This window comes from Heloderma suspectum, chromosome 1, assembly GCF_057233095.1.
Source record: "Heloderma suspectum isolate Gila_16-S chromosome 1, 16-S_ref, whole genome shotgun sequence".
NCBI lineage: Eukaryota > Metazoa > Chordata > Lepidosauria > Squamata > Helodermatidae > Heloderma > Heloderma suspectum.
This window is the reverse complement of record NC_139458.1, coordinates 64,860,797-64,932,885: the sequence shown is the minus strand read 5'-3', so window position 1 is coordinate 64,932,885 and position 72,089 is coordinate 64,860,797.

Below are 72,089 nucleotides of genomic sequence, written 5' to 3'. Positions count from 1 at the left end.
TAATAGAGAGGTTATAACTTTCATTCCACTTGACAGGAGTTTGAGAGGTTATAGATAGGTTTCTCGACACCAACCATTATTTACTGTTTGACTGTAACATCAGTCTCTTTCTGCCTTTTCAATACTGTTTGCACTTTTTCTTTGTGAAAAGCATCTTGATTGAGCCATACAAGGGGAGATATTACTATCTTTCTATGGGATCAATGAAGATGTGTTTACAAGTCTAGGACACAGTGCACACACTGCAATAATGGATTTGAGTCTGTTTGTTGACTGAAAGCTCCTTTTCTTTGTAACTTGTCAATCTTGTATCTATTACTTGATTGCAACATAAAAGGCTATTTGGACAAGCGCTGAAACAACAACTGTATCAATCTCGTTGAAGTGCTTTCCTGCTCTAAATATGTAGCCTTTAGCAAGATAAATTGCTTAACATTTGAAAAGCATGCCAGAGTTTTATTGGTTGTTGTATCAACTGTTTTGAGGGTGCAGTGTTACTTTAATTGTTCTAATATTGAAATGTTGGTAATCAATGTGCATTTTTAATGAAAAGTTGACAATGAAAATTCCAAATGTTTTACTTTTGAAAGGTATGTTTGCACACAGCAGCTGCTCATATTCCTGATTTTGCTCTCTAGAGCACAACCTGAAACATAGGAAGTATCTCTTGAATTGCAGGTGCCTTTCCCCTTGGGATTCTGCCATGCTGACAGCCGGAAAGCATCTGTACAGACTGCAGAACTTCATGCTGGTCTAATGGTTGTTGTTGTTCAGTCGTTAAGTCATGTCCGACCCTTCGTGACCCATGGACCATAGCACGCCAGGCCTTCCTGTCCTCCGCTCTCTCCCAGAGTGTGCTCAAATTCATATTCATTGCATCGGTGATGCTATCTAGCCATCTCATCCTCTGCTGTCCCCTTCTCCTTTTGCCTTCAATCTTTCTCAGCATCAGGGTCTTTTCCAGGGAGTTTTCTCTTCGCATTAGGTGGCCAAAATATTGGAGCTTCAGCTTCATTATCTGTCCTTCCAATGAGCACTCAGGGTTGATTTCCTTTAGGATTGACTGATTTGACCTCCTTGCAGTCCAGAGGACTCGTAAGAGTCTTCTCCAGCACCAGAGTTCGAAACCATCAATTCTTCGGCGCTCACTCTTCCTTATAGTCCAGCTCTCACAGCCATATGTTGCTATTGGGAAAACCGTAGTTTTGATTCTGCGGACCTTTGTCGGCAAGGTGATGTCTCTGCTTCTTACTATGCTGTCTAGGTTTGCCATAGCTTTCCTCCCAAGGAGCAAGCGTCTTTTAATTTCATGGCTACGGTCACCATCTGCGGTGATCTTGGAGCCCAAGAAAATAAAATCTGTCACTGCTTCCATTTCTTCCCCTTCTATATGCTAGGAAGTGATGGGGCCAGATGCCATGATCTTCATTTTTTTAATGTTGAGTTTCAAACCAGCTTTTGCACTCTCCACTTTCACCCTCAACAAGAGGCTCTTTAGATCCTCTTCGCTTTCTGCCATTAGGGTGGTATCGCCTGCGTATCTGAGGTTGTTGATAATTCTCCCGGGAATCTTAATTCCGACCTGTGATTCATCCAACCCGGCATTTCTCATGATGTCTCTGCATATAAGTTAAATAAGCAGGGCGACAATATACAGCCTTGTCATACTCCTTTCCCAATGTTGAACCAATCGGTTGTTCCATGTCCGGTTCTTACTGTTGCTTCTTGACCCTCGTACAGGTTTCTCAGGAGACAGGTAAGGTGGTCTGGTACTCCCATCTCTTTAAGAATTTGCCAGAGTTTGTTGTGATGCACACAATCAAAGGCTTTAGCATAGTCAATGAAGCAGAATAGTCTGTATGAAAAGGATGTCTGACTATTCTGTGTGTGAAAGAGGTGTGAGTATTGTGTTCCTGTGTTAGAGTTAGAGGGTTGTTTTGGAGCGCAGTGGGTACATGAGCGGTTCATGGGTACATAATATAACAAACACACCTGCAAATGTGTACATAATATAAGCAAACACACCTGGTTGTTATATTATGGGTACATAATATAACAAACACCCACTTGGAAATAGTAATGATAAACATTCCAGTGAATGACTGTATTTGACCAATTGGTCTCATTGCATGGAGTTGTACAGGTAGGGATATACGAAAGTCACTTACCGTTTCGCGGATCTGCTTCGCAGTGGGGGGGAGGCACTCCATCCCTCCCCCCGGAATCCTCGACAGGGGGGAGGCGCTCCATCCCCCCCACCGGAATCCTGCCCGGCTGGCCCTGCTCCGTGGGAATTCCACGGAGCCGCTGGCCAGCTCCGCCCGCAGCCAGACATCCGGCCGCTGGGCAGCAGGGACACAAATGGCAGCAGCTGTAGCTACCGCCGTTTGCGTCCCTGTACTTAACCATGATAGGCTACGTAAATATTTACGTAGCCAATCATGGCAAAGTAAAAAAAAATGCATACGCAAATGGCGGTGGCTATGGCAGCTGCCATTTGCATTTGCTATTTTTCGTCGTTCTAGCCTATGTAAGTATTTACGTAGGCTAGAATGGCTAAAAATAGCGAACGCAAATGGCGGCCGCCGTAGCCACCACCATTTGCGTATGCTGCACCCAGCCGCGGCCAGCCAGGAGAACAGCCGCCCCCACCACCCCCGCACCAGCCGCCACCGCAACTGCTACTCCCACTACTGCAACTGCCACCCCTGCCCCTGCCGCCCCTACCGCCGCCACCCCTTCCACCACCGCCGCCCCTGCCACCCCTGCCGCCCCTGCCGCCGCCCCTGCTGCCCCCACCGCCGCCCCTTCCGCTGCTGCCGTTGCCCCCGCCTCCGTACCTTCCCCCGCACCCATTGCTGCACCTGCTGCCCCCGCTGCCGCTGCATCTGCCGCCGCTGCACCTGCTACCGCCCCGCTGTAGTGGCACCTTCCACCACTGCTGCGCCGCTGCTGCACCACCACCGATGCACTCGCCGCCGCTGCAACTGCCACCGCCCCCGCCGCCGCACCTGCCACCCTCACCGCTGCTGCACCTGCCGCCACCATACCTGCTGCCGCCACACCTGCTGCCACCCCGCCGCCCCTTCCGCCACCGCTGCTGCGCCACCACCACCACGCCGCCGCTGCTGCGCCACCACCACCACGCCACCACTGCCGCCCCACCGCTGCCGCACCCGCCACTGCATCCGCCGCATCCGCCCCAGGTAAGTGCCATCCTGGGTGGTCCCGGGGGGTTCCGCGGGGTGGGCGGGGGGTGGCAGGAGGCCCTTTCACCATGGATTCTGGGGGGCCGAATGCCAATGCATTTGGCCTCACTGGAATCCGTGGCGGAATTCTCCACCATCCCTATGTACAGGTACCAATATGCTGAATAAGCTCTGGTGTTCTGTTCTGATATTTTTTACACAAGAAAGTAAAACTTAAGACATTATGTCTGGAAGACAATGCATACCTAGAAAGTAATATAACACTTCAGGGCATATATGCCAATAGGGAAAGTCTGCCTACGACAAGTTTAAAGGTAACGGAGTTGAGTAGGAAAGGTTGCAGGGCCAAGTGCAGTAATAGCAGCAGAAGTAGAATTAGAGACAGAGACGATGAGTTCAGCAATAGCTGTAATCAGTACGGAATTTTCTTGCTTTTCTCTCTTTAAATCCCTTGCACAAAAGCCTAAAGTGGGAACATGTTATTCTTTTGCACAACAACTAACCTGTAATTCCAGCAGTTTGTAGTTGCCACATCATCAACTATGCTGGTGTCCTCCAAAGAGCAAAACACGGTATCCATTAACTTTACTATTAACTTACCGGATTGGCTTCAAACAATTTCATAGTAATCTAAAACTAACTGGTGTTTCAATGGTTTGTCATTTTGTCTCAAAACAGTTGCAAAAGAAGTGTTGTTATTTTGATGCCTGTTCAGGAAAGAAAGCATATGTTTTGCAGCAATCGGGTTTATTCTCATGTAGGTGTGCATCACACTGCAGTCATGTTATGTGCCGCAATGTTTATGGTTCAGAGTCTGTGCATGTGTGTTTGTATGGCAGGATGTTGGTAAGGAACCAAGTGTGGGACTTACTGCTGACAAAGCTAGAAGACAGCATGGTTATGCAAACCGCTCTACACTCCACCAAGTGATAGATGCATCAGTTGCAATGGGCAGAAATAAAGTGGGCAGGTCATGTTTTTGTCCTGACCTGACCTCCGTGTAGATCATGTTATGCACAGAACATACTGCAGGATCCAAGATGTGGAGAAAATCTACAGATGTACAACTTGCACTTGTACAAGGCATCATCAACATGCAGAGGTCATGGGCAGGGACTCCATCCATTCAGTGTATTCATGTTGCAATAATCTGGACAGGGCTACACACGGATAACAAAAGCAGACAATTATTCACACACACACACACATACACACACACATTGTGTGACTTCACACTGAAGATGAGTGGGAAGCAGATGTTTATAACTAGTTAACTCACAACTTTGCAGCTGTGTGGCAGAAGAAAAACAGAAGCCAGCTCATGTACAAAGGGGTCTTGAAAATACCAACAGATAGTTTCCCAGGCCATATAAACAATGCCTGTGTTTAGTCCATTTGTTTTAGTGGTCAGTTTTTCATGGTGATAATTCAGGCTCAGTCTCTCTCCCCCAACATTTTTTAAAGATGGTTTACAACCAATGTGGTGTACAAGTGATGTTTGAGAAATATAATTTTACATCCAAACTCTGCAGTCACCAGACTCACATAGTGCAGCTCATGCTGGACTGTACCATTCTACCTTCAGACTGCAAGAGATAGATCTCATGTTCAAATTCTTCTCCTTATGAAAAGGTTTGATGAAAGGCATAGTAAAAAAAAAAAAAAAAACTTAGGAAAATGCAATGTAGCCTGTTGCTAGGGCTGTACGGATGGGGAGGCAATCCGTTCCTCCCCCCCGAAATCCTCCAGAGCAGTTCCATGCCGCTCGGATTCTGGGGGGGGGACTGGCTTGGGGGCGCTTACCTTCCCTCCTGTCAGCCAGAGCTGTTCGCCTCCTCCCTGTCCCTGCCGATTGCCTTTAAAAAAAATGTCTTTTTTAAAAAAAGGCGATCGGGAGGATGTGCCCGTAGATTTATACGCAAATAGAGTCATGAATCTTGCATATAACAGTCTATGTGTCCATAGGCTTATACGCAAGATTCACTGCTCTATTTTGCATATAAGTCTATGGGTACATCCTGCTGATTGCGTGTGCCCATAGACTTATAAGCAAAATAGAGCGGTGAATCTTGTGTATAAGCCTATGGACACATAGACTGTTATATGCAAGATTCATGACTCTATTTGCATATAAGTCTACGGGCACATCCTCCCGATCGCCTTTTTTTAAAAAAGACATTTTTTTTAAAGGCAATCGGCAGGGACAGGGAGGAGGCGAACAGCTCTGGCTGGAAGAAACAGCTGAGTGCCTTTCCTCCTCCAGTCTTCCTGGAGCAGAGGTAATAAGTGGTTCCAATCTGCTGTGGATTCCTGAGGCTGGATTCCAAAGAATCCAGCCTCATTTGAATCCGCAGCAGATTTCTCTGACATCCCTACCTGTTGCTAGCTGGAATTATATAGTCCATCTCATTGCAGCCAAAAGAAGGTGCCCCCCTCTTCTTATGTTCCTAAAGACACTGTGTTCTGCACTACCATTAGGTGAGGAGAAGAAATGGCTTTGTGGCTTTTTCATTGGAGGCTGGAAGCACCATCCATAAGTTAAACATTCCCAATATTTGTCTGGTCTCTTTTGTTTGAACCTGATTTTTACTTGACAGCTTCATGTCATCCTGGTGTTACTTCCTCTGTCAATCTCCATCAGTTTTTCTCAGCCGCAGATAGATGAAAATGTAAAAGAATAATCATCCCAAAGTGTCACCTTAAAGCCTGGAACTAAGCAGCTATTTTTGCAGTCCATTCATATTTCCAGCTGTACTACTTATTGTTCAAGATATAATTCTGTGCCACATTCTACACTCCATCATAATCAGTAGTTTTTTTGTAGGGCTGTGCACCGCTTCAGTACGAAGCCTGAATAACGAGGTGATGCGGGCTGATTTGGAGATGCCTTGTCAGGATATGAAGTGGATCAGACCAGCACTGAGATGCGCTGAAGTGAAGCAGCTCCTCCACAAAGTGCCCTCCTCCAGTAGTATGGCATTATGCTATGTCTCATGATGTCTCAAAGTGCCCTCCTCCAGTAGTATGGCATTATGCTATGTCTCATGATGTCATGCATCAATATGTAATGTCCCCCTCTCTGACTGGATGTTTTCATGTACCCTACTGTTTACCTTACAGTTGGAACAGAGTTGGTATACTGTTTTCCCCACAGTCAGTATAGAGCTGCTGGAGTCTGTGCAAATGGCTGTAGCATGAGAGGTCATAGTGTAAATGGTACAAGTAGGAGGTGTGGAAGAGGCATCTTCATCTTCCAAAGCCCAGATCTCCTCCTTGCCCTCCAGTCTGCACTGCTACCCTCCTGACTTGCTCCTCCCACTTGGATTCCCTTTCTGTCTTCTCACAGAGCCATCCATCAGGACCCAGGTCTAAAATACTGTATACTTTCCATTACCAAACAAGAAAAAAAATCTATCCAGTACCTGAGAGAAATGATCTCAGATGACTTGCTGGATACAGAAAGCCATAAGTGAAAAAGAAATGTTGAACAAGGGGTGGATACTAACTTACCTGGCTCTTTCTTCAAACATGATTGGATTGTTGAAGGATTTCAAATCCAAACTTTTACACTGATTGATTTGGAAAACAGTAATTAAAGGGCTAAGTGACATCATTCCACGAGCATGAACATTGCAAATGGGACATTCACATTTCTGTCAGGAAGTAAAGGCTTGAACTGACCAAGATGCACAGAAATGGTGGAGTTTAGATGCTTTAGGCTGCAATCCTATGCCTGTTTAGACAGAAAAAAGTCCCACAGCTCCTAGCAGGGCTCCACACCTTGGATAGCTCCTTTAGAGTTCTCACTGGTTCTGACTGAAACACAGAGCAGACTCACCACCCCACTGACATCGGAGCCACCAGCCTCCACTGAGTTGTCGGGCCTTTTTCTGTCTAAACAGGCATAGGATTGTGTCCTTAACCATCTATATTAATATTATAGGTTCACCCTAACAAAAGCCCTGGAAGTTTACTACTATACTATAATTTGACTATTTGATTAGGGATGTACGAAAGTCACTTACCTGTTCGCAGATTATGTTGATGGTGGGGGGGAGGCGTTCCATCCCTCCCCCCGGAATCCTGGCTGGCCGGCTCCGCTCTGCAGGGATTCTGCGGAGCTGCCGGCCGGCTCCGCCAGCAGCCAGACATCCGGCCGCTGGCTAGCAGGGACACAAATGGCGACGGCCGTAGCCGCTGCCGTTTGCGTCCCTGCAGTCAGCCATGATAGGCTACGTAAATGTTTACGTAGCCTATCACGTCTGACTTAAAACAACAACAACAACGTGTGTACGCAAATGGCGGTGGCCACGGCCGCCACCATTTGCGTTCCTTATTTTGGCACGTCGTAGTCTATGTCAAGATTTACGTAGACTAAGACGGCGAAAATAAGGGGAACACAAATAGCATAGCAGACGCTACGCTATTTGTGTTTTCCTTATTTTCGCTGTCTTAGTCTACATAAATCTTGACATAGACTAAGACGTGCCAAAATAAGGAACGCAAATGGCGGCAACCGTAGCCACCGCCATTTGTGTATGCTAGGTTTTTTTTTAAAAAAGTCAGACGTGATAGGCTACGTAAAGATTTATGTAGCCTATCACGGTTTTTTTTAAAAAAACCTAGCCGTGATAGGCTATGTAAATCTTTACGTAGCCTATCACGTCTTTTTTTTTTTTAACTGGAAATGGCGGCAGCATCAGCTGGTCGGAAGACCGGCCGCCGCAACCGCCGCCGCTGAGCCGCTGCTGCTGCCGCCGCCTGGAAGATCCGCCCCAGGTAAGTCTCGTCCCGGGGGTGGCGGGGGGGTGGCAGGCCGTTCTGCCACTGATTTCGGGGGGCCGAATGCACTGGCATTCGGCCTCCCTGAGATCTGTGGCAGAATTCTCTGACATCCCTATATTCGATAGGGATGTCAGAGAATTCCGCCATGGATCTCTGTGTCTTAGTCTATGTAAATATTTATCTTCGTCTTAGTCTATGTAAATATTTATGTAGACTAAGACGGCCAAAAATAAGGAACGCAAGTGGCGGCGGCCGTAGCCGCTGCCATTTGCGTACGTGTTTTTTTTTTTAACCCAGACGTGATAGGCTATGTAAGTCTTTATGTAGCCTATCACGGCTGAATTTAGGGACGCAAATGGCGGCAGCTACGGCCGCTGCCATTTGCATCCCTGCTAGGGGTGCACGAAAGCCACTTACCTGGTCTCGCAGCTTGTTCGCGGTGGGGGGGAGGCGCTTCGCTGCTCCCCCCGAAGTTCAGGCCGGGGGGGGAGGCTTCCCGCCTCGCCCGGCCGAAATTCAGGCTGGGGGGGAGGCTTCCCGCCTCGCCCGGCCGAAATTCAGGCCGGGGAGGAGGCGCCTCGCCTCGCCCGGCCGCGAAATAAAAAGTTAAAAAAAAAACACCCCCGTGATAGGCTACGTGACGATTAACGTAGCCTATCATGGCTAGATCTACAAAGTCAGCCGTGATAGGCTACGTTAATCATCACGTAGCCTATCATGGGTGACTTAAAAAAAAAAAAAAGCGCGTACTCAAATGGCAGCCCCCATAGGGAGCCGCCATTCGCATTCCTTATTTGGTCGCTGTAGTCTACGTAAATCTTTACGTAGACTACAGCAAAAATAAGGGCAACGCAAATAGCTTATTTTAATGACAATGATAGTTAATGACAATAACTGTCATTGTGCTCTCTTGGTCAGTTAGCACAATGGGTCAATTTCCCTAAGTTTTGGGGGGATATAAACACCCTCAAAGATGGGGAGACAACGACAAATTCTCAGAATTTTTGGTGGGGGATGTCTTTTCTTTAAATATGAGGTGGCTGAGAGTTTTTCTTTCTTTTTCTTTTACACAAAAGCTTTGCGCTGTCTTGTTAAAGGGGGAGGCCATCTGTCCCCTGAAAGAATGCCCCTGGAACAATGCTACATGATTTAGAGTTATTTAGAGTTATTCCCATGGGGCATTCTGTCTCAGGAATATTACCTGGCTTCTGAAGGCAGCCAAGCTGCTGGCTGAAGTGACAGCAGTGTTGTTGTTGCTGTTGTAAAAAAGAAAGAAAAACCCGTTGCCACATTGTATTTACAGGTAAAATTCTTGGAATTTGCCTATCCCATTAAAGTCATTGAATTTACCACACAAACCGCTGACACACACATCCTCTGGTGGTGGATGAATGGTTCTGTGAATGTGCATGTGGGGTTGACCACATTCAGCCTAAGGCCTTGTCTGGGCCTCCTGTTGCTGCCACTTCATACTGAAGGGAAAATCTGAGGATGGGCCAGGAGTTTCTGTGTTATACATAGTGCTGATATTGATGTGCCTCCACTCCCCTTCCATACAGTGGCCAAAAAATAACAACACACACACCTGATCAGGGATCACCTCTGGCCTCCATCAGACACTGCCTCTACAACACCAGCTCCAACCTATAATGTTGTGTGGATTTCCTGCAATTGCAATGTGCAATTGCCTTGGGAACTTAATGAGCCATGTGGTCGCTATCACTTGGAGAGGGGGTTGCCTGTGGATTCTGACTGCATAGACAAGCATACTTCTGATGACATGGCTAAGGCTAGAGTTACCACACCTCCAAAATAACTGAGAAATGGGTAAGGAGGAGCGATAACTGGCTTAGGCATGATTCCTTCAGAGGCCACAGACAGTCACCTCCACACACGGTTATAAGAACCATTCATTCTTTTATTATATTTCTATACCGCCCCATAACCAAAGTTCTCTCGGCAGTTCACAAAAATGAAAACCATGAAAAATACATTATTTGAAGTGCAAAACCATTTGCATAAGAACGTATAAATAGACAGCACACACCCAGACAACATATATCTAAAAACCTATTTTTTTAAAAAACAATCAACCAAAGACAATCCAAGACCAATAAAAAAAAATCACTATATGCTGCCACGTGCCTGAGAGAAGACGGCAGTTTTAACCTGGCACCAAAAAGATAGCAATGTTGGTGCTGGGTGGGCCTCGTCAGGGAGATCATAATTGGAGGCCACCACCAAAAAGGCCCTCTCCCTTGTTGCCACCCTCCAAGCCTCCCTCAGAGGAGGCACCTGTAACATTGTGTAACTGGGGCCTTTACAGTTGCCAACTATGCAACATTACCTACCCGGAAGTGCCTGAGCCACCATTGTTGAATGGCGGCTTGCTAGGGAGGACAGGCAGCTGCCGACTGCTCGCCAGGCCATAGGGGGCTCACTGAGTGGGTCTGCAAGCGCCCCGCCATTCAGCGAGCAGGGTTCAGGAGGGTGGGCAAGGGGGACTCCACACACACCCCATGGACTCTTGTGATATCCCTAATCCTGCCTGTCTATTTTTTTTCTTTAGAAAACTGTTCCAGCTAGCTTACAACATCAAGATTAAAATGATGCACTGATAACAACAAAAACAAGCTGAAAGCTACAGCAATTTGAGATGGGGCAGTTATGCTACAAGAAAAGCATGTTGTGGCGTCAGTGATCAAGCTATGGTCACACCTCGGTCAATTCGTACTACCCTTCCTTCTCTTATCCATCTATGGAAAAATCTGAGCAACCATGCTTGCCCCAGTGTTGTTCAGTCATTCAGTCGTGTCTGACTCTTCATGACCCCATGGACCACAGCACGCCAGGCCTTCCTGTCCTCCGCTCTCTCCCGGAGTGTGCTCAAGTCCATATTCATTGCATCAGTAGCATTCTACAAAGGCACCTTACCACAAAAATCCTTAACATAATTCTCATAGGGTTAAATCAAACCTGGCTCACTAGTGGAAGTGTTGTAGTGTGATGGCACTTGCTCCCTCTCTCCTCCCCACTGCAGCCCTCACCTGTTCTGAAGGTGTTGCCCGCCCACTGAAGCAGATTTTGTGAGTGCATGGGGAGCAGCATGGAGGGAGAGGAATTTGCTCTGGTTCCACTGATGGCTCTGCTTCTGTGAACAGAACAATGTGGCTGAATACAACCTCAACACTGCTAACCTCACGTTTTCGGATCCATGTTTGGCCCATTGGTGGTGGTGCTGGGGAGAGTGGAATGACAATTGCATTCATTTGTAAGATCTATTATCTACTGAAGAACCTAAGACCATGATCCAATAGATACATACAAGCAAAGCAAATAGGTACTGTTCTGTATTGCTCACACCTCTCAGAACTGGAATCAAGGGTACGTTTGTAGGTGACTACTGTGAATATCTGAGCATCATCACTTTCTCTTCTTCTTTTGCTTTATAACAAAAGAGAACTAGAATTCCTAGCAAGTTCTTAGATACTCTGAAGGTCATTAAATGACACATGGTGTGCCTGGATAAATAAGTCAACAAATGTAAGTTTAGTTTCTACTGTACACCTTTCATATTTTGCCCATAGGAAGTGATGTTCTGTCCTGTGTCTCTGTGAGAGGCAATAGTGACACACTCTGGCAGACTGACTTGTTCTGAACTTCTGATGCATCGTCCCCAGCTATCAGAAGCTGGAGATATCACCCAAGCTTCCCTTGCCAAGTAAATTTAGGTTCCTTATTAATTTCAGCAGATTTTAGCTCTCAATGTATTCAGCACACCCTTAGCTGTATCCTGTCAGGATGTGACATAACATTTTATAATGTGATGCTACATGTTATATAATGCTTTAAATTAAAAAAGAAAAGAAGAAATCAAGACATTTCTTTCAAAGAAGCACTAAGTAGCTAATGTGAATATTTGGGGGTAATTGGCTCTCCAAAGAGAGAGGGATCATTATTTCAGGTTCCCTAGCGAGTGTTAATTAGTCTTATTGCCTCCTTGTTTAACAAAAGAGGATGTTGCTAGTACCGCTAAATCTATCATGACACATGTGGCTTTTGCAACATAGGTATTTTAAAGTAACATGACTGACAGTCAGGTAATTCTATTCGCAACAGATCATGCTTACAAGAGTCAGTTATCTTCATCAGGGCTGCTCCACACTTGACAAAATTCCGATGCTGAAGTCACTTGTGTGTAGGAATTTCCACACAGATCTTGAGCGTAGATTGTCATGTGCAATGACGATCCTACATGCATGTAATTTGCTGCAGGCACACACACATTGGAAAGATGCAGCAAATCACATCTTCCCAGCACAGGTACATGCAACAAATTATGAGTGCATATTTACTTATTTATTTGATGTATTTTTCATACTGCCCATCAAACATGGCAGTTTATAAAAAGAATAAATGAATTAAAATGTGAATAAGAAGGGGGAAAAAACTAATCAAGAGCCAGTGTGGTATAAGGTTTAGCATGCTAGACTAGGACTGGGGAGACCTGGGTTCTAATCCCCACTCTGCCATGGAGCTCACTGGGGTGACTTTGGGCCAGTCACTGACTCGCACCTAACCTACCTCACAGAGTTGTTGTGAGGATAAAATGGAGAGGAGTATCATGTACAACTCCTCAGGCTCTGTGGAGAAAAGGAAAGATATAAATGTAACAAATAACTAAATAAGCAAAAAGGCCACAAAGACAGTCATGTGTGGCATTCAGTATGATTCCAATATGTTTAGTGGCCTTGTAAGTTTTTCTCTCTCCTTCCCAGACATTGCAGTATGACCATACAGGTAAGGGATTGCTTCTTGCATGTAAGCCCAAGGGAAGGGTACGATGTCTGAAGTGCATTTGCTGATAGCCGATCAACTTTTATTCAGTCTAGTACTGTAGATTGTAGAGAACTTCTGCAGTGAGTCACAGGATTAGCACTGGTAGCCCCATGCAATATATGATGTGCTTGTAGTCCAGATGGGCTGCAAGAGTTTGAGGAATACACGATCACAGACCATGTCTTCCATCTCTAGTGGCATTTGGAGTGATTATTTGCTTGCTTTAAAATGCAAGTCCCCTTTGGCATCACACAGTTTCTTCACAAGTGCCCACATGTGGCAGATGATGTTGCGCAGGTAAACAGCATTTAGATTATTCATGTTGAATTGTGCAGGACCACGTGTCGATAATGAGCCCATTCTATGACATGGTTCTTGGAAATGCATGTAGAAGTGCTTTTTTAATGCATTATCCCCCGCCCCATTATTTTTTCCCCTTCTGACAATGCTGATCTGTTGCCTCAGGCGCTGTGAAAATCATACTATAATATTAACTGACAATTGCATGTGTATTTATACTGATATCCTGATATTAGCATGTTACAGAAAAATCTGGCAATACAATATGCAGCTCAGTACATTTCTTCCTGATAGGAACAGATAAAATAGGCAGCAAGAGATGTCACCCACATGATAATGCAATAGAGCTCCTAAATAGCTGAGACGCTTTGGAAAAAAAAAACATGGAGGAGATCGTTGTGCATACATGGCTTACTTTGAGCTTGTCAGGACTCTGTTCTTCAGGTGGCCAGTAGACCTACTCTACAGATAACAGCCCTCTGTCTGAAGAGCTGTCAGGACACAGCCCTCTAACTGAAGGTGTTCAGTCCACGTCTGGTCTAAAAGGAAGGAAAGGTTCCTCCTGTGCAAGCACCGGGTCATTGCTGACCCCTAGAGGGACGCCGCTTGCACTGGCATTTTTTTAATGGCAGACTATAGTGGGGTGGTTTGCCATTGCTTTCCCAGTCATGACTACCTTTCCCTCAGCAAGCTGGGTACTCATTTTACTGACTTTGGAAGGATGGAGGGCTGAGTAGACCTGAGCCGGCTACCCGAGACCCGGCTTCTGCTGGGATCGAACTCAGGTCATGGGGAGAGTTTCGGTTGCAATACTGCCGCCTAGCACTCTGCGCCACACGAGGCTCTTATGATTTAAAAGGAAAGAAGAACCATAAAGAGGGAGAGCAGCAGGGTCCTTGAAGCTGCCCAGCCCCATCCAGAGTTGGCGCTTGGACAGCAGACAGCACAAGGTCATCTGGTCACTCTTCCCTACTATGGTGAGATCTATTTAGGGATGGATAAAAATTTCCTTCCTGTTCACAAATCATATGAGCATGTCCCATTCACAACTTCAAATGTGAATCCAAGCAGGAATGTAAATCTCAGGAAATTTTTGAAATTCAGGAATGCAGTCCTTGGGAAATGTTCATAATTTTGCCTATCCCTGGATGTACTCTATTTCTGTTTAAACAAAGTAATAAATAAATATTGCTGCCATGAGCCTTTGCTTATGGCAGAAATAATTTCTTATTTATAAAATTCGTTTTCAGTTCCCCCTTCCCAATGCAAGGTAATAGTCTCAAAGAGGCGGTAGTGAGACCACTCCTAAAGAAACTCTCCCTAGACCCAGAAAATTTTAGTAATTTTTTTTTTAGGCCAGTGGCAAATGTTCCTTTCCTGGACAAGGTTCTTGAGCGGGTGGTTGCCAACCAGCTCCAGACGCTCTTGGATGAGACCGATTATCCAGATCCATTTCAGTCGGGATTCAGGCCAGGTTTTGGCAGGGAAACAGCCTTTGATACCCTGTACGATGACCTATGTCGGGAGGGAGGCAGGGGGAGTGTGACCTTGCTGATTCTCCTTGATCTCTTGGCAGCTTTCGATACCATTGACCATGGTATCATTCTGGGACGACTGTCTGATCTGGAAGTGGGAGGCATTGCATTGCAGTGGTTTCACTCCTACATGGATGGTTGGCTCCAGAAGGTGGTGCTTGGGGAATATTGCTTGGCCCTGTGGATTCTCCAGTATGGGGTTCCACAGGGGTCAGTTCTGTCCCCCATGCTATTCAACATCTACATGAAGCCATGGAGTGCATTCATCCAGAGTCTGGGTGCATGTTGTCATCAGTTTGCTGATGGCACACAGCTCTATTTCTCCTTTTCATCTTCTTCAGCTGAGGCTGTGGATGTGCTGGATTGGTGCCTGGCTGTGACAATGGACTGGATGAGGGCTAATAAACTGAAACTCAATCTAGACTAGGGATGGGCAGATTTCCTACCTGCTGGTCCAGCTGGGAATCCACCCTTGGGGGGAAGCGATCCGTTCCTCCCCCCGGAATTCTCTTTGGCCGGCTCCGCTCCATGGCGATTCCATGGAGCCACTGGCTGGCTCCGAAGCGCCAGCGATACGGCCGCCATTTCCGTATCACTGGCGCTCCGAAGCCAGAGGATCCAGCCGAAGAGGATTCTGCAGGGAGGCGGAGGTAAGTGTTCCATTCCGCCACAGACTCGGGGGGGGGGGTGGATTCTTTAGAATCTGGCCTCATTGGGGTCTGTGGCGGAATTCTTCACCGTCCCTAATCCAGACAAGACTAAGATGCTGTTGGTGGGTTGTTCTTCTGACTGGATGGAGGGCACTCAACCTGTTCTGGATGAGGTTGCACACTCCCCCAGAAGGAGCAGGTTCATAGCTTGGGGGTTCTCCATGAGCCATGTTTGTCACTTGAGGCTCAGGTGGCCTCAGTGGCATGGAGTGCCTTCTACCAACTTTGTTTGGTCGCCCAGCTATGCCCTATCTGGACAGGGATAACCTGATTCAGTTGTCTATGCTGAATAGCTATGCTCTGGTAATCTCCAAGTTAGATTACTACAATGCACGCTACATGGGGCTGCCTTTGAAGATGTTCAGAAACTGCAGCTCATGCAAAATGCTGTGGCCAGATTGATAACAGGGACCAGAAGGTCGAAACATATAAGACCAACTCTGGCTCTCTTGCACTGGCTGCCTGTTTGTTTCTAAGCCCCATTCAAAGTTCTGGTTTTAACCTATAAAGCCTTAAATGGCTTGGGACCACAATACCTGACAGAGTGCCTCTCCCAACATGAACCTACCCATATATTACGCTCAACATCTAAGACCCTCCTCCACCTACCTACACCAAGGGAAGCTTGTAAGATGGCAACAAGGGAGAGGGCCTTCTTGGTAGTGGCCCCCAAATTGTGGAATGATTTCCCGACAAGGCCTGCCTGGCACCATCATTGTTATCTTTATGGGGCCAGGTTAAGACTTTTCTCTTCTCCCAGGCATTTGGCAGCATATAATAAGTTTTAATCGATCCTGGAATGTCTTATGGTTATGGTTGTTTGCTTTTGAGATTGTTTGTTTGAAGTTGTTTTAGATATATGTTTCTTTTTCTGTATATTGTCTGTTCATGTGTTTTTTATGTTAATGGTTTTTAATGTCTGTATATTGTATTTTTAATGTTTTTAATCTTTGGAAACTGCCCAGAGAGCTTCAGCTATTGGCGGTATAGAAATGTTAATAATAATAATAATAATAATAATAGTCTCAGTTAAGCATAGCTAAAATATTTTCATATTTTCATATTTTTCCTGATATTAGGCAGGGGGTGGGGAGTAGATATGTACTGATAGATACTGCCTAATGCATGTGGCAGGACATATTTAGGATCTGATCTTCTGAACTTGGGAATAATGATCTGAGAGTGGAGGAGCCAGTAATGATGACTCCTTTGTCATAGACAGATCAGTGTCTGATCAGTTTTGACCTGTTTTGACCTGCTTGCTAACCATATTCTCCACAGGAGTGGGGGACCAATTGTAATGGTCTGTTGCCAAAGGCTGATGGATCCTCATGGTTTTCTGGTGTCTCTGTGGGAGTTTCCCACAGATTTGACCGGCAGTCCTGCTGAGGCCTTGGTCTCTGCTTAGAATGGAAGGATGACCAAAGCTATTGATACAGTCATTCCCCAATGACCTTGGCTAAATCAAGGATCCACACTAGCTCCTTGGTATTCTGAGGAGCTGAAGGCAATATAATAACTGGCCCAATGGCTGGAGTGCACATTCATCATGACTTGTGATGAATAAGACTCAGCACAGGCTAGAACCCATTTTGGAGGCTAGTCTGTGGTGATGATGATGTTGACAAAACCATACTCCTCTGCCACCATTGGACCTGCATGATGTTGGCAAGCTGAGCTTTTTCTAGTAGTGCGGAGCCTTCTTGATCACAGCTCTAGCCTGGAACAATAGTGGAAAGCTCAGGGGCTTGCTGTGACCAATTTGCATTACATTTTGCAAATAGAGTTGCTCACATCTGTGCTCATATCCATGGCAACTTAGATACCACTACTGATACTAGGCCAGAAATTGGACACCAGCTGGTCAGACTGTGATGTATAACTTTCATCTTATGCAGCCTGAGGATATGGATAAGGTGCTTGGAGGGCTGAGGCCTACCACTTGCCCCTTGGATCCTTTCCATCCCGGTTATTGAAATCAGCCAGGTTGGGACTTATGGGATGGACTTCAAGAGGTGGCTGGTGCCTCTCTGAGAGAGGGGGCAGTGACTATCGCCCATGAAATGACAGTAATAAGCCCCCTATTGAAAAAAAAATCTAATTTGGATCTAACAAATTTGAATAACTTCCACTCAGTATCATTCCTGGGCAAACTATTGGTGACTTTGCAATGCCAGGTTGTCTTGGACGACACTAATTTGGATCTAACAAATTTGAATAACTTCCACTCAGTATCATTCCTGGGCAAACTATTGGTGACTTTGCAATGCCAGGTTGTCTTGGACGACACTAATTATTTGGATCTATTCCAATCTGGTTTCTGGCCTCGTTATGGGACTGAAACGTCTTGGGTTGCCTTGATGGATGCCTTATGCTGGCAGTTAGGTGGAGGGGGTGCAACCCTGTTGGTTCTCCTGGACCTCTCAGTTGTTTTTGATTCTATTGACCATGGTATTCTACCAAAACTCAATCTGGATAAGGTAGAGGTACTGAGGGTGGGGAGGTTTACTGATCTGGACAGAGTTTTGCAAGAGGTAAACAATAAATATATAATTTTATTGAACAATTTGTGAATCTAAAAGTGGTGCCACGTAAATTAAACATAGGTCATAGACACCTCTGTCCCTTTTACGCTTTTACCCTTTAAATCATACGTGTTAGATTTAAAGATCACTGGGGGCAATAGCTGTCTAATTTCTGCATTTCCTTGCTTTTTCCTAGATGAAGATTTTTGTCCAGGAATATGTAATTAATGCAAAACAGTGAAATGTATGTAGGTAAGAGTCAAATGGGTAAGAGTCTTTCATGATTTTAGTCCCCCATGATCACAGGGAAGTAGCCTATCCTCCCTCTGTGCTAGCAGGAATGACCACTAGTGCAATGGGAAAGTAGCACTTTTTAGCATGACTTGAAACTACTCAAAACTACCACTTCCAGGATGGGATAAGTCAGTAGAGGTTGTGCAGTGGAGCTCTGCTGAGTTGTTCCATTTTGGAAGTGGTAGTTTGGGGTATTTTCTTGGGTTGTACTAGCAAGAAAGAACTACTTTCCTGTTGCACTAGCAGTCATTCCCAATAGTGCAACATGTTTAGAGCTGGAAAATTGACAGCATTGGATACTACCCACAATCCCCATCAGCTTGATCCATTAATAGAAGCCAGAGTTATTGGATTTAAATTTATTTATACTCTAATCTTAAATATGTTTATCCAGAAATCTGTCTCCTTATGTTCACGAGAATTGCTTCCTATTAAGTGTCCGAAGGCTGCAATCCTATGCATACATATTTGAGCCTAAGGCCCACTGTACTCAATGGGGATTTCTTCTGCATGTACATGTGTAGGATTGTGCCATTAGGATTGTAGTTTTCCTGCCTTCAAGAAATATTTGCTTCACTTCCTGTTAATCCATCACCATCAATGTTCTCCTCATATATTTCCTACTTTCTTGTTGGTTTCCCACTTTCCAAATTAAAAGGTGCTAGTAAATCTGTACTCCTATCATGACTTTTTGTCATGCAATTGCTCAGTAGCTTTAAACCTCTTGTGCCTGCATTATTTATGGTGTTTAATACAGTCCCTTGGCTGTGCTTAGGGAACATGTCTTCATTTTGTGTTTGCGTTGGGGTTTTCATGTGAGCACTGCCCTGGGTGTTTGCAAAAGATATTGTATCTCTGCAAGAGACTGACATTTACTACTGTTAGTAGGACTCTAAAATACACTGTCTTTCTTTAACTGCTTCAGCTGACATTCTGCATAAAGCCTGGTTTCTGTGCTACCTTTAAATTAATTAGAAACCTTCTAAATTAGAAGGACACACTCAGCAACACCATTTTGGCTTATTAAAAGATTTCAGCACATCTGTTAATTCTTTGTCCCATTTTTCTTCCAAGGAGTCAGCACTAGAAAACAACTGCTTTGAATTTTCAGGGGGGAAATTATGAATTTTGCTGTTTATTATTATAGAATTTATGACACTATTGTTGTGCAATTACTCTATTTATAAGCTTTTAGTAGGTGTTCTAGCTTTCTATGACTTTGGCCATAATTTAGTCCAAAGAACTGCTACATGCTTTTTATGTGTCACATTGAGTGGACCAACCTTTCCCCCTACTGCAGCAGTTTTAAGTGCCGAAGAGGCAAGCCATTGTCCAGTTTAAGAAATGGCTTATCTCTTCAGCAGTAAGAATTGCTGCAGCAAAATAGCAAACCAAAATGGTCTGTCGGCATGAGAGGTTCTCTCCAAGTTCTCATTTCACTTCTTTGTGCAGCAGCCTTTAAATATAGTTTTACTTCAATCAATAACTTTTAGCTGACAAAAACCATTTTCTAAACGCTGATGTACTATGTAGAATTTGTTATACAGCTGTAATTCAACTTGTCATGTTGTCCAGTAAAAATATTCCCAGAAGGTATTCCACCAGTTTCAGTCACTGTCACTGGAGCTTAAGCAACAACATGGCATTTGAGAAAGTGGGGTCTGCTATCATCTCCCTGTCAGCTGGTGGCGATTTTTTTTCCCCCACATGTCACCTTAGGTGGTGGAGTCAATGTAAACCTTTGTAACTGTTTCTAACTGAGAGGAAAGGACAATGAAAGAATGGGACGACATGAAATTGTCCCTAAGCAGGAGACACTGTACTTGTTATTTTGCTTCCTGCTGCTTATAAAAACAAACAAACTAAAAACCTTTAACAAGGGAAACCATTATATATACCCACAAAAGACATGAATATGGGAATATATTGTTGGCAATTTGTCTGTAATATGAAACAGGGGCAACTTGATCCTGGTGCTTCCTCTAGTCATCCAGTGTAAAGTAGAGCCCTACTCCGGGCATACTGTGTAAGGCACGGGGTGCAGATTTGCAAAGCACCACCCTCTAAGTATCTAAGAGAGTAATCCTAGGGCGCTTCTAGGAGCAGCATCTAGGGACACATAGGATTGCTCAGTTTCTGGGATCCGAGGCCGGAAACAGGGCTCTGACCTCAGAGCCTAGAAACTGCGCTCCCTTTCTCTCTCACAGCCAGGGTGGTTCTGGCTACATCTCTGTCCTCGGAAACAGAGCACGGAGATGGGAAAAGGGGGGCTGTCCCGGGGGCAAGGAGGGGAGGAGACCAGGGAAGCTGCATTCTGCACCTAGGAAAAAGAAACCAAATGCACAGTCACAAGATGGGGGATACATAGCTCAACAACACTACAAGCAAGAAGGTTCTTGGAATTGTTGTCAATCACAAGCTGAATATGAGCCAACAATGTGATGTGGCTGCAAAAAAGGCCAATGCTCTTTTGGGCTGCATTAATAGAAGTATAGCTTCCAAATCCCGGGAAGTACTAGTTCCCCTCTACTCAGCACTGGTAGTTCAGTTCTGTGCACTGCACTTTAAGAAGGATGCAGACAAACTGGTGAGGGTTCAGAGGAGGGCAACAAAGATGATCAGGGGACTGGAAACAAAGCCCTATGAAGAGAGACTGAAAGAACTGGGCATGTTTAGCCTTGAGAAGAGAAGACTGAGGGGAGATATGATAGCACTCTTCAAGTACTTGAAAGGTTGTCACAGAGAGAAGGCCAGGATCTCTTCTCGATCATCCCAGAGTGCACGACACGGAATCATGGGCTCAAGTTACAGGAAGCCAGATTCCGGCTGAACATCAGGAAAAGCGTCCTGACTGTTAGAGCAATACGACAATAGAACCAATTCCCTAGGGAGGTGGTGGGCTCCCCCACACTGGAGGCATTCAAGACGAGGCTGGACAGCCATCTGTCAGGGATGCTCTGACCTGGATTCCTGCATTGAGCAGGGGGTTGGACTCGATGGTCTTGTAGGCCCCTTCCAACCCTACTATTCTATGATTCTATGATTCTCACCCCAGCCTCCTTCCCTCCCGCTCAGAAGTACAAAGAAATCGCCCATCTAGCAAAAATGCAGGGAGGCTGGAACACAGAGGCAAAGGTTGTCTCCTCGCTCTGGACACGCTGCATTGGATGCTCAGCAGCCTTCAACTTCGGAGGCTGCTGACTATCTCCATGGGATTGCACCCTTAGAAATCTTTTTGCCATAGCTGTTCACCAGTGCAAGGTGACCAATACCAGGGGCTCAGGGCCCATGCTGTGGGCTTAGAATAGGGCACAAGCGGCGGCCCTCCCCTGAAGCGTCTTGTGTGGTGCTCCTGTTGATGACTGCTGCAGCTTTGTGCAGGGGCGAGGCTGCTAATCACGCATAGTGTAGTACATGATAGTCTTGCTTACTCTTGTGTAAATGTGGACAGCCCTGATTTGGATCAGGACCATGGCACTCCAGAAAGGTGGAGGTTAAACCTTTTCCTGAAATCCCAGACCTAGCTATGTGTGTGCACGTGCACAGGAATTAAAAATGGGGGGAGAGGAGTTTCCATTGGAGTCAATGGAAACTTCTTTTAAGTTTAACACCCCCTCCAAAGTGCATCATGGTCCTGATCTGAATTAGGGCCACACGTGCTTACACAAGAGTAAGGAAAAGTATCGTCCTTAGCTACATCATGCATAGTTAGCATAACATTTCCTTTGGCCCTTCGTAAGCGCACAGCTCTGACGCTCAGGCTTGAGAGAACTCTCCTGGGCTGGCACAGAAGAGAGCATGGGTGTCCACTCTAGGGATGGATGGACTTGCCCACGGCCAGTTTTGTCGAGTGCTCACTGAGCTGCTGCCGCTGCCTGCCGCTGCTACCAGTGCCACACAAGCTTCATTGCAGCCTGACAAGTGCCTGACGAAACCATGGTCTTCCCATCCTCCCTAGTGAGCTGTCATTGTGCGCAGCAATGGTGGCTTGGATGCTCCTGGGTAGGTAATGTTGCATGCTTGGCAGTAGTAAAGGGCCCATTTGCGCAACATTACATGCATGAATGCTCCTTAACGGACACCAAGTACACAGTATTACCTACCCAGAAGCGCCTGGGCTGCCATTGTTGTGCACAATGGTGCTCGCTAGGGAGGACAGGCAGCTGCGAGGCGCTCACCGAGTGTGTCCCCAAGCGCACCGTGGTTCAGCAAGTGGGGTCCACACACGGACTACACACACACACACACACACTGGACTCTCATGACATCCCTAGGCCAGTCCAAGTCTGGTTTAATGTCAAAGAACCATAAGGAGGGAGAGCAGCACAGGCCTTGAAGTTGCCCATCAACTGTCAGCATCTGGACAGCAGACTGAACAGGGACACAGGTCACCTGGTCAGTCTTACCTGCTATGGTGAGATGTATTGTATTTCTGTTTTTAATAATATAATAATCATTATTATGCCTATGTTTCCATCTATGGAAATAAAATGGCAAATGCAAATGTTATGCAAACTGGTGTCCACTATTGTCTTCTTTTTTCAGTAGTGCCTTTCCTCTTTTTCAGTGATGCATAACTGGCCATCCTAGCTTATGTTTAGAGATGATATGGCTGTGGGCTTTCTTTCTTTCTTTGCTTTACAAAAAAAAAAAAAAGCTTTGCCGCCCCTTCAACTGGCAGCTAGGCCTCCCTCAGCAGCCTGGTAGCATTTTCTTCTAATTTGTGACAGAACGCCCCAGGGGAATGGCACTATGGCATGACCTAGATTTGTTCTCAGGGGAATTCCAAAGGATGCAAATGGCGTGGAAAAAAACCCCGGGGATGCAAATGGTGTCCACTATGCTGTTTGCATCCCTGTTTTTTCACTCTATAGGCTGCATAAGTATCTACATAAATAAAGACTCATAGCCTATCGTGAGAAGAAACGGGGATGCAAATGGCATAGTGGACACCATTTGCATCTGATGACTTCCTGGTTCCACTCAGGACAGCGGAACGGAATCGGCCAGGTGGGGAGATTCAGCCTGTTGCATCCGGGGTGGCAGGGGTAAGTACATTCATTCCACCGCGGACTCCAGGGGGCCGAATTCCAGTGAATTCAGCCTCATTTGAGTCTGTGGCAGATTTCATGGCCATCCCTACCCTGCCCCCGCTCACCGGTCCCCGGACCGTGATCAAGTCCCTGCCATGCTCAGGGAGCATTCTCATGTGTGGAATGCACATTTTTGCAAAGGATCACATTTGTGTGTGTGCAAAATTTTTTGCACATATGAAAATATACGCATCTGCAAAATGCTCATTTTCACATACACGAATATGTGCATTTCACACATGCAAAAACATGCGCATTTTTGCGATCGCCATTTTATTTCACAAAAAATGGTGACTGCAAAGCTTAACGAGGCCGCCAGGGTGAGTGCAGGGCATTCGCCAAGTGTTGGCAAGGGGCAAGCAGGGGCAGGGGCTCGGTGAGTGGGGCTTGGGGGCAAGGGCAGTTCCATTGGATTCCCAGACTGAATCGGATGACCACACCATCCCTAAAAGCAACACCACATTTATCCCTGGTTCTACACCTCCCAATAGTGGTAGTGGTTCCACTTCCAATGTACCTTTGTAGTAACAGGCAGACATTCCCTGAAAGAGAGAGAGAGATACCTAAAATACAGTTAACTTTAGGAATAGGTATACGCAAGCTAAAAAGAACCTCCACAGGCTCCACCTCCACCAAACTTCTTTTAATGATCCTGCTCCTGAGAGAGAGAAGTAGCAAAGATCACTGGAGCTGGAACAGTCCTATGATATATTTATTATTTCTAGGGATCTATAAGAAATTAGTTTCAGTGCATTTTTGATCAGGATTTGCCTAGTTTGCACCCTCTGGACCGAACTCAGATGCAATCTTTGGTCGAAGTCCATACTTTTTTGAGCTTGCAATGAGATGCGTGGACCCAAATCAATGTGTTTGACAGTATGCATATGTTTGAAAAATGCACATGAAAAATGTGCACTTTTGAAACATGAACAAAATACACTTTAATCCACAGGAGAAGAATGAGTACACTTCAAAGATGCGCACAACTGATGCATACATTTCGAAAAGTATGCATGAAAATACACCCGGATTTTCATGCAAAAAGAAAAAAAAACAAAGCTCACAGTCTGATACAGACTCAAGTTGGAACTTGGAATGAGCTTCGAAATGGAATTCGGAAAACTTCAGCGAGCTTGAGTTTTGCTGATTTGCACATCCCTAATTATTTCAACTTCTCTCCCCCAAAGCATTGTGACTGAAGAACCATTCCTTTTGAAGCATCCCCTTAGAAGAAGCTAGAGCTTCTAGTCACAAAACTACATTCCTCCTCCCCTCCCCACCTGCATTCCTCTTGTATGGAGCACTCAGGGAGAACATTAAAAATTAAAAAAAATAAAAATTATTAAAAATTATTAAAAATAAAATTATTTAAATTATTTTAAAATTTTGCAGACACACAGGGTAGGAACCAATGGTGCCCTACCGCTAGCACCAAGCACCGCCAGTTCCTGGTACCCACATGGCAGGCCCCAGAGGCAGTGGTTTGTGGCCCCTACAACAGGAATCAGTGGTGCCCACTGCTAGCAGTATGGTTGGATCCTACCCATAGTCTGCATCTCCATTTGCCTTCAAATCTCTGCATCACTAATGAAGCTTCATAAGGGTTCAGATTTGGTTTGGTCCACTTCAGGATATCCCCCCACTGCGACAGACATCTCTCAAATCCCTCTTAAGCAGCCAGCTTCATTTCTGGATTTGGGATTCAACTGAATCCGCTACACACTTCGAGTTCCCACATCTCAGCTGATGTGAATGTGAGAATACTGTGGCTTCCACTTTGTCTCAGTTGGAAATGTAATTGAATTTGTGATCTTGGTGTCTGAAGTTCCTTTATTATTACAACCCAGCAAGAATACTGCACATCCTTTCTACATTTGGCACAATTTTCAGGGCTTTTAAAATACATTCCCATAGACTTTGTAAAGAGAATTGCTTTTCAGTTATCAGGTATGGTTCACTGCCATAAATCATGACCATTCTGGTTAGTTCAGTAGAACAGTCAGCATATGCAAGACCTATTGAAAGGAATGGAGTTTTCAGAGCAGTATAACTTGGTAGTTTGGATCCGATTTGAACATACCATTTACCGGCAACACTTGAAATAGTCGTATTTGACAGTCAAAATCAATGAATTTAAAATATTCAGCTCTTATGGGAAATAAGAAAAGAGAATTGCCAGATATGTTTCTGTTTTGCCCAATTCAGTGATGGTTTGATGATAAATGCTTACAATTTGTATTCATAAAGTTCTTTTTACCACTTCAGTAGGCTATCTTCCTAGGTCTATCATTTGTTTGATAAATTTCAGACGCCACTGCTGTTTTAATTACATCAACATAAAGATGCTTAATTGAACTTGTGGGAAGCTAGCAATTTGCATGACCCATAATTTCTTAAGCTGCCAAGCATTTGGCATGTCAATCAATAGGATATGATTATTTGAAGCTGATCATAAATTACTTAAGTATTGATTGTGTTGCCAAATCCTCAACAGAGCACTGTATTACAGCTGACGTCAGTTAGCTGGCAAGGAAGAGAATATATACATGCCCCTTTATGAGGCCATCTACATATGATTAATTGAATAATAACACATGATAATAAAAATAAAAACGTAATTTATCTCCATATATTTTCGGTCAGTGCCATTTTACACGTTTGCATGGCATTCAACAAAATGATTACTTTTCCAATAGCTGTAAGTAAAGCTGTAAGTAATGTCCAGTCAAGAGCCTAACGAAAATGTGTTTGCTGCCTGGGCAAGGGCACCCAATTCAGACTTTCAGCTACATTTTCTAGAAGGGAAGAAAGTGTGCAACTGATCCTCTGCCCGTTGGAAGGATGAACTTCAATGTTACTTGCCAAAATATACGGGGGAAAGGATTGCTGCCATATGGAGAAACTGGAATCTCTAACTTGAATTCATAGAATAGACAGTGGGGAGAGGTCAGTGCGCCCTCAATAATGTATTGCTGGTTCAAGGAAACCAGCTGCCACATGAGCTGAGGATGAGGGGCATTCTTTGCTTCATTGACTGGCAAAATAATTTATAAGCACTGCAGTCTGGGTTTCCTAATATCTCAGGTGGCCAGTCCAGGCTCACTTACAGCATAGTCTCTTTGGACAGTCCCTTTTAAAAGCACTCTAAGGCAGCTATACCCCTTCCAGCTGAGGTGAACAATCTAAGTCGTAATCATAACAAACCAGGACCAGCCCAAGACATTTTGCTCCCTCAGGCAGAGCAACAAATGGCACCCCCCTCCCAAAGTCAAGGCTGCCCTTGCACTTCCCCTAAGTGTTGCACCAGTGGACCCACCACTAGGGATGTACGGATGTTGTTAAATATGTTCCGTCTGTGTTTCGCAGATTGTCAGGAGTCTCTCATTCCGCTGTCTACTCATGGACAGAATCAGATTTTTCTCAACTTTTTGAAATTGTATTCATGTTAGAAAATGCTCATTTGCATAAATGAGCACTTGACCAAATCAAAAAATGCACAAATCCTCCCCAAATGTGCAAATCCCCCCAAATGCGCATTAGCCTGTGGGGGGAAATGCACATTTTTGGTCAGTCTTTTAAATTGTTATCATTGGGGGGCAGCGATGACAAAATTGGTGTTCAATTCCAGAAAACACTAATTTGCAAGTTTGGAGAATCTCAGAAAAAGCCATTCTGCTGTGACATCTGCAGGCTGGATTTATAGAAATTCCAACTCCTTTGAATCCATTGTGGATTTCTCTGTCACCCCCTACCCACCACAAGCAAATCCTAAGCCAACCCTAGGAATGAGCTAAAACACTCTTTTCTAAAATGGGACAGGTCAGCAAAGCTCCCTTCTGCAAGCTGCATTGACCTGTTCTGTTCAAGCACTTTAGTCCATTTCTGGTTGCTTCAGGAAATGCTAATTTCCCATTGATGGGTTCCACCAGCACACAGGCAGCACTGAATCCTGCCCATAGTATTCAAGGCTGGTTAAGTTATTTTGGCACCAGAGGCAGAAAATCTCTCAAGAGCCTCTCTCCATGGTGGTAGTTAAAATGCAACAGCAATACAGTAAATTAAATAGCTAACCATTTGCTGCCCTTTCAGAACACCCCAAATCAGCTGCCTCTGGTGACCACCAGTTCAAGGTGTTGGTTCTAACCTTTAGAGCTCAGAGGGAGCAATCCTATGGCTGCTAGACAGTGACTAGATAGCCATAGAATATGTTGTTTTCCGGGAACCAACCTCAGAGCCCATGCTCCAAGGTCGGTTCCCGGAGAACCGACCTCCCCCACTTCTGCGCTGCCCCCACTTCCATGAACAGCCCCATCCTTTGTGCTCACAAGAGAAGCATGGAGCGGCTGAAAAGGGGAGTGTCTGGGGGCGTTCCAGGGTGGGGAGGGCGGAAATGCTTGTACGACACATCCTATGTGTCATACAGCAGCCTCTTTCCCCACTCCACCCTCCCGCGGCTAGACAGCCACAATTGGCTGCCTAGCCGAACAAGTAGGGCAAGAGAAGCGTGGAGGGAACAATCCCCTCTGTGCTTCTCCTGCCCTGCTTTGGATAGGTGGTCACCTCCGAGTTCGGAGGCAGCTACCTATCTCGACAGGATTGCGCCCTAAATGGCTTAGAGCTCAGCTATCTGAGGGGCTGCCTATCTTACTATGAACCTGCTCAGCAGGAGACACCTCACTTTTGAAGACACCTCACTTGGAGAGGCCATCTGTCATGTGCACAAGAAAAGGCTTTCTCCTGTGTTGTTCTGACACTCCAGAACACACACCCTTTGGAGTTGTGGCTGCTCCCCATTCTCTCTGCATTTAGGAAGTTTGTTATGGTGTTTTTAAACGTTGTTTTTAATGTTTTACTGTTTTCTTCTGAAGATATCTTTTATGTTCTGCATTTTTTGTAAACTGCTTTGGTTGACCTAAGAAAGGAAGTATAAAAATACAATCAATCAATATCTTATTTTATTTATTTCATGTGTAAGCTGGAGGTGGTCAAACATGAGATGGCAAGATTGAACATCGACATCTTGGGAATCAGCGAACTAAAATGGACAGGCATGGGCGAATTTAATTCAGGTGACCATTATATCTACTACTGTGGGCAAGAATCCCTTAGAAGAAATGGAGTAGCACTCATAGTCAACAAAAGGGTGGGAAAAGCAGTACTGGGGTACAATCTCAAAAATGGTAGAATGATCTCAGTTCGAATCCAAGGCAAACCATTCAACATCACAGTAATTCAAGTCTATGCCCCAACCACTGAAGCCAAAGAAGCTGAGATTGATCAGTTCTATGAAGACCTACAACACCTTCTAGATCTAACACCAAAAAAAGATGTCCTCTTCATCATAGGGGATTGAAATGCTAAAGTTGGAGGTCAAGAAATCACCGGGATAACAGGCAAGCATGGCCTTGGTGTACAAAAAGAAGCAGGACAAAGGCTAATAGAGTTTTGCCAAGAGAACATGCTGATCATAGCAAACACTCTTTTCCAACAGCACAAGAGGTGACTCTACACATGGACATCACCAGATGGTCAATATCGAAATCAGATTGGTTATGTCCTTTGCAGCCAAAGATGGAGAAGCTCTATACAGTCAGTAAAAACAAGACCTGGAGCTGACTGTGGCTCAGATCATGAGCTTCTTGTTGCAAAATTTCGGCTTAAGTTGAAGAACGTAGGGAAAACCACTAAGCCATTCAGGTATGAACTAAATCATATCCCTTATGAATATACAGTGGAGGTGAGGAATAGATTTAAGGGATTAGACCTGACCTGATAGACAGAGTGCCTGAGGAACTATGGACAGAGGTCTGTAACACTGTTTATGAGTAGGGATGGTGGAGAATTCCGCCACGGATTTCAGTGAGGCCAAATGCACTGGCATTCGGGCCCCCGAAATCTGTGTTGGAACGGCCTGCCCCCCCCACGGATTCCCCCCGGGACGAGGCTTACCTGAGGTGGATGTTCCGGATGGCAGCAGCTCTGGCGGTGGGTCCAGAGGTGGCTGGACTTTCGACCAGCTGCCGCAGCCACCATTGTCATCCTGGTCTTTGCCATGATAGGCTACAGAAGTATTTGTGTAGCCTATCATGGCAAGCCAATAATAATTTAAAAAAGGCGTACGCAAATGGCGGCAGCTATGGTGGCCGCCATTTGCGTTCCCTATTTTTCGCCGTTCTAGCCTATGTACATATTTATGGCTATTATGGCGAAAAATAGGGGAATGCAAATAGCGTAGTGGGTATTATTTGCGTTCCTTTATTTTTCACCATTCTGCATTCTACGCTCTGCAGAGTGGAGCCGGTGGGGCAGGATTCTGGGGGGGAGGACCGAATCGCCTCCCCCCTGGTTGAGGATTCCGGGGCAAGGGATGGAGCGCCTCCCCCCCCCACAAATCAATCCGCGAAAAGGTGAGTTTTGTACATCCCTATTCAGGAGGCAGCAACTAAATCCATCCCAAAGAAAAACAAATGCAAGAAAGCAAAGTGGCTGTCTGATGAGGCTTTACAAGTAGCTGAGGAAAGAAGGGAAGCGAAAAGGAAGGGAAAAAGGGGAAGATATAGCCAACTGAATGCAGAGTTCCAGAGAAAAGCAAGGAGAGACAAGAAGGCCTTCTTAAATGAACAGTGCAAAGAAATCGAGGAAAACAATAGAATTGGAAAGACTAGAGATCTCTTCAAGAAAATGGGAGATATCAAGGGAACGTTTTGTGCAAAGACGGGCATGATAAAGGACAAAGAAGGCAGGGACCTAACAGAAGCAGGTGAGATTAAGAAGCGGTGGCAAGAATACACAGAAGAACTATACAGGAAAGATCTGAATGTCCCTGATAGCCAATAGTGCGGTCACTGAACTTGAGCTGGACATCCTTAGGGCTGGCAGAGAATTTCTCCCTGAAACTTCGGGGGGCCGAGCGCCAACGTGTTCGGCCCCCCGAACAAGTTTCGGGGAGAAATCCTCCGAACCCCCCCCGCACCCCGCACCACCCCCGGGACGGGACTTACCTTCACCGAATGTCCCTCCTGGTGGCTGGTCCAGCCGGCGGTTCGGCGGGTGTTCGAGCGAGGCGGGAGTGGCAGCCGGTCTTTTGAACGGCTGCCGCCGCCGCCATTGCAATGAAAGAAAAAAAAAATGCCCCCTGATAGGCTACATGACGATTCACGTAGCCTATCATGGCTAGATTTGCAAAGTCAGCCATGATAGGCTACGTGAATCATCACGTAGCCTATCACGGGTGACTTAAAAAAAAAAAAAAAGTGTGTACGGATAATGGTGGCCCCCATAGGGAGCCGCCATTCCCATTCCTTATTTGGTCGCTGTAGTCTACGTAAAGATTTACGTAGACTACAGCGAAAATAAGGGCAACGCTATTTGCGTTGCCCTTATTTTCGCCGTAGTCTACGTAAACATTTACGTAGACTACAGCGACTAAATAAGGAACGCGAATGGCGGCTCCCTATGGGGGCCGCCATTCACGTACGCGCTTTTTTTTTTTTAAGTCACCCGTGATAGGCTACGTGACGATTCACGTAGCCTATCACGGCTGACTTTGCAGATCTAGCCGTGATAGGCTACGTGAATCGTCACGTAGCCTATCAGGGGGCGTTTTTTTTTTTTTTTTTTTAACTTTCGCGTTCGCGGCTGGGCGAGGCGGGAAGCCTCCTCCCCGGCCTGAATTTCGGCCGGGCCGAGGCGGGAAGCCTCCCCTCCGGCCTGAATTTCGGCCGGGCCGAGGCGGGAAGCCTCCCCCCCGGATGGAACTTCGCGGGGGGACCAGCGAAGCGCCTCCCCCCCACCGCGAACGTCCTTCGAGGAAAGGTAAGTGACTTTCGTCCACCCCTAGACATCCTAGAGAGTGAAGTCAAGTGGGCCTTAGGACGCATTACTAACCACAAAGCTAGCGGAGATGACAGTCTTCCAGCTGAGCTATTTAAAATCCTAAAAGATGATGCTGTTAAAGTGCTGCACTCAATATGCCAAAAAATTTGGAACACTCAACAGTGGCCACAAGACTGGAAAAGGTCAGTTTACATTCCAATTCCAAAGAAGGGCAATGCCAAAGAGTGTTCAAACTACCGCAAAATTGTGCTCATTTCACATGCCAGCAAGGTGATGCTCAAAATCCTACAAGCTAGGCTTCAGCAGTATGCGAACCGAGAACTACTGGAAGTACAAGATGGGTTTCGAAGAGGCAGAAGAACTAGAGATCAAATCGCCAACATTTGCTGGATCATGGAGAAAGCAAGAGAATTCCAGAAAAATGTCTATTTCTGCTTCATTGACTACGCTAAAGCCTTTGATTGTGTGGATCACAACAAACTGTGGCAAATTCTTACAGAGATGGGAGTACCAGACTACCTTACCTGTCTCCTGAGAAACCTGTACAAGGGTCAAGAAGCAACAGTAAGAACCAGACATGGAACAACCGATTGGTTCAAAATTGAGAAAGGAGTACAACAAGGCTGCATATTGTCGCCCTGCTTATTTAACTTATATGCAGAGTACATCATGAGAAATGCCAGGTTGGATGAATCACAGGTCAGAATTAAGATTGCTGGGAGAATGATCAACAACCTCAGATACAGAGACGATACCACCCTAATGGCAGAAAGTGAAGAGGATCTAAAGTGCCTCTTGTTGAGGGTGAAAGTGGAGAGTGCAAAAGCTGGTTTGAAACTCAACATTAAAAAAATGAAGATCATGGCATCTGGCCCCATCACTTCCTGGCATAGAGAAGGTGAAGAAATGGAAGCAGTGACAGATTTTATTTTCTTGGGCTCCAAGATCACCGCAGACAGTGACTTTAGCCATGAAATTAAAAGACGCTTGCTCCTTGGGAGGAAAGCTATGGCAAACCTAGACAGCATAGTAAGAAGCAGAGACATCACCTTGCCAACAAAGGTCCGCAGAATCAAAGCTATAGTTTTCCCAATAGCAACATATGGCTGTGAGAGCTGGACCATAAGGAAGGCTGAGAGCCAAAGAATTGATGCCTTCGAACTGTGGTGCTGGAGAAGACTCTTACGAGTCCCCTGGACTGCAAGGAGGTCAAATCAATCAGTCAATCCTAAAGGAAATCAACCCTGAGTGCTCATTGCAAGGACAGATACTGAAGCTGAAGCTCAAATATTTTGGCCACCAAATGCAAAGAGAAAAGTCACTGGAAAAGACCCTGATGATGTGGGGAAAGATTGAAGGCAAAAGGAGAAGGGGACAGCAGAGGATGAGATGGCTAGATAGCATCACCGATGCAATGAATATGAACTTGAGCACACTCCGGGAGAGAGCGGAGGACAGGAAGGCCTGGCGTGCTATGGTCCATGGGGTCATGAAGAGTCGGACACGACTGAACGACTGAACAACAACAACAAGATTAAATACATGTAAAAGACAGAATACAATTTCAACAAAGCAAATACTTTATCAGAATGACAAGCTTGCATTAATTTGAAGAGGAAATTAATAAATAACTCCATCTCAAATATTCTGGATCCTTCATACATCATCTAAATTTCCTCGATTTATGGCAGAATAGAGTATTTTATAGCTATTCCCCCCACTGTTGTTTTAGAACCATTAAAAGTAACTTCAGCCAGTTCGAAAATGGAAGATGCAATCATAGTTGCATTTCATCGTTTTTGCTCTACAGCCAGTTTATTGTATTTTTAAAAATATGCTATAGATAGAATCAGAATTTAGTATATTTTAATAGGGTTAGTACATTTCTTCAATTCTTAAACATATTTCCTGATAATTACTATAGATAGTGAAATATTTTAGTATATTTTTATAGGGTTAGTACATTTTTATAGTCTGATAAACCATATTTCCTGATAATTACCAGAGGGAGAGAGAAATAATTTATATTTTTATAAGGTTAGTACATTTTTATCACTGTACATTTTTTTTGCAGACTAAGTAGTTTAATTCTTCTCCTTCTCCCACCACCCGATTTCTTTTATTTATTTATCTTGCCTTTCCTGATGGTCACATTTTTCTCAGTAAGCACTCTTTTTTATTTATATAACTGAGAGATGGTGATTTCTGCATTTGTTTTCCATCTTTTGTGCATTGTATAAATGTATCTGTTGCTAATTTTGAAAGATGCTCAAGGCATCCGTGAGACACTGTGAAAGTTAATGATGCTGTTAAAATGATGATAGATTGTTTTAATGGTAGATATGCTCTTAATTGGAAGATGTGTAACAAAAATGTGATATTTCATACTTCTAAAAAAGAGTCAGTCAGGAGCCATGATGTATTTGCAGTTCTTGTCTTCACAATGCATGTACGGTACAATATCTGATAGGTATTGGTAGGTATGTATTCATGTAGTGTATGTTCTTTCAGACAACCCATTAAATAGTGTTTGTTAACCTTTAATTCAGATGTCAGCAATAAGATAATATGATGTAAAACACAAGTCAATGGAGGGTCATAAAGCTCTTTCTACTACCATTTTTATTGGCCTGTTACTCAATGCTGAATGCAGCTACACCCCGAAGCAAGTCTTGAATAAAGTATGGTGTCAATATATTATGATACAAACTCAACCTGTAAAATCAATGACAAGGATTATGTCTATACTAAAATATAGATACCCGCTCGGAATAGATTCAAAACGTGCTGAGGCTCATCACTGGGCTCTTTAATTTAACCCATTTATCATAAAGCACACTTGTGTAAGTTATGGGCGTGCACCTTACATTCATGTGAGTGTTAAACAAAGAGGACAAAGTAATTGGCAGCAAGGTAATTAAATGCAATGTCCTCCTGAAAATTTAATCGGACCTGGAATTGTGCACCTATTCAACTTTAACCTATGGCTTTTGTGTGTGTGTGTATGGGGGGGGATTGCAGTAGTGCTAAGGATGTTTAAAATGTTTCTAGATCACAACAATAGCATTCTTTAAAGAGGTACAATTCTGCGTAGGAGCTGTGTAAGCCTTGCCAGGTAGATCACATGCTGATTTTGATCAGCAGCAATTAAACAGCCATGGACATAACTCCTGCTCACAAGCTAGCATATTCATTCTCACAGTAAAAAGAGAATGTGTGTGTCTGTGTAATATTTGACTAATGTGAAGGAAATATAGGGTAAATACTGTAAAGCCCCTTTGATTTCAATGGGAGTGTTAAGCACATGCTTACATTTCCTCCAGTGAAATCAACGGAACTTAAAACAGTTTAACTCGAGCTGGATTGTGCCTGCAGGCTGTAGAATCCAGTGCTTTTATTAACTAGGAAGCCTCCCAGATTCCAGATGGAGGTTATGAATGTGGCTGATGAGCTTACCGTGCTCATTTACCCTTCATATTTTGTGCACAACTACTCTGTGCTGTGTTTGCCCACCATGCGACCTCTTCCTGCCAGTCGGTGAGCCAAGAGGTATCATGTCCAAAGAGTCTGCACACCTGGAGTGTGTAAAAAATAGCAGGGATTGTGGTGTTGTTTTTTTAAAGAAAAGGGAACTACGTTCTATAGGTACCCAATTTGCCTGTTTCTTTTTGTCCTTCTGCTTTAGCACAATTGCCAAACTGAGCCATCTGGAAGTGCCCTAAGGCGGTATTTGCCCTAAGGAAGAAGATACATTGTTCGCTTCTAAAATGTTACAACTTCCTGGAACATAACGGATACCCCTTGTTTCAAAGCACACTGCTGCATGACTCTACAGTAAATCTTTGAACCACCTACACAAATTTAGAGAGTTCTTCATTTTGATCTATCTATGACTCTCCCGCACATTTCTGTCCTGTCACAAATGCTCTATATGGTGTACTGTACTTTTCTTGATGGACCAAATTCCATAATTTGTTCCAGAGATGTAAATGCTGGCCCTTAACTAAATAGAGATAGTAGGTATTAAGTATTTTTATGTTTGCTATCCATTGTGGGTTCACTGTCATAGAAAGGCCATATCATGATCATCTGAATTACCAAGAGCTATTATTAAATACATGATGTTTGGGATAACTCCTTATATAGATATGTATCATGATACAGAAATGCCCTCACCCCGGCGCCAGCTTGTCTGGCTGAAAGGGGGGGGCCATTGCGGGCGGGTAGGGTGACAAGATGTAGGGGCCTCTGATTGGTACACCCCAGTGGCACCACCATGCAGGGAGGGGCAGGCTGAGTTGCCTTAAACTCAGCCCCCTTCCCAAACTCAGCTCCGTGGCTCGACGCAGCTACAGAGAGATACAGCTCCGCCGGGAATCTACGAGGAACACCCGTCTGCTGGAGACCATCTGCCTGCTCGAGACTTCGTCCCGTTCCAGCCACCTGGTCTCAGCGTGCAAGTAACGCGCCTAAATCACTACCAACAGGCTCGCTTCCACCCCAGCGCTTGCGGCGGGAGCACGCGCTCGGGCGCAATTTCTTTGAGGCCTGCGCCTCCCCTGCCAGCGGGACCGCTGCCGTTGGTGGCAGCGCACGCTTGGGCACGGCCCCTGCGGCCGCTGGCACTTGCTGCCCTCTGAGGGTGCCAGTGTTGGTGGGCTGCGCGCCCGCCCCCTCCCTCGCTTCCTCCCTCGCTTCTCCAGCGCCGATGGCTTGGTGCACCTACTGCGGCTCCAGGGCTGCCGGCGCTCGCAGCGGGGGTGCTCCTGCCCAGCGCCGCCCCCTCCCTGGCTGCCCTCCTTCACCTCTCCGGCGCTTGTTCTCTGCAGGGGCACCAGTACTTATAGTGGCGGCACGCCCGCCTTTCGCTGCCGCTGCCGCCACCTCCTCCTCCTCCAGCAGTTGCAACTCACGCCGCCGCGACCCCGGAGTCACCGGCACTAGCGGTGGGTGGGCTTCCTCGTGTGCCAGCAGGACCGCCGGCGTCCATTACAGCGGCGCGCGCTCCTGTGTGACGCCTGTTGTTGCCGGCGTTTGCCGGCCCCGGAGGCCATGGCACGCTTGCCCCCCCCACTTCTTGATCACCGGTGGGTATGATGGCGGCGCGTGCCGGGCACGGTGCCTATTGTCTCCGGCGTTTGCCAGCCCCTGAGGCTGACGGCGCTTACAGCAACGGCGCACCTGCCCCCCCACTTCTTAATTGCCTGCGGGTGTGGCAGCGGCGCGTGCTTGGGCGCGGCGCCTGTTGCCCCTGGCGCTTGCTGCCCTGCGTGGGTGCGGCGGCAACACCCTCCTAATTTGGAATCAGCGGCATAACGGCCGGCATTGCAGTAGTAGGCGGCCTTGCCCGGTCGGCAGGCTACTTGCTGGGTGTGCTGCTGCCTGTAGCATGGCAACTGCTGGGCCTGCCCTCGTTTGTCCCCCTAGGAGTTAGTAATGTCCCAGTGCTTGCACAAGAGGAACCTCTCCTTTCTGGAGGGGAGTCTGCTTGGCAGCCTTGTGTAGCCACCTTGAGTTCCACAGTTGGAAGGGGAGAAGAAAGAAAGAAAGAAAGAAAGAAAGAAAGAAAGAAAGAAAGAAAGAACAACAACACACACACACGCACACACACCATGGGATATAAACGCATTGAACAAAAGCCTCGGGGAAAGGAGGTGGATCCTGGGAATAGGTGGGGCTTAGCCTTCTGAGAAACCCCAATGGGCTGGATCTAGCCCCAGACCTGAGGGGGGGGGGTTTGCACCCCTTGCTAGCCTTTTCCTCCCGTGTCTCTGAGGGCTGGATGCCCCCAATCTCTTCTGATCTGGGAAACTGGCAGGGTCAGCCCTGATTGTACTTGGATGGGAGCCCACCTGGGAATCAGGCTTCCTGCATCAAGCTGGGGGTTGGACTCGATGGTCTTGCAGACCCCTCCCAACCCTATGATTCCATGAATTAACTTCCTCATTCAAGCGGCTCCCTGGGTTGCTGTTTGGGATCCCCCTCTTTCTAACAACATCAGGCCCAAAGAGGTACGGGGTAGTAGCACAGGTAGAAGCCCTGCGACGCCCCCAAAAATTGGCTTCTACATAGGCACGATTCTGAGTCAAATCAATGTTGCGGGCCCAGTCTCGGCTTCCATTCTCATGCATCTGGAAACAGCTGAACGTACTCCCTGGACCACCTCTCCTTCCCCCGACTGTGCCCAGGTAAAGCCACGGCAGTCCACCCCAAACAGACATGACAACAGGCGCAATGTTCACTCTTGCTTTCCATTGCAGTGCACCTGGACGCCATTGAGGCCTCCACCTCGCCTTCGCAGGCTCACCATGGCAGCACACCGCCACTGCAGGCGGTCCACCCTGCTGCGGCATCTCCGTCAGCAATGATCCAAGCAACATTATCCTCCTTGTGGTTTCACCCAGGCGGCACTCCACAGTTGGAGGCGGTCTGCCCTCCTGGGGCATCGCCGTCAGTAGCACTGCAAGCAGCAGCATCTCCCTTGCTCCCGGGGACCAGGACGCGGCTGCCCCGGATATGGGTGAGATGACTGCACCTCGCCTCACTTGTCCAGATGGGCAACCTTCAGGGCTTTGGGGTTGCCACCTTAGCTTACCTCCCTGGGGCGGCTGTCCCTCCCATTGTCATCTCCCTATACAATGCCCGGGCCGCCTGCAGCTCCGTCAATCACACCCCACATTAGCCCCAGCCGCTTAATTCAGCGTCTTATATGGTTCTGCTGGATTAATTCAGGATCCCTAGCCCTGCCCACGCCCTCTTGGGCATCCACGTAAGTGGCATATTAGATCCCTACACTAATTTGGTGACTTGCAATGCCACCGGGGCTACCCATTCTTGTAATGGCTTTCACCTGAAGAGGTGTGTAGCTGGCTTATGTCGAGGCCTTCCGCAGGAGGGCCGCCATTGACCCTCCTCTGCGCAGGGACTTGACGGACCTGGACCTTTCGCTCCAGTTTTGATTCCTTCCTGGCCATGTTTCAATGACAGATCTGGCAGTGGCCACATTCCCCAGGCTGTCTCCCGCACTGGCCCTCGGCCTATGGCGGGTCCACTGCTTCAGCACCTTTATCTGTGCTGGGAATACAACCTAGGGATGGCGGAGAATTTCTCCCCGAAACTTCGGGGGGCCAAGCGCCAACGTGTTCGGCCCCCCGAACAAGTTTCGGGGAGAAATTCTCCGCCCCCCGCCCCCCGCATCCCCCCCGGGACAGGACTTACCTTTGCCGAATGTCCCTCCCGGCGGCGGGTCCGGCCGGCGGCTCGGCGGGTGTTCGTCCGGGGCGGGAGCGGCAGCCGGTCTTTTGACCGGCTGCCGCCGCCATTGCAATAAAAGAAAAAAAAAGAAAAAAGCCCCCGTGATAGGCTACGTGATGATTAATGTAGCCTATCTGCAAAGTCAGCCGTGATAGGCTACGTAAATCGTCACATAGCCTATCACGGGTGACTTAAAAAAAAAAAGCGCATATGGATAATGGCGGCCCCCATAGGGAGCCGCCATTCCCGTTCCTTATTTGGTCGCTGTAGTCTACGTAAAGATTTACGTAGACTACAGCAACCAAATAAGGAACGTGAATGGCGGCTCCCTATGGGGGCCGCCATTTGTGTACGCGCTTTTTTTTTTTTTTTAAGTCACCCGTGATAGGCTACGTGATGATTAACGTAGCCTATCATGGCTGACTTTGCAGATCTAGCCGTGATAGGCTACATTAATCGTAACGTAGCCTATCACAGGGGCGTTTTTGTTTTTTTAAAAAAACTTTTGAGTTCGCGGCCAGGCGAGGCGAGGCGCCTTCTCCCCGGCCTGAATTTCGGCCGGGCGAGGCGGGAAGCCTCCCCCCCGGCCTGAATTTCAGCCGGGCGAGGCGGGAAGCCCCCCCCGGCCTGAACTTTGCGGGGGGAGCAGCGAAGCGCCTCCCCCCCACCGCGAACAAGCTTCGAGGACAGGTAAGTGACTTTCGTCCACCCCTAATACAACCCCAAAGGCACATACTCCCAGAACCTTACCTTTCCCGTCATAAGTGCTCCCTTATAGCAGTCAGCACTCATGCATCTCTTGTCCATTGCCTGGGGATGGTAGGGTCCCCCTTGAAAGGCCGAGGCAATAGGAAGCCCAGGGGCAGGCTACAGCTCCCCCCGGTGGGCCCATGCCTGGTTAGGTTGGCGCCGCTACTCCAGCTTTAAGACGCTACCCCAACAAGGGGAATGCGTTTAACTTGGAACATGTTATCATGCTAGGTCCTAGGACCCCTCCCCCTTTGTCTAGGTCAACATAGGCCATCCTTACTTCGTAAGCAACAGTTCCCCTCGCCAGGCGTTGACAGGTTCGTGAGAGGTTTAACAAGGCAGTACTGGCAGAAGGGTTATAGCCCCCCCCTTTTTTCCACACCCCGATATCTAATTTAGGGATTTCCCTTCTCAGAATGGTTCCCAGGAAATCCTCTAGGGTGCTTATCCGATTCCTAACCTGTCTTCCCTGAGGGCCAGTTTGTTAATCACGAGATCCTTGATCATCAGTGCTCAGTGCGATACACCTTGTCGATGTGGCAGTTGTCTTGGTTTGGTATCCCGGCCACGGGCCCTGAGGGGCATATCCTACATGGAGTCCAAAGATGGTGGTCAACGTTCTGGCCTAATGCAAGTATTGCTTCCCTTCCCTTTTACCTCGGTGTCCCTTAGCTCACAAAGGCTGCGGGCCTGTTTCCCACATCAACATTGAGTAAAGCCAATTTGATACCCTTTAGGCGTTATTCTCACATCCCTCAGGACAACTTTTAGGTCATTTGAGCACAGCTTCAAGCAGTTATAGATCTTCCTAGGGTTTTCCTTTGGGGGGCCAATGAAGATATTTTAGGGCATCTTCTTTTCACAGTTAGGGTAATGGCCCCTGACCATGCCTTCTCGTGCCGGCTCAGTTTGGGCAGTGCAAGGACTGAGGCTTCCGCACCATTAAACCAGGGTCATTTCCGCTGTGCGCACGTATCCATGGGCATGGCTTCAACTTGGTAGGGCTTTAATGGCACCTCCTTACGGAGGCGTGAGCCGCTCTTAAAAGCCGGACTGCGGATTCACGTGGTTCCGCCGCTACTCCAGGCGGTTTCAGACTCTTAGGGCAGGTCCGATCGTGCGGTGGGTAGTGGCCTGTAGAGTGGATGCTGCCACCTCCAAGCACATTTTGGATGACCTTATAGCCAAGTCAGTAACACCCCCCCCCTTCGGTATGACAACGTGACCTTCTGAAATCGTCATGTGTCAGTCTGTTCGCGCTCTAGTGTCAGTATTACAACAGCCGGTTCTGGGCCCGCCATGTGCCGGGTTAGGCAAACCCAATTGTTGAAGCTTTGTCACGAAATCAGGTCAACAACTTCCGGGCCTTAGTCCTGGGGGTGCGCCCATTCCCAGATCCCATCCTTGCAGTACTATGGGAGACTGGGAGTCTGAAGCCGGGCATGCCATCCTGCATTCCATGGCACCTGTATAGGAGCTGCCTGCGTCAGAGCAGGTATAGTTTGCTGCGCATTAGGCAAAGCTTCAGCGATAGGATTCATGGCCATTACCTATAGTTCATTGGCTGCAATTTTGCACCTCCTTAAGGAACAACAGACTATCTGGGACCATAAATCGCAAGCTGGCCATTTAGCCTTCCGGCCCACAATGGTGGGATTCACTGATTCCATGTCAGATTTTTGAGTTCGGTGTGCAATATAAGGTTGGGCACAGATGTTGCCTGCTTTAGTAAATTAGCCACCCTCTCTCTCCGGATACCCCTTTCGGGCTCTGGGGTAACGGCCCTCCATTTGAGCCTTCCAGTAAGACGTTCCCTGTTCCACGTGGCAGCCTTAATGGCCTTCTTCAAACCCCCCCCCCCCCGTTAGGAATCCAGGGTTGGTCTGGGCTCCCAAGACCGAGTTGTCCCGGAGGGCCTTGATATGCTTCAAAGTACAGGTCTGGCCCAATGTAACCCATTTACGTAACTGGTGATCAAACTGATCGGTATGGCAAGGGCATGGCAGTGGCCCACGTCCAAACGTAAGCCAATGGGTTATGCCCCGTCGGCACCTTATGGGTTTTATGGAATGCGGCGGGTCGGAGGAGGGGCCTTGGTTTTATCACTTCAATGGCTCACTGTTGACATAAAGGCAATTTTGGCAGTTTCTACATTAGCTCTACCCCGCTAGGCCTAGGTAATTTGCAGTTCAGAACCCACTATTGTTACATTGAAGCAGTCTCCATGGTAAGTTGCTGGAGGTTTCTCTCTCAGGCATGTTATGGCATTTCAAAATGGGACTTCACACCGTTCCGGCCTGCGTTCACGAGTTGTCCGCTTCTTCCTGACACAATTTTTGCTTTGCTTGCCCTAATGTGCTTATTCCCTAGACCAGCAGACTCATCGCACGCCAGTACAGGTGCTCTTACATGGGCTCGTTATGATGTCTGGAGTTGCATGAAGGGCTTGTATGTCATCTTCAGACTTCAGCTTCTGCCACCCCATCACATTAAGATTCAGTGGCTTCACAGACGTGGCATACGGTGGGAGTCCCCTCCTCACTTGGTTCCACCAAAGTTTGTCAATCTTCCTCCACAGGTCCAGGTGCTGCACATTGAGAGGAATGACTTCGGCTGTAAGCCAGACAAGGACCTGATCGAACAGGCCTTGGTGGAGAGGCAGGTGGTCCGACATACCTGGTCGGAAGTAGCCTATTGCAGCCCTCTATGCTCCCATGGATCAATGGGAAGGAATGGAATGACGTTGCCAGCGGCAGGGCACGTCCGAAAGTGCACCGAGAAATGGCTTATGGCCTATGTGAATGAGGCGATGGATGCTCCACCCGCCAGGGAATTCTATGGACAAGGAGGGAGCGTTACAGGAAGGACGGTGTCCGCCTGTCTCATGTAGTGAATAACATATTTCTGTCTGATCTGCAAAGGGGCCTGCGGGAAGTTCTTCTGTGCAGGTGGGGGGAGTTTCACAAGCTCTAGGCTTGTGACTCCTGTGGCGGCTAGGATGGGCAAAAACAGGAAAGTAGGGATGGTGTGCATGCAGAGGCACCTTATGGTGACAGGTGACGCCTGAGGCCCCCCGAACAGGTTGTGCAGCTCGGCGGGGGGATAAGGGTTGCCTGGGAGACCAATCCTACTCACTCACCCAGGTGTTGTGTGGCACCGGGTCGGGGGTGACACCGGAAGGTCTACCTCCCCCAGAAGGGGCAGTCCGGAGGGATGGCGAGATCACCGCCACCCCTCAGGCTGGGTGTGTTTTCGCCCAAGAAGTGCCAGCTAGCCGCTGACACAGTTAGATGCCCGTCCTAGACACCCCTTTGCAGCTATTTCAATAAATGTGGCCCAATTTTCAACCCAAGCTTGTTGTCTGCGTCTTCTTTAACCCATCTCCGCTCGCAATAAACCAAGCAATTCCATGTGAGAAGGAAGAGGGAGAAATGTATAGCAAAGGCAACAATCGTACGTTAAGAAAATGATTATGCAAACCAAAGAAAAATAAATGGGGGAAAGGAAATCTATTCGGAGGGAAGCACAAGCATTAACTATGCAATCCTAAATATGGCTATGCAGAAATACAATTGTACCACAATAGGGCATTTTTGTCTGGACTGAGGCCTTGATTTGGTTGTCCTGATGGATGACCTTTATCAAGAGAAGGACGGGGAGAGTGCGACCCTGATGTTCTTGCTCGATCTCTCAGTGGCTTTTGAAACCATCAACCATGGTATCTTTTTTGACTGGCTCAGTGGGTTGGGAGTTGGGGACATTGTATTGTAGTGGTTCTGCTTCTAAATGCAGAGTGGTATTGGGAGTTTGTTGGCCCCCTGGCAATTGTGCTATGCGGGTACCACTTTGTCCCCAGTGCTGTTTAATATGACATCATTGGGAGTGAACATTAGGAGATTTGGAGCAAAATGTCATCAGTATGCTGATAACACCCAACTCTATTTCTCTGTTACATCTGAATTAGGTGTGGTCATGCAGGTCCCGGACCAGTGTCTGGATGCAGAGGTAAGCTGGCTAAGGGCCAATACACTGAGGCTGAATCCTGGCAGGACAGAGGCCTTGTGAGTGAGTGTTCCCAGGTCTGGGAAATAAGTAGGCTACCTATTCTGGATAGCGCTGTACTCCCTCTGAAGGATCAGGTGCACAGTCTCCATCACCGGAGGCCCAGGTGGCCTCAGTAACTCAGAGTTCCTTCTATCAGCTTCAGCTGGTCATGGGCCAGGATAGCTTGGCCACAGTGGTTGAGGCTCTGGTACCCTTGAGGGTGGATTGTTGCAATGTGCTTTATGTGAGACTACCCTTGAGGATGGTCCAGAAGTTACAGTTGATGCAGAATGCTTTAGCTACCAGCAGCATGTTACATCTGTGCTGAAGAAACTGCACTGGCTGCTTATTTTCTCCCATTTCGGGTTTAAGGTTTTGTTGCTAGTGTGCAAAGCCATAAACAGCTTGGGACATGGTTACCTGAGAGATCTCCTACTCTTCTACAGACCCATTCGGTCCTTGAGGTCATCTTCTGAGGCTTTCCTCCTGGTGCCACATTCTGCTGAGGTCTCTTCCATGTTTGTTCAGAGCAGGGCACTTAGCATGGTGGCGCCTACTGTATGGAATAATATTTGCCCCAACAATTCTTATTTTTAGGCAAGACACATCTATTTATGCAAGCCTTCCCAGTGTAGCTTAGCCTAACTTCTACTTTATTCCTATGGATATGTAGGTATAGTATATTAATTCTATATATTGGTTTTATGATTTATGTTTTATGTTTTTCATGGCTTGTTTATGACTTGTTTACACTGTTTTGAAATCTGTAGATGTATTTAAGGAGACAATAGTGTGACCACTCCTGAAGAAGCCCACTCTGGACCCACTAGAATTAGACAACTACCTCCAAGTTGCAAATACCCCTTTCTTAGGGAAGGTACTTGAGAGGGTTGTGGCAGAGCAACCATAGGCACTCTTGGAGGAGACTGATATCTAGACCCATTTCAATCTGGATTTTGACCTGGTTACAGGACTGATTCAGCCTTGGTCACCCTGATGGATGACCTTTATTGAGAGAGGGACAGGGAGAGTGCAACCCTGTTAATTCTGCTCTATCTCTCATCAGCTTTTGATACCATCGACCATGGTATCCTCCTGGATTGACTCCATGGGATGGGCATTGGAGGCACTGTGTTACAGTGGTTCCAGTCACCTGTGGGGCCGATTTCAGAGAATAACACTGCGTGACAATTCCTTGGCCCCTTGACACTTGAGCTATGGAGTTCCACAGAGTACCATCTTGTTCCCAGTGTTGTTCAACATCTATATGAAGCTGCTGGGAGCAGTCATTAGGGGATTTGGAGCCAAGTGCCATCAGTATGCTGATGATATGCAGCTCTATCTCCCTGTGATATCTGAATCAGGTGACTCTGTGCAAGTCCTGGACAGAGCCTAGACTCTGTGATGGGCTGGATCAGGGCCAATAAACAGAAACTGAATCCTGGCAAGATGGAAGACCTGTGGGTGAGTGATTCCTGAGTCCAGGAGATAGGCTCATTGCCTGTTCTGCATGGGGTTGCACTCCCTCTGAAAGATCAGGCCCATAGTTTGGGAGGAATCCTAGATCCATCACTGTCGCTGGAGGCCCAAGTGGCCATGGTGGCTTGGAGTGCCTTTTACCAGCTTCAGCTGATTTGCCAGCTACAGCCTCTCCTGAAGAGGGATAGCTTGGCCACAGTGGTACGGGTGCTAGGAACCTCATGACTGGATGACTGCAATGCACTCTATGAGGGGCTAGGGATGGGGGAGAATTTCTCCCCGAAACTTCGGGGGGCCAAGTGCCAACGTATTCAGCCCCCCGAAGTAGTTTTGGGGAGAAATTCTCCGCACCCCCCCGCACCCCGCACTCCCCCCCGGGATGGGACTTACCTTTCCCGAATGTCGCTCCCGGTGGCGGGTCGCAGCGGTGGTTCGGCAGGGCTTCGACAGGGGCAGGGGCAGCAGCCGGTCTTTCGACCAGCTGCCACCGCCACCATTCCAAGAAAAGTAAAAAAAAAAATGCCCCCGTGATAGGCTACGTGACGATTAACGTAGCCTATCACAGCTAGATTTGCAAAGTCAGCCGTGATAGGCTACATAAATCGTCACGTAGCCTATCACGGGTGACTTAAAAAACAATTTTAAAAAAAGCACGTACGGCTAATGGCGGCCCCCATAGGGAGCCGTCATTCGCGTTCCTTATTTGGTCGCTGTAGTCTACGTAAAGATTACGTAGACTACGGCGAAAATAAGGGCAACGCTATTTGCGTTGCCCTTATTTTCGCCGTAGTCTATGTAAAGATTTACGTAGACTACAGCGACCAAATAAGGAACGTGAATGGTGGCTCCCTATGGGGGCCGCCATTTGCGTACGCACTTTTTTTTTTTTAAAGTCACCCGTGATAGGCTACGTGACTATTAATGTAGCCTATCACGGCTGACTTTGCAGATCTAGCCGTGATAGGCTACGTAAATCATCACGTAACCTATCACGGGGGCATTTTTTTTTTTTTTTACTTTTTATTTCGCGGCCGGGCGAGGCGAGGCGAGGCGCCTCCTCCCCGGCCTGAATTTCGGCCGGGCGAGGTGGGAAGCCTCCCCTCCCGGCCTGAATTTCGGCCGGGCGAGGAGGGAAGCCTCCCTCCCCCGGCCTGAACTTCGGGAGGAGCAGCGAAGTGCCTCCCCCCCACCACGAAGCAAGCTGTGAGACCAGGTAAGTGACTTTCGTGCACCCCTATGAGGGGCTGCCCTTGAGGCTGCTCCAGAAGCTGGAGCTAGTGCAGAATGCAGCAGCTTGGCTGTTGTTGGGAGCTGCCCCTTTTCAGCATGCAACTCTTTTGCTGAGGGAACTGCACTGGCTGCCTATTTGCTACCAGGCCAGGTTTAAGGTTTTGGTATTAGTGTATAAAGTCTGAACAACCTGGGACCAGGATACCTGAGACAGTGCCTTCTCTCAACCTTCCCAGTCACTGAGGTCATCAGAGGGCATGCTTCTGGTAGTTTCGCATGAACCTATATCGCACTTAGAATCCTCCCAGAGAAGAGCCTTCAGTGTGGTGGCCCCCTTTCTATGGAACTCCCTTGCTGTGGAGGTCAGCAGGCACCAACAGTGTACTGCTTCTGGGACCTCCTGAAAACAACTTTATTTCAGGAAGCCTTCATTGACTGACCAGCCACAGTTTTTATCAGCATACAGTTCTTTAAAAATAATCATTTTTAATATGGAGTTTCATTCTTTTGTCATCTTACCTTTTTATCTTTTTATTGTCCACCACTCCAGAACCTGGATAGAAGTGGAACAGTATATAAATGTTGTTAAATAAATAAATAAAAAGAAAGAAAGAAAGAAAGAAAGAAAGAGTTTATAAATATTCACCTTTCCCAACCAGGTGCCATCCAGATGTTTTGGACTACAAATCCCATCATTCACAGCCAGGATAGCTTGGCTAGATTGGGGAAGGCTGTACAAGTGTATTCTATATCATGTTTAAGCCAGTTTTGGGCTCCAGAACCAGCCTTAACATCAGTTCATGGGTCAATAAAAACTCTAAGCATTTACTGGGTCATGTAATGGCATCTGGTAAGTGTGAATTAAAATTAGATTATTGTAATGGGCTGAGAAGTGTTAGCTTAAAGGGGGAAAATGTTGACCTGTCTGCTGTACTTAATACAAATTTTAAATAATTCAGGCATGCAGAGGATAAATAATATTTGGGGCCTTCAGCTGAAAGAGTGAAGCCTCCACTTCTTTTGATGTTGGTTCGTCACTGATAATTAGGAATGTGAGATTATGTACCATCCCTTACTCTGGTAAATAATGTCATCTCCTCCAATTAAGATCAACCACACACACCTCTTCAATTGCATTATTAGCATTGTTGTCAAGTTCTGAAGAAGCTATAATTAACTAGTCACCGTAATTACCACTAGTTTCCAAAATGAGCACAGTAAATAATTTATGCAAGGAGGGTTTTTTTTAAAGAAGTTTTAACTCTCACAAGACTACATTAAATAAAACTTTGGTGTCTTAGTAACAACACAGAAACCAGAGAGGTCATCTGCAAAAGGACACGTACAGAGCTTTCCTGCACATTTCTACTCAGAAATGTCCCAGGGGGGCTTACACCCAAGTATATGAGCATAGGATTGAAGCCTAACAGTGCAATCCTATACATATCTACTCGGATATATGTATGTTCCATTGTTTTCAATGGGATTTACTCCCAGGGAAGTGTGTATAAGATTGCAGCCTGAGGATACAATCCTGTGCACAATTACCTGGGAGTAAGCCCCATTGAAAGCAGTGGAACTTACTTTCAGTAAGCATGCTTAAGATTGCACTTGTCAAGCCCGGCTTCCTCATAACAACAGCCAACAAACAAATAGTGAATGCCTTTATTACTCAAACACAAGCACTTCACTAGAGTCCACAGCTCAGAGTTCTTCGTGAGCCAAGTTCAAATAAAAATCAGATTATACAAGCAGGAGCCAGAAACAGAACCTTAAAGTCCAGTGGTATAATTCAATACAGAGTCCCCAGACACGGGATTCAAGGCATGCAAAAGTTCAGGCTTCAAGAATAATCCAGCAAGGGGAGTGTCCGGGATCAGCAACATTGTACCCACAAGCTCTTGTGTCTCTGCTCCAGCTTTTATGCAGGGGCATGGCAACTAGAGCTCCTCACTTGTCAACTAGAGCTCCTCACTTGTCAACTAAAGCTCCTCACTTGTCAATCTAACCCTACAGGGGATCTTAGTCTGAAGTCAAGAACTGTGTCTCACGTGGTCTCTCTCATCCTCCTTTTTTAGCTGTTGGTGTTGTCTGGGAGACAGTGTTGGGCATGCTGCTGCTTCAGCTGAGACTACCTCCTCCATGGCCCTTATCAAGGAATATTCTTTAAGTGGGGCTGATTTGGCTGCCTTTCCCCAGGCTAGCTCTGGCTGGAGGGAATTAGTAGTGGCCTCCTCCATATTGCAATTGGGTTAGGCAACCTGTGGTCCTAAGGACGCATGGTGGCCCTTTGCTCTGATTCCATGCGCACCTCAGCCTAAGTTCAGAAGCCTGACCTGAGGCAAGAAAGACCAGTGCAGTGGAGGCTGGTGGCTCCAATTTCAGTGGGGCTGTGAATCCAACCTGGATTTCGGTCAGAAACAGTCAGAACTCTGAAGAAGCGATCCAAGGTGCTGAAACTTATGGAAACATAGTTTCAGCACATTGGATAGCTCCTTTAGAGTTCTGGCTGGTTCTGACTGAAACCCAGAATGGATTCATAGCCCCACTGAAATTGGAGCCACCAGCCTTCACTGGACCAGGGCTATTGTACATGCCTTGAAGAGCTGTGTAGAAGAGAGGATTTCAGTAATGCAGTTGAGCTTCTCCCACACCAGCACAACAAACTGTGCTTGCCAAAATTCCCTTGTTTACATGGCTAATAGAGCCCTCCATTACATCTAGTTATCCTACTTCCTCAGCCATAGCACCAACTGAGAACATCAGACAGTGCCATTCATATGCACCCTGCTAAAAGACAGTTCTTTTAGTTGTTGTCACCACTGTATTTTGCTAAAATAAAAGAAATCTATACTTTTGTTCAACAGGGTAAAACCATTGATAAAAGGTTGCTTTTATTTGTATTCTATCTTTAGGTCTTAATCCATCAAAGTATTTAAACCTGCATTTATTTTTGCATATTTGAATAGTGCTCTTCACATCAATGGAATGACATATATGTATAAGTATTTTATAGATCTGGGCACACATTCCTTTCCTTCCATACTATTATTGCTGCTAAAGATTATTTCGATGAAACCTTAAGCTTCCTCTGTGCAGACCTGTCATTCCCGTTAGCCTTAATTAGTGTAATATGTGCTCTTTGAAAGAAGAACAGACCCTGTAGCTATAAATTGTGACTTTTGAAAGAGAAAGTCACATCGCTTTTGAATTTCTGGTTGAGCTAGCTGCTACCTAATTTCTGTTAGCAATTGTGGCAGATAGAAATCAAAACCGAGAACTGTAAATACTGAAAATGTAAAGATGCTTTTGGCTGAGTTTTCACCATTATAATTCAGAAGGTAGATAATGTCAGCAAAGCTGCCCTGATTAAAATTGTATTGTGTACCCATTTGTGTGTGTCCAGCATTAGCTACTTCAGTCCTTTAGATCAGTGATGGGGAATATCTGGGCCTTCAGATGCAGTTGGACTGCAACTCCCACCATCCCTCACCATTGGCTATGCAGGCTTGAGCTGCTGGGACTTGCAGTCCAAAAATATCTAGCAGGCCAGATTTTCCATGCCATTATTTTAGGTTGTCATCCGAATCATTTGTACAAGCGCATAAGTTCCATTGTGGATAGGGAGCTGCTTTTTTCATTTTAATGGATGCCATAGATCTATGGGCAAATCTGTCATTTCCATTAAAAGGAGTAAGGTGCCCCACATGCTGTGGAAGACCCAAGAAGCACTGGGCTGTGTCATTTTGCTCGTACACTGGAGATACTGATGGAAATAATTTTGTCTTGATATGAGAAGTGGCATATGCAAGTAACTGGGCTGTATCTAGGGATGTACGGATTCCCCACCTTCCGATCTGGTGGGGAATCTGCCCGGAGGAGAGGCAATCTGTTTCTCCCCCCCCCCCCGGAATCCTCCAGAGTGGCTCCACTCCAGGAGGATTCCACGGAGCTGCACACTGGCTCCGTACCGCTGGCGATACGGTAATGGCAGCCGTATCCTGGAGCAGCGGTAAGTGATCCATTCTGCCACGGATTCCGGAGGCCAGATTCCAAACAATCCAGCCTCATTTGAGTCCATGGTGAATTCTCCAACATCCCTAGTGTCTGTATCATATGCACTTGTGTTGGTGGCAGCGCAGAACTATCATAGCATCTAGGTGTGCCAAGAAGAACAAATTAATCATCCATTTCCTTCTGTCGTTTTTTTTAAAAGTTCAGAATTGGATTTTTTTTGTGGTACTTGTAGTGGAAACATGGAAGATTACTGTTATTTTGAGGAGTTAGTGGTGCACAAATTCCCTTGCCCACATCTACACCTCCAGCTAGGACTGTTTATTGAGCTGGCAGGCTGTTTATTGAGCTGGCAGGCTATGCTTTTTCCCAGGGCCAAATATCTGTTTGAGTTGTTGCTGTTGTTCAGTCCTTAAGTCATGTCCGACTCTTCGTGACCCCATAGACCATAGCACGCCAGGCCTTCCTATCCTCCACTCTCTCCCGGAGTGTTCTCAAGTTCATATTCATTGCATCGGTGATGCTATCTAGCCATCTCATCCTCTGCCATCCCCTTCTCCTTTTGCCTTCAATCTTTCCCAGCATCAGGGTCTTTTCCAGTGACTTTTCTCTTCGCATTAGGTGGCCAAAATATTTCAGCTTCAGCTTCAGTATCTGTGCTTCCAATGAGCACTCAGGGTTGATTTCCTTTAGGATTGACCAATTTGACCTCCTTGCAGTCCAGGGGACTCGTAAGAGTCTTCTCCAGCACCACAGTTTGAAAGCATCAATTCTTCGGCGCTCAGCCTTCCTTATAGTCCAGCTCTCACAGCCATACATTACTACTGGGAAAACTATAGCTTTGATTATACGAACCTTTGTCGGCAAGTTGATGTCTCTGCTTCTTACTATGCTGTCTAGGTGTGCCATAGCTTTCCTCCCAAGGAGCAAGTGTCTTTTAATTTCATGGCTACAGTCACTGTCTGCGGTGATCTTGGAGCCCAAGAAAGTAAAATCTGTCACTGCTTCCATTTCTTCACCTTCCATATGCCAGGAAGTGATGGGGCCAGATGCCATGATCTTAGTTTTTTTTAATGTTGAGTTTCAAACCAGCTTTTGCACTCTCCACTTTCACCCTCAACAAGAGGCTCTTTAGATCTGCTTCACTTTCTGCCATTAGGGTGGTATCGTGTGTGTATCTGAGTTTGTTGATAATTCTTAATCTCATCTGCTTCTCTAATTCTAATCTCATAATTCTTCTTAACCTCATCTGCTTCTGTTAGGTCCCTGCCTTCTTTGTCCTTTATCATGCCCATCTTTGCAAAAAATGTTCCCTTGATACCTCCGATTTTCTTGAAAAGATCTCTACTCTTTCCTATTCTATTATTTTCCTTGATTTCTTTGCATTGTTCATTTAAGAAGGCCTTCTTGTCTCTCCTTGCTGTTCTCTGGAACTCTGCATTCAGTTGGATATATCTTCCCTTTTCTCTCTTGCTTTTCGCTTCCCTTCTTTCCTCAGTGACTTGTAAAGCCCCATCAGACAGCCACGTTGCTTTCTTGCATTTCTTTTTCTTTGGGATGGATTTCGTTGCTGCCTCCTGAACAATGTTACAGACCTCCATCCATAGTTCCTCAGGCGCTCTATCAGGTCTAATCTCTTAAATCTATTCCTCATCTCCACTGTATATTCATAAGGGATATGATTGAGGTCCTACCTGAATGGTTTAGTGGTTTTCCCTACGTCCTTCAATTTAAGCCGAAATTTTGCAATAAGAAGTTCATGATCTGAGCCACAGTCAGCTCCAGGTCTTGTTTTCACTGACTGTATAGAGCTTTTCCATCTTTGGCTGCAAAGGACATAATCAATCTGATTTCAGTATTGACCATCTGGTGATGTCCATGTGTAGAGTCGCCTCTTGTGCTGTTGGAAAAGAATGTTTGCTGTGATCAGCATGTTCTCTTGGCAAAACTCTATTAGTCTTTGCCCTGCTTCATTTTGTACACCAAGGCCATGCTTGCCTGTTACCCCGGTGATTTCTTGACTTCCTGCTTTAGCATTCCAATCCCCTATGATGAAGAGGACATCTTTTTTTGGTGTTAGTTCTAGAAGGAGTTGTAGGTCTTCATAGAACCGATCAACCTCAGCTTTTTAGGCCTCAGTGGTTGGGGCATAGACTAGAATTACTGTGATGTTGAATGGTTTGCCTTGGATTCGTACTGAGATGATTCTATCATTTTTGAGATTGTACCCCAGTACTGCTTTTCCCACCCTTTTGTTGACTATGAGTGCTACTCCATTTCTTCTAAGGCATTCTTGCCCACAGTAGTAGATACGATGGTCACCTGAATTAAATTCGCCCATGCTTGTCCATTTTAGTTCGCTGATTCCCAAGATGTCGATGTTCAATCTTGCCATCTCATATTTGACCACCTCCAGCTTACCTTGATTCATTGATCTTGCATTCCAGGTTCCTAAACAATATTGTTCTTTACAGCATCGGACTTTCTTTTCACCACCAGAAACATCCACGGCTGAGGGTCCTTTCGGCTTTGACCCAGCCTCTTCACTCTTTCTGGCGCTACTTGGAAATTCCCTCTGCTCTTCCCCAGTAGTATTGGACACCTTCCGACCTGAGGGGCTCATCTTCCGGAGTCATCTCTTTTAGCCTTGTGATATGTTCCATGAGGTTTTCTTGGCAAGAATACTGGAGTGGGTTGCCATTTCCTTCTCCAGTGGACCACATTTTGTCAGAACTCTCCGCCATGACCTGTCCGTCTTGGGTGGCCCTGCACAGCATAGCTTATGGCTTCACTGAGTTACGCAAGCAGCTTCACCACAACAAGGCAGTGATCCATAAGGGGATCTGTTTGAGACTGTACAGCTAAAGGCTGGTAGATAAGCCTCTGGTGAGATCTCAGGGTTAGGCCACTTGCTCTTAGCAGAATAGCTGGGATGGGAGATATCTTTGCTGGGTTACTGCAAACATTCTCGAAGTCATTATCATAGATAATAGAATCATAGGGTTGGAAGGGGCCTACAAGACCATCAAGTCTAATTCCCTGCTCAATGCAGGAAGCCTGATTCCCAGGTGGTCCCCCATCCAAGTACTAACCAGGGCTGACCCTGCTTAGCTTCCGAGATCAGAAAAGATCAGGCGCATCCAGCCCTTTGCTTGACTAGACTATGTCCAGAATAGGAGGGATCAATGGGATAGTGTATATGTCCCAGAGACCACCCCAATTCAGAACCTCGACACAGTCCAATCGGGGGAGCGTGCTGTGTAAGCCAGGCTGTTGTAATGCATTCATCACTGAATCTGAGAAGGGAGTTCCCAGTGACTGAAGGGGTGTATGCTTTATGACTTTGCTTTGAAGTATCATGCTTTGCTTTCTTCTGCTTTAATTACTTTAAACATTTGTTTCTGTTTAATAAAGTCTTTAGACTTCACCCATTAGTGTGTTCATTGTATTCCGAATTCTTAAAAGAACAGTTGCCTATTGGTGTGATATTTGGTTCCTCTGGAGCCATAGCTGCACAAATTTGGGATTATTTCTTCTTTCTTTCGATCTTCAAACAGCTCAAGTGCTGTCACATAGATGACAGAGCAAATTTGTTTTCTGTTTCTTCAGATAGTAGGGCCGAAACCTACTAACTTAATTTGGTTTCAAATTCCAAGAAAGGATTTTTTTCTCGATTTTAACTAAACATTAGGAAGAACTTCCAGACAGTAGAGCTGTTTGACAATGGAACTGACTATCTCAGAAGGTGGTGGACTCTCCTGATAAAGAGCTGCACAAGTCTGCAGCCATTTTTTCTGGATTCACCAAACTGTGAGTGAATCAGAATTATTAGTTATAGTAAGCCACCTTGGTCCAATATTCTGGAAAGGCAGGGGAGACATTTAAATAATTAGAATAATAAGAATATAATTAATAACCAGAAAGTTCTATGCTTTCTGCTAGATTTGCAGCCTCTTCTTGCAGTCAACAATATAGACAGGACACTTCTTGCAACTCCTATCAGCTGTATGACAAGGCACACTTTGGAAAAGAAAAGAAAAGGACTGCACCTTTCAAGTCAGCAATTTCAAGCTTCTCACTACACTGATCTGCTGCTAGGTAGGACAGGATCAGGTCAAGATGGTGGTGCATGATTGGTTGCTTCCAAATTCTGGGGATGATGGCCCTTACTGATACTGAATCAAATGCCATTGATCTTTGTGCCAAAATGTAACAGTGCTGACTCATGTTCAGTTTGTTAGCCATTATAGCTTGGATCCAAATATCCCATTATTCAAGTAGAAGCCACATCTGCTGGCAAAGGGGAACTAGTGCCTCCCACAAACTTCATTTCTCTGCACCTGCTGACGTGCTACAGGGGGTTGGTAGACCCTCCAGAGTAATTTTTGGCAGGGGGTGCAGAGGATTGTATCCAGTGTTAGTCCTACTTATAGCCGACCCACTGAAATGCATGGGACTTAACTTAGACTAACATTGGATACAACCCATTGGATAGAACCCAGAGCCTGTGGGCAGGGGAGAATTCAGTACTTCCTTACTAGTCCATCATCTCTCTAGCTCATCCCCCTATTCTCTAATACTTGTGCATTTGATCACATTTTATATTTCCCTTATTGAAATGCATGTTTTTGTCATCAGCCCAACTGTACTTTATTTGTTAGATCACATTTGCTTTTTAACATATCTTATAAAATATTTGCAGTCCTTCCCCACTTTTTGTCACTGGTAATTTATACTACAAGAAAAGGCATTAACTGTACACTCAGGAATGCATTGCCATGTCATGAGCATGTTATATGAGATGCTGCACCACTCTCTTTGCTAAACAGCTTAATCAGCAAATAAGTATGAGAAAAAGGTGCAATAATTCAGTGTCTTCGGGAAGATAAATGCTTAATTTCATCTTTATCAATGCCTTGCAGAACTACCTATCAAAATGCAATATAAATAAGCAAAAAGAAGACCGTCTGGAAGATTTTGCTATTTAAGGCCATCTCTGGAGATACTCAGAAATGTAAAAATTAAAACAGCAGAAATAAGTGTGGACAGTCATGTCCCATGTTTGAATGCCCTGGGAAGAACAGGCCTGGAGGGGTTTTTACAGGCTTATGGGGACTCCGAAGCTATGAAGGAAAATGGTATTTAAACATACACACACACACACACACACACACACATGAACCCAGGGACTAAGATGGGTGAGAATTTTGTTCTGTCCTCATTTTTAAGTAATATGACCTAATTCACACTTCCCAGACTAAGATGTGAATCAGAATACATTGTCCTTCAGATTGCGCACTTCTCCAAATTTTGTGATATAGCTCTCAGCTCAAAAATTGCATACAGAAATGCATGTAATTAGGGAAAGTGGTGTACAAAAATTACATATGTTAGGAAACTTTTCATACAAAAATCTGTATATTTGGGAATGTTGCATACAAAAGTATGTATATTAGGGGAAATTGCCTACAAAAATAAATGTGAATGTGTGTGTGTGTGTGTGTTTTAAAAAAATATATCACAGAGTAATATGGAAAATGGACAGAATGGACTTGTTATTTCATATATGCAAAACTGACAAGGACCAGAAATAGAATGATTTGTCCTTCCCTAACAGGGACTGATGGCTACTCAAGCACAGTGCTCTCATAGTGCTTCTGAACACTGGCAGTAAAGAAAGAAGCCCACCCGCACAAGTCCAAAGTGACCTGGTGCATGCTTCCCACTTTAGCCAGGGAAGGGGATTTTATTTATTTATGTGATTTATTCATTAGATTTATATAAAAGGTAAAGGTGTCCCCAACCAGTCGTGTCCGACTCTAGGGGGTGGCGCTCATCTCCACTTCTAAGCCGAAGAGCCAGCGCTGTCCGAAGACGCTTCCGTGGTCATGTGGCCAGCATGACTGAACACCGAGGTGCACGGAACGCTGTTACCTTTCCCGCCGAAGCGGTACCTATTTCTCTACTTGCAATTTCTTGCTTTCGAACTGCTAGGTTGGCAGGAGCTGGGACTGAAGACGGGAGCTCACTCCATCACGACTCACGCGGCACTCGGGTCTCGAGCTGCTGTCCTGCTGACCTTCCGGTCTGCAGTTCAGCGTCTTAACCACTAAGCCACCGCAGCCCTTTAGATTTATATACCACTTTTCATAACAAATCACAGAGCAGTTTACAAATAAGAAGTAGGGATGTGCATCAGTTTTGGCTGAATCCTGAGCCAAACTGCGCTCCTTTGGACTGATTCTTCTGCTTCCTGGGGCAAAATGGATTTCCCTCTAGAGCAACCAGAATTGAAGCTGAACTACCACAGATCTTTGGTTGCACTTCAGAGGGTGGCACAAAGGCAGACTGTATCAGGGCCAGCCCTACCATTAGGCAGAGTGAGGCAGCTGTCTCAGGCAGCAGGCTTTGAGTATCATGAAAGGGCAACATATTCTTATTTATGTAATGCATATGATTGTATTTTTACTCCCTCAGGAAGGTGGGAGAGGGTCTTGTGAGATCTAACTTGACCACTTTATATGTACCTTGACTATTTTGCAGGAGCGGGGGCTCCATTTGCTGCTCTGTCTCAGGCAGCAAAATGTCTTGGGCCAGCCCTGGACTGTGCGTCTGCTGAAAAGTGTGTCTTTTAGGTTTCAGTTCTTGGAAAATGCTGGGGGGAGTGAGTGAGTTTAGCGACTGACAGGTCCACCTTCTAATCATAGGCCACGTTTTACCAGGGTCTCTCCAATTACTGTGTTTTAGGGGAGGAATGTTAAAGTAATATATCACATGACTCATCTGTGGTTCAGTGCACTTTGCTAGTTCTCTCTCCCTCCTAGAAGCAGGGACATTAAAAGAGGTCTGTAGGAGGGTATATTAGGTGTTTGCTTGGCAAATGCTGGATATTCAAGTCCTTCTTCCTCTGCCACTGTATGTACCACATCTAACATCCACCCCTGTCCTATTGTGCTTTCTGTGACTTGGGTGCCAGCTGAGCAGAAAACAAAAAAAAATCTTGAAGTGTTTTTCATTCAGCACAACTCCCTAGGCCCTGCACCTGTCCTTCTGGCATTTCTCATGTTTCTTGCCTCTATGACATATGCTGTTTTCATACAAATTGGCAACAAAACAAAACACAAAATAAAAACATGGAGGGGGTTAAGGGGAAATGAATCCCCTCCCCTCCCCCCTCCTTTGAACATTCCCCTCCCACAGAAAACACGGAATTTCTCTTTCTGAAGATTTGCTGGTTCCTTAGCTAGGGCCACCTCTATACTGTATGTTATTTTCATAACAATTGCTCTCAAAGAACATGGGGATGGGGGATCATGTCCTTCTTTGGAATCCCCAAACTTTAAATGTTGCTCTTGGATAAAATGCCTTGTGCCTATTCATCTGAAACTGGGCAGGCTGCAAATGTCTTACTATTCTGTTAAAAAAAATTAAAAAGTTATTGGCCATTCTCATGTTTGAAAATTGAAATTTAGGCAGCTATCCTATACACACTTCAATGGGAGTAAGTCCCATTGAAGTGAATGGGATTGTAGACATGCATAGGATTGTACTGTTAATGATACTCATCACAAAAAATCTGCATGCACTCCTTTGCGTGAATTTGGCAGGCATCACCCCCTCATAAGTTTCTAGTATTGCTACAAATTTCACCCCATTCTGTCAAAAGCCAAGAAGTTACAGCTGTTTTGGATTTTCCATGCTAGTCAATGGCAGGAATGAAGCTCATTGTTGTAAAGACTCCTTGTTGTAGCAAAGCAGGTGGCCTCTGATGCAGTCTGAGCTGAAGTGGGCTGTTCTCTGAATCACTGATTCGGGGTCCGAACTGAATTTTGAGGTTGGTACACACTCCTAATAAAAACTAACAATAGAAAACACAAGCACTAATAAAAATATACTAAAAATATACTATAAAACAATACTATGAAAATCCAAAACGCACCTAGGTCTTGGTGATACATACCAAGTCAGCCCCTTCATCCGTGATCAAGTCATGGATGACTGTTGTTTTGTTATGGGCTCACCTGGCATTGAAGAGCAACAGAACTAGGGAGGAGGGCAGGGGCCAGGGTGACATGATTATTCAAATCTCATAGCATGCGGAAAAGACCAGAAATGCCTTTCAGGTGTCTAAAGCCCCTTCTTCTCACCTGGCTCATCCTACCACCAATGCTGTATTTCTTAAGGGGGTGGGGTAGGAGAATGGGCAAGGCCTGGGGGAAGAAGCTGCTGTGATTCAATCCAGCTTACTTCTGAGGGTTGTCCTGCTTACTTGTGAGTAGTCATGGAGAGGTTTGTACTTGGGATGCTATTTGAAAGTGTTTCATATGTGGATCTATTAGCACTCCATTGCTTTCAATGGGATGCCCATCTGGCTGCTTACTGACACTTCTTAAGGACTCAAGAGACACTGTCAGTAATACAAGCCTCTTAATTATTTATTTTACCTCAGACCAAATTCCCTAAACTTCCATCCCAGCCAAATACACTCACAACTAGGTTGAGCTGTTGGGTACAGTCTTCTGCTATTGTACTTCTGGCTACTTGGGCAGTTTATCTGGTTTTAATGCCTGCTTGTGTAACCTTCTTCTGGTAAGACCTTCTTCTGGTAACACCAACCTGCTCTCTTATTCTGATCTTCAGCAGCCACATTTGGTTGTCACACAGAGAAGGAATAGCTTAATATTTAGGCCTCAGCTGTCTACCTTCTCCTCAGCCTTTCTCTAGTCCTTCTATTACCCAACCACACACAAACCAACAGAACTTCTCCCAGACTGATCACCAACTGACTTAGGGCTAGGGATGTTGTGAATGCCTGATACGAGTGTGGAGTCCAACAGACTCCACCCTGCTTGGCCTCCCCAGACTCCCAGTTGTGGACTTCGCGGCACTTACTGGACCTGTTTGCTGAGTATTGCATGCTCCTTCCCCAAGCCACCATTGTTATGCAAAATGGCATCTTGGGTCTTTCCAGAAAACTAATGTTTTCCAGAAAACTAATGTTGCATACATTGCGACTGTAAAGGGACTGTCTGTGCAACATTACAGGTGTCCCTGCAGTGCTTGCCAGTCAGTTGCCAAGCCATCTAGGGGCTTGCACAATGTGATGAGTGCATGCGGCAAGCGGCGGTGGCTCGGCAACCAACGGGCATTCCTGGTCGGAGGGAAATCCGTCCATTCCTACTTAGGGCACAAGCCTATCGATTGTGCTGTCACTGCTTGGAAGACCGCAAACTCGGAGGCTTCTGAGTTTCCTATGTCCTGCCGGACTGAAGCTGGCAGGGCAGGAGGAGCACCAGAGATCCTCCCCTCCCCATTCACCAATCTCCTGTATTTTCACTAGATGGGCTTTTCAGCCCATCCAGTGAGGGAATTTTGGAAGGGGAGCAAAGGAGGCTGGAGAGGCCTCAGGATAGCTCATATCCTGGCTTCTCCAGTGTCTTCCCCTCCTTGCCCACCAAAATGCCCCCTTTCCCTCCTCTCTGAGGTTACGTTTCCCCATCTCTGAGGTGAAGAGGTAGCCAGCACAGTTTTTTCTGCCCCAGCTGTGAGGGGGATGGGTATGTTTCAGTTCTCTGACCCCCGTTCTGTTTCAGAGTGCTGTCTCTGACCTTGGAGGGGTTTAACGAACGATCCTGTGGTCCCTGGGATGCTCGCCCAGGGACCATAGGATTGCTTCCTCATTGAATCTGTCAACTCCTTACTGTCATTTTCCAGCTGCTCCTTTCCACCTAGCTAGAACCCACAGCCAATCAGAGTCTAATGTTTCACAGACTAATCAAAATTGAATTTACTTGATCCAGGCCACATCAAGAAATATTAAAAGCAATTGTCTCTCTCTCCCCCTTCAAAACATGTCACCAAGCAATACTCCTACATAGGCCTTTGATAGTAACAAAGCTAGGCCTCAGGCCTTCACAGATACATTATAGCCTCTCAAAGGCCACACAAAGCATTTGAACATTACAGAACAACAGCAGGTATATACATACATACATAGCATTTCTTCACACAACAATGAATTCCCCCACATGTCATTGTTAAGAACAGTAAAAAATAACTATTTGTGCCAGCTGATCTATAGCTTGTCTCATACAATGAAGCTGTGTGATAGGTGTAGTGTTGAACGTAGTTGTGCGAACTGTCCCTTTGTGCTACACAAATCCTATAGTGGTAACTGTTCACTATGAATTCAGAGTCATCAGTATAACTTATATTCACTCACAAATGAAATTCACTTACACATATATGCAAATGAACAGAAAGATCTTGAATATTAATAAAAGTGTCTTTTACTATGTTCAAGCTTAAGTCAGCCCTTTGTTACAAGGGACACTAAATGTTTGATGTATTGCTTGAAAGAGTCTCCCACAGGCTAGAATATCACTATGAATTTAGACTACAAATTTGAGTGTCTTTTTCACAACTGAAGCACACAATGTGGTCCTTTCAGACATCAGAATTTCCCCCTTTTTTCTCTGTTTTAATATATGCGTATTTAACATTCAAACCAATGGACAAAACCTCCAGCTTTTTTCCCCAACGAAGACAAAAGTTGGAGAAATGAACTGAAGGCTTTGGTCTGCTAAAAGTGTGAGTTTCACGATTAAGAGTCTGAAACCAAGCTTTTAGAGCTATAATCTGGCAGAACACAAATACTGAATCCCTTTCTAGCCCTAAACTCCTAAACTTCTAGCCCTATGCTGGAATTTTGGTTTTGTTCCACATTAGACTCAGCATTTTTGAAACCTCTCTTTCAAACTATTCCATTAGTTTAAGTTTTAGAAGCTGTTGCTCATGTGTAATTTCTATATTATATTGCTAAAATGTGGAATCCTTTCCCCTTTAGGGAGGACAATCATAATATAAAATTATCTGAACTAGAGATGGGATTAGATGAGCACATAAAGCTGCATAGGAGGAGGAGGTTATTATAGCACCAAGCTGTAGTAACCCTGTGGGACCTTGCGTGCTTTTGTTACACGTCTCACTATATGATGACAGACTACATGCAAATACTTCGGCTTCGAAGAGCTTCGGCTATTGGGCGGTATAGAAATGAAATAAATAAATAAATAAAATACTTCCCTTGCTTTGCTCCATCCTCATCTTCTGGTAAATCTGCAACAGCCAAAGAAGATCTGTTTAAACAGGAGGTGTGTAACACATAAAGTCCTGCTGACACCAGTTTGTTTACTTTTCACACACATCTTAATGCCAGCATCTTGTGCCAGGTTTGGATATTGGTGTAAAGGGCTAACAAAAGGTTTTTTTTAATTAATAGCAATTAAAGGAAAACATGGCTGTTTTAAAAAAAAGTTTATCCACACTGGGCAAGCATTGTTCTCAATTAACACTGGTGTGGTTGCATTGCGTTTTAATGAGAGTTGATTTCAGTTGGGTTGCTTTAGTGTAAGGCACCTGTAAACTACCCACCTTCAGTTCAGTTAGATCAGTTCAGTTCAGTTAGATCCGATTACACCCAATCATGGCTGTTTTATTTATGAAGTAGAATGTAAATCAAACCATATTTTTTCTGAAAAAATGTGCACATACACTGAATGTGTGAAGTAAGCGATTTAATGCTAGAAAGGTAAGCAACACAAAATCCTGCATGTAAATAAGTATGCATGAACTCCACACATAGATAGTACATTAATATTATGATCACTGTCTCAGATTTGTGTTACGACAAGTGAAATCATCTCCAGCGTGGATTTGGGTCATATAGCCAAAGTTAGTCTTTTCTGAAGTATCACTGTCCTAGCAAATGCTATAGAAAACCTACAAGAAATGTTTGTTTCTTTCTCTCTCTTTGTGTGTGTGTGAAGATGTGTGATTCTTCCACAGCAAGAAAATGCTTCTGAATTTTCTGAACACTTTGGGAAAAGGGTAAATGAAGTGGAGCAGTAGATTTACTTTTTACAACAGTCCAAAAAAAAAAAAAAGTCACAAGTATTAATGTCAACAACTGGAGTTTTACCTCATTAGACAATATCTGATCTAAGGCTCTGATGATTATTCTCAGCAGAAAAATATGCTAATTATTCGCTCCGAATGTAGAAGGAAAAAAGGTGTAAAATTTCCCTTTAGCCGTGTGACCATGTACTAATTGCATGTCATGTGTCAAAATAATGCAACTCTCGTTGCCTAAAGCAATTAGACATACAGAACTCTCTTAATGAAGCACTGTCTGTCACTAAAATGTTTTCAGTGCAATTGCTGAAGATTAAAATATTAACTTCTCAAATATTTATGATAGTTACTGACAGCATTTCAAAATGCTACTTTTAACAAAAGCTTTCTGCTTAGCTGTACCTTTTAAGTTGGATTTGAGATTCAAAGACATTATTAACACACAGGGATTCTGGGCAATCTTTAAGATGTCTCGAGAGTGTTTACTGAGTCTACACCAGCTTCACAAAAATTCACAGCACCTTTTAGTGAAACAATATAAACCCTTATGAAACAGCAACAAAAATACACACATTTGATTTTGTATACTCCTTAAAAGCGTTAAGATCACCTCGAATGCAGCTAATCAGGTTTTTTTTTACAGTTGATAAATGCATTTCTTTGTATGAATTTCAGAACCCATTAAAGCGACACAACACTGTAACATTTGAGAAATACACTGATTTTGGTATTCGTCAGATTTTTTGCCGATACGTTATACCAAAGGCGGCAAACAGCAACTTTGGGAGAGGGGTGACTTCAGTGGGGAGAAAGGGTTAAACACACACACACACACCCATGCTACAGCCCTGATCTGGACTGGCACACCCCATGGCTGCTTTTTGTAAAAGGAAATGACATTTGGAGTTCTAATCGTAGAATTCTCACATCACAATGGTTTGACCACTCTGCTCATTTAATGCATAGTAGCGTTGCCACTGCTGTTTGAGTGGCTAGTGAGCTGGTGCGGTAGTGAGCAAGCGAGCACTGGGGAGGGGTGTTGGAAGACAGAGCCATGTGTGCTAGGGATGGGGGAGGAATTCATTGCGTCCACAGTTTAATGCAAATATATCTAATTTTGCACTTTCAAACTGCTAAGTGAACCAAAACTCGGTTATCCTTCCAAATTTGCACTTCTATGAATTTTGCAATGGAATGCTCCAATAAAAATGCATACAAAAATGCATCTGTTAGAGAAAGTAATGTTCAACTACGCATTATACTAGGAAAGCTGGCTGCAAAAATCGTAGATATTAGCCAAAATGCATACAAAGATGCATGCATTAGGAGAAATGTGCACAAAACTGCTTATCAATTTTCATGCAAGCTTCTTAGAAAAGTTCAAGATGAAACAAAGTTAAGACTGGAAAAATGAAAAACTGAGAGAAACTGAAATGGATAGATATATTCGAAACTAGTGAGTGGCGTGAGGACTGCCCTCAGTCCCGAGTGGACTGGGACTTCTAGTCCCTGCTCAGCCATGGAAGCTCACTGGGTGACTTTGGGCCAGTCACAGACTCTCAGCCCGACCCACCTCACAGGGTTGCTGTTGTGAGGAAAAAATGGAGGTGAAGGAGGACTATGTACACCACCTTGGGTTCCTTAAGGAGGAAAAAAGGTGGGATATAAATGTAATAAATTAATTAATTAAAATTAAAATTAATTAATTAAATTAATTAATTAATTACTGCCTTCAGGTGCTGTGGAGAACACTGTCCTGTGACAGATAACGAAGTACAATTCAACTGCCAGTCTGGTCAGCTTCTCTACATGGAATAGGGGTGTCGGCCTATCTTGACCTTTGCTTAATGCTGAGATCACTTGCACAGCAGCCCTGGCAGCTCTGCTGCCACCCACCAATCATGACATTGTGCGCGGATAACACCCTCACATACCCATGCATGGTAGGCACCTACCTATTTTGGGCTTTGTGGGGCAACTCCTGACATTATCATTTCCAGTTGTTGTGGCCTGATGATGTGGACAAGGTGCTTGCAGCAATGTGACTGATCACGTCCCCTCTCGATTCCTTCCCTTCCTGGTTAATAAAAGCTAGTGGAGGGGGTAGGACTGGGTGGGTCCAGGGGGAGATAAATGCTTCCCTACAGGAAGGGGTAGTCCCTGCCCTCCTTAAGGAGGCAGTAGTGCAACCACTCCTGAGGAAGTTCACTCTGGGCCCAATGGTATTAGACAACTACCGCCCAGTCACAAATACCCCTTTCTTAGGGAAGGTACTTGAGAGGGTTGTGGCAGATCAACTGCAGGAACTCTTGGAGGATAGTGATTATCTAGACCCATTCTAGTCTAGGTTTTGATCTGGTTACAGGACTGAATCAGCCTTGGTCGCCCTAATGGATGACCTTTACCAAGAAAGGGTCAGGGGGAGTGCAACCCTGTTAATTCTGCTCTCTTATCGGCTTTTGATACCATCAACCATGGTATCCTCCTAGATCAACTCCGTGGGATGGGTACTGGAGGCACATAGCCATATCGCTGGTGGGCCGGAATAACTGCGCAAGATTCATGGTGCTAGTTGGTTCATTGGTAGGGGTGTACAAGACCCACTTACCAGTCCGCTGAAGGGGTCCGCGGGGGGGGGAGTCGATCCGTCCCTCCCCCCGGAATCCTCCCCAGCCAGCTCCGCTCCATGACAAGTCCGCGGAGCCACCGGCCAGGCCCGTCCGCAGCCAGACTTCCGTCCACCGCCATGCAAATGGCATTTGCGCATTTGCGTCCCTGCCCTTGGCCGTGATAGGCTACATAAATATTTACATAGCTTAACACGGCAAAGAGCAGGGACGCAAATGGCATAGCAGACACCATTTGCATCCCTGCTCTTTGCCGTGATAGGCTACATAAATATTTATGTAGCCTATCACGGCCAAGGGCAGGGACGCAAATGGCATCCACTACACCGGACGCCATTTGCATCCACAGCCCAGCAGCGGATGGCTGTGGACCGAAGACGACAGACCCGGACCGGCTCACACCAGGTAGGGTCCGTCCCAACCGGACTTCGTGGGGTGGTAGTGGGGAGCAGTCCATTCTGCCATGGAATCTGGGGGGGGGGCGGATTCTAAAGAGTCCGGCCTCATTGGAGTCCATGGTGGATTTCTCTAGGGATGTACGAAAGTCACTTACCGTTTCGTGGATCTGCTTCGCGGTGGGGGGGGAGGCGCTCCGTCCCTCCCCCCAGAATCCTCAACGGGGGGGAGGCGCTCTGTCCCTCCCCCCGGAATCCTGCCCGGCCGGCTCCGCTCCGCGGGGATTCCGCGGAGCCGCCGGCCGGCTCCACTGGCAGCCGGACATCCGGCCGCTGGGCAACAGAGATGCAAATGGCGGTGGATGGGTCCAGATAAGTTGCAGGCTGGTCGCTGAGTGCAGAAGGGGTTCGAATGCAGCCGAAGGACCTGCGAGTGGAGGCCAGGGCTGGGCAGGCACCCGGAGAACCCAGGTGCGGGGGGTGACCGTCCATTCCTAGTTTGAATGTTGCCATAGCCAGCAACTCACTAAGTGGCTGCAGGCTACACAGCAAATAGTTAAACTATGGAATTTGCTACCGCAAGATCTAGTAATGGCGAATGATTTGGATGGCTTTAAAGGGGGATTAGACCAATTTCTGGAGGATCAGGCTATCAGTGGCTACTAATCATGAGGGCTATATATTACTTCCAGCATCAGAGGCAGTATGCCTCTTTTTACCAGTTGCTGGGGAACTCTGTCAGGAGGGTGCTGTTGCACTCATGTCCTGCTTGTGTGCTTTCCACAGGCAGCCGGTAGGCCACTGTGTAACAGAATGCATGACTAGGTTGGCCTTTGCTATGATCCAGCAGGATTCTTCTTATGTTCGTATGAATGTATCCAAGGCAGAGTGTCGCGGCACTTCTCAAATCACGCAGTGTAGCCACTTAGCGCAGGAAAATGTCTCAGCCCAGCCCCGGTGAAGGAACAATATTACACAGTACAATGTTACTGTGGGAATAATTCCTTCCTTCACTCATCTGCTAGGGACTTCTGCCTTTGAAAACCACATTTAGAAAACAATCTTACATAAAACTTGTATAGCTTGGCTACATACTCGCTGAAACATTCAAATGCTGTTAATGCACTTTCCCTTGAAATAAAACAAAAAGGCAATAAAAAGAAGTTTATAATTCATGATACACCCCCCCCACACACACACACCATATTACTAGCATTATCTAATATGCAGCTTCATTACATCGCTCCATGATTGTTTTTGCAGGTTTAGGTTTTTTTCTTCTCTCTACACCTTTGATACTTTAAAAATAATAATAACCCCTTACAAATTCAATTCCAAAGCCAAATGACATCCATTTCCATATTATTGTGCTCTCTGGTAAAGTGGGAGGGTCAGAGCAATGTGGATGATCTCTGCTTTGCTTGTTTGCGGGCTGCTAATTGCAGGCAACCCAGGAATTCATTTTAGAATCTGGCGGAAACCCCTTTGCATGCAGGCCAAGGATGTAAACAAACAAACAAATCCAACCCCAGGAAAAGAGATTCTACTTTTCTCTCATCTTCAGATTCGCCAGGGACAATGGGGAAAGATTCATTAGGCCATTTGTTACTGTCATCTGCCATGATTCGAAATGAAATACTAAATGTTTCATGGACTCCGAAAAGAGAGAAGTATTTGTCTTTGTGTTGGCTATGCAAAGGCTGCCTGGCTCTCAGCTCCCATACAAGAGGCCTGATGGATGAAAGGGGGAAGGGTGGTACCATCTGAATGATGATGGGCTAATATCATCCTCTTGTCAGCCGTAATAGGCTTTTCCTCACAGAAATAATTCATAAAACCGCTACATTATATTCTATCCCTGACAGGCCCTATCTATCCTGCAACCCAGCAGGCTCACTACTAATAAGAAAATATGTGGTTCAGGAACCCTGAAAAATTAAACAGGTAGTTTATGAACAATTTGTTTCATGGGGGATGTTTATTATGTTTATTAAATATTGAGCCTTTAATGTTTTGCCAGTACAGATGATATCATAAAAATGCTGACTTAAGCCTCAGTTGTATTCTTGGAAAGTGGCATTTTATGGTATTTGTAACGCACAGTAAATAACTAAATTACGGTGGCTTATGTGTGTACACAGAGTGTAATTTATAGACAGCAAAGGAGAAAACGTGCTTATGAAGAGGCAGAGGTATTTTTATGCACGTGGGCATGCACACACCTGTGCCGAGGCACGTACAAAGTAGCATAGTGAGGAATGGCACTCATTTAGTGGCCATCCAGAGTCTAATTAGGCCGCTTAAATCCCACTGACTTCAACAGGATTTAAGTTGACTCGCTTAACATTACAGATTACAGCCTTTGGGCTTGGGCTGATGTTTTGCTTCTTCAAAGATGATGTCACACGCATAACGCATTATTTCCGGGCAGCGTAGGCATTTTCTCCCCAGGCTGCATTTGGTTTGGTGCCGCTTTCCCCAACCTGATACCCTCCGGATGTGTCGGACTGCAATTCCCATCATCCCCACCCAGCATGGCCAATTGCTGGCGTAGCCACAGGGCCTGTGGCCCTTGCTCGCACCACTGACACAGTGAACCTCTTATGTGTGCAATGTAGCTGTGTGTTGGGGACTAACCAATTGGATAGTGCATGTGGTGTGAGAAGGGACACAGCCGCTCTCCTGTGCCAGGCCAGGCACTGCTTTAGGCTTTTTATAAAGGCCCCAATTTGCTTCTCCTTCTCTTTCTTATACCCAGAATGAACACTGATGGTGCTGTATAAAAGACATATGTGCAATCCTAATGTAGCTTTGAACAAGCTTTGCTATTTTATGTAACAATTCAAAACCCTCTCAAAATAGCCTCTTCTTCTTTTCCTTTTTATGAAAGATTAGGACAAGGGTGTTGTTCACTGGTAGAGTACATGCTTGTGGTTATTGCTGTGTCTGCTTAAAGGGGTGAGCAGGTTTTTCTCCAGCACTAAAGGTAACCTTCCTGCCCCCAGACTCCTCTCCTTCCATGCACCATGGTTCAACAGTTGTCACACATCTTATGGCAGGATAGGATCATAGTGTGTGATGGTTGTGCTATGAGGAGAGCTGCTGCCATTATGTTTAAAAAATGAATAACTAATAACACTGAACATCTGTATAGCCCCTTCAAGCTATACAAGTGATATAGCCTTTTCAATCCTTCAAACTGCTTCACGTGCATGATCTAGTAATCCTTACAACAACCCTGTAAGGTAAGTCAGTATTATTATGCCTCGTATTGCAGATGTGGGGAGGGGACTAAGGCTGAGAGAGAATGGCATACGTAAGGCAGAGGCGAGATTCGAAACAGGGACTGCCTGATTTGCAGCTCAGTTTCTCAAGGCTCAATCCTATGCATGTTTAGACACAAAAACTTCCTACAACTCCCAGCATTCCCCAGTCAGCATGGAGTTGTAGGACTTTTGTGTGTGTGTCTAAACATGCATAGGATTGCGTCCTTAGTCACTACACTTTTGCATATGCTCCAAGTTTCAGCAAGGCCATTATTGGGAGGCTTTATACACACAAAAGGGTGCCACTGCAGGTGTGTTTTTGTGTGCGAAGATACACAAACAAGCTTGGCAGGCCTGCTTTTGGATATAAGATCAAAATGCAAAGGAAGAAAAAGAAAACATATTTAAGAGCATTTGCTGTGGTTGCTTCTTATACCCAGTAATAACCACAGATATGGCTGCTCCTGATCACATGTAACCTGAAACAGTTGCAGACGGAGGTGTGCAACTGTCCTCCTTATAGGGTGGCCACTTATGAATTGCCAAAGAAGAGAAAATGTATCATTAAAAAAGAGGACAAAAGAGCACACAGATTTGCATAAAATTTTCATAGCTAATTTATATGTATAGGTGCACATTTTAAAAGAATTATTATAATTGAAATAGAAATATGGAGAGTACATCTCACCATAGTGTGGAAGGCTGTGACCAGGTGACCTGTGTGCCTCACTCAGTCTACTGTCCCAGTTAACTGTGGATGGGCAACTTCAAGGCCCCTGCACTATTCTTATGATGGCTCTTCACCTTTAAACAAGGCTTGGACTGGACAGCCCTTCAAACAGAGGACGCCTTCAAAACAGAGGACAGTCCTTTGGCATCCCTTCAATTAGAGGACTGTCCTCTGTAAAAGAGGACACATGGACACCCTACTCCCTTAAATCATCTCCTTGACACAAGGAGGGCGAGGCAGGCAATGATATTTTACTTCAAGGCTGAGAACTACGAAGCTGGTTATTGATACTATAAAGATACTAGAATACCATCAGTAGCAGACACTACTTTTATACATTTTTCATAGATGCCTCCTCCCAAAGAACGTGGCTCCGACAAAACTGGGAATGACTGGTTTGTATCCAGAGGTGTGCTGGGATGTTGCAGCCTGTGCACCTGAGCATCCCTATATCAAACTGGAGGACTAGCCCTTGCATGCAAGAGGTAAAGCTATTTAATGCCCCTAGACAAAAAGGAACAGATCTGACTCTGGCTCTGGCCTTGCCTTGCATATGTTTGTTTTTTCGTCTGTCACAGTACATTTAATCAGTGTTGCTTGCATGACAGTGAATGCTCTGTAAATGTAAACTGGCAAGTGGAAGTCTTATCTACATCATACAGGGTTAATGGCCAAGGTTAATAATAAACAGTACCCACAATATGAAAAAAGGCAGTAATTCACAGATAAATTACGGAAAGCACACGTCCAATGTGATTTACAAAGAGATTTTAGACAAGCCTCTGTTTAGACCTCACACAAATCCAGGCAGTGTACTGAACATGAGCGCACATGTCATTTTGTTCTCTGGGCTAGCTTTCTCCCCTCCTCCTCCTCCTCTTCCATCATCATCATTGTATTTCTTCTTTTTCACCATTATCATTATCATCATGATGATTTTATTTGTATAGTGCTTCCAAATAGCCCTCATAACTGAAAACAATATCATACATTTTAAAAATAAGATTAAACCATTTTAAGTCCAGGCAAGCTGATCCTATGGCCCCACAGTACTTTAGCCACAACACCAGGCTAATGCCAGCATAAAATAGTAATGATTATATGCTCAACCAGCAGCAGAGTGAACAGAACATATAGAGCTGTAGAAAGAAAAATGAACACAGCAATGTCACAACTCACAACCTTGCTTGCCAAGGATGGTCCCACTTTAGCCATGCATGGAAGCCACCAATCACTATGTCACAATGATATCATCTGTACCGAGTACCCAGACATGTCAGGCATAAGCATATTCCCAAGAATGTAAGACAGTATTTCCTTAATCAGGGACTCTTAGGATGCAGGACAGGCAGAGAAGCAACTGATACATCACTGTGGTGGGTAGTGTTACAACTGCAGTCCATTTGTTTCTGGGTTCAATTCAAAGTGCTGGTTCTTACGTATAACGCCCTAAGCATCCTGGGGCCAGGATATCTGAAGGGGCCACCTGCATCCATATGAGCCTGCCCATCCCTTTTGATCATGATTTGAGGTCCTATTCTATGTCCCACCACCAAATGAGGTTAGATTGGTGGGAACATGGGACAGGGCCTTTTCTGTGGCTGAACCCCATCTATGTTACTCCCTTCCCAGGGATATTAGATTGGCTCTCTCACTGCTTGTCTTTCAGTGAGCAGGGAATTTAAGGACACACAGCAGTACGGGTTGTTCTAACCTTAACAAAATCTAAAAGGGTTCACCAATCTTCCTGAAATTTGTACATGCCAGAATGAAGTGTCTGTTTTAAATGACCTGAAAATTTCAGGAAGATTGGTTACAGTTTGACAGAGAAAGGGCAGTTAACAGAAAAAAGAAGAAAACCTCACACATTCAAAAATCAGCATGGCTCTTCTTATGTTACGTTCTTAATAACTGGCTTCCCGATGATCACAGCTGCTGTAGGTCTCACTAGTGGTTTGCTTGGCTGTGAAGGTAGGAAATATACAGCTGTCCATACATGCATAAACTCCCTTTCACACTGCTTTTGAATGCACAGTCTTGAGGTGGGGAGAGGGGAGAGAACCGAGGATGGGATTCTGCTCCCCTCCCTCCCTCCCTCTCTCCCACTGAACCCATAGCAGGGTTGCCAGAATACCCCTTTAGTTGGAATGCTATCCTCCATTGTTGCTTGGGCAAAGTTGTTATCGGGAACAGGAAAAAGAGCTGAGGAAACACGAGATCCTGATTACCTTCCTATTGTCTCCTGTTATACCCCTAACTATGCCCATTTTCCCCCTTTGCTCTGGCGATGTTCTGCGAGTGGTAGTTACTGCTAAAGGAATAGCGGTATTACTTGCATTGATTCCCTGCACTAGCATATCTTTGCCCCCTCTGCTGGAGCACAGCGTCTTAAAAGCAATCGTATCCCCATCCCGTGGACTTACATCAAGAATAAGATCATACAATACTAGCAGAAAGGGAAAATACGCTAGAGGGAATTAGCAATAATCTTCTAAATGTACCTGAAAGGAAGGGCTCAAAGGCCTTTTAAGGCCCAATCCTATGCGTGTTTAGACAGAAAACATGCTGGCTGGAATGATGGGAGCTGTAGGATTTTTTTTTTCTGTCCAAACATGCATAGGATTGCACCCTTAAAAACTGAAAATGGAGGAAGACAGTAAAAAATCTGGAGGGTACATACACACATGCACATATAACCATTGGTATATTTTTCTTTTAAGAATTCTGAGGATTACTCCTGTACATGCTCAGTAAAGGAGTAGGGAGGGAGTGGCTACCATTTTGGGCAGTTACCAGAATTGCAGAATGGAAGAAGCTTGTTTTCTCCTTCTTGTAAAATCCTGAACCTTAAGACAGGTTAGTAGGGAGATTTCCTTTTGAAGATTCATGATTTTTTCCCCAAACACTATGAGTTCTTTGTTTGTTTATGTTCTTTTATATTGTATAAAGGACTGTTTAAGTTGTTCCCGCGTTGCTGGATCCTGATCCACTTTGAGAAGATTGCTGTGAAGCTGGAGCGAACGGACAGACTGTTTTCCTTCTTCTGCCAGCAGAAAAATCAAGCTTCAGAGAGAAGTTCCGTTTATATTTTTGTTGTGGACTCAAGCTGAAAAAAAGACAGAACTTTAGGAGGGCTGTGCTCTGTTTTATTGTTTCTGTGGGTGATGCATGTAAAACTATTACATGTGCATTATTATTGTTTTAATTAAGATATTAAAATATATGTTATATATTTTATAACATATATGTTTTTCCTGTACA